Source organism: Gorilla gorilla, chromosome X, assembly GCF_029281585.2.
Source record: "Gorilla gorilla gorilla isolate KB3781 chromosome X, NHGRI_mGorGor1-v2.1_pri, whole genome shotgun sequence".
In the NCBI taxonomy this organism is placed as follows: Eukaryota; Metazoa; Chordata; class Mammalia; order Primates; family Hominidae; genus Gorilla; species Gorilla gorilla.
In genome coordinates, this window is record NC_073247.2 from 10,004,930 (window position 1) to 10,075,140 (window position 70,211).

At 50.1% G+C, this 70,211-nt stretch overlaps 1 protein-coding gene across 1 annotated transcript; it reads left to right on the plus strand.

Moving 5' to 3' along the window:
* Positions 1-8,227: 8,227 nt before the first annotated feature.
* On the plus strand, positions 8,228-25,493 carry LOC101147858 (short stature homeobox protein). The gene is made up of 5 exons (XM_055376907.2): positions 8,228-8,649; positions 12,195-12,403; positions 18,805-18,862; positions 18,984-19,072; positions 22,293-25,493. Exons 1-5 carry the CDS (start codon positions 8,373-8,375, stop codon positions 22,536-22,538), a joined length of 879 nt encoding a protein of 292 aa, XP_055232882.1. The 5' UTR covers positions 8,228-8,372; the 3' UTR covers positions 22,539-25,493.
* Positions 25,494-70,211: the final 44,718 nt, after the last annotated feature.

The window sequence follows — 70,211 nt, forward strand, 5'->3', positions numbered from 1 at the left end:
AAATACATTAGGTTCCAGAGAGCGGAGCTTCGTTGAGCTAAAACTGAAAAAATATAATCAAAGCCATACTTTTCGGGAGTTAAAGAAATCAAGTGTTCAGTATTTGAAGGTTCACGGCTTCTATTCCCCTTGGTGCTGCAAATGAGAGAGAGAGAAAGGAGAGAGAGAAAGAAAAGAGAAGAGAGAGAGAAGACAGAGAGAGAAAGACAGAGAGAGAGAACAGAGAGAAAAGAGAGAGGAGAGAGAGGACAGAGAGAAAGACAGAGAGAGAGAAAGACAGAGATAGAAGAGAGAGAAAAGAGAGAGAGAGAAAGGAGACAGAGACAAAGAGAGAGAGAGAAGAGAGAGAAACACAGAGAGAGAGAAGAGAGAGAGAAGACAGAGAGAGAGAAAGACAGAGAGAGAGAAAGACACAGATAGAAGAGACAGAAAAGAGAGAGAGAGAAAGAAGACAGAGACAAAGAGAGAGAGAGAGGAGAGAGAGAAACACAGAGAGAGAGAAGAGAGAGAGAAGACAGAGAGAGAGAAAGACAGAGAGAGAGAGAAGACAGAGAAAGACAGAGAGAGAAAGAGAGAGAGAGAAGACAGAGAGAGAGAAAGACAGAGAGAGAGAGAAGACAGAGAAAGACAGAGAGAGAAAGAGAGAGAGAGAAGACAGAGAGAGAAGACAGAGAGAGAAGGAGAGAGAAGACAGAGAGAGAGAAGGAGAGAGAAGACAGAGAGAGAGAAGAGAGAGAGAAGACAGAGAGAGAAAGAGAGAGAGGACAGAGATAGAGAGAAAGAGAGACAGAGAAGACAGAGAGAGAGAGAAAGACAGAGAGAGAAGACAGAAAGACAGAGAGAGAGAAGACAGAGAGAGAAAAAGACAGAGAGAAGACAGAGAGAGAGAAAGAGAGAGAAGAGAGATAGAAGACAGAGACAGAAAGCGAGAGAAAGACAGAGAGAGAAAGTCAGAGAGGAGAGAGAGAGAGAGAAGAGAGAGAGAGAGCAAATGACTTATTCCTTAAAATGTACCTAATTCACATAGAAAAAGCCAGATTATTTGATAAAATGGGCCAGTGTCAGAGTTCCTTCCTCTTCGCAGCCATCCTAAGCGCGTTCCTCGTGTTTCCCCCCAGCAGATGCGTTCTAGAAAGGGCTGGTCAGGACGCATGGCTGCCCTATAGATTTCTTGGGGACGGGAGTGAGAGACGCCTGGACGCCCAAGCGGAACTCTCCAGCCTCCAAGGTCCTACAACAGATGCAACAGCTACTGAGTCTCCTCTCTGGTTTCTTTTCCGCACCTGGGGAGAGAAAAGAGAAGGGGAGAAACGTCACCACCAGCAACTGCTCCCAGCCAGCAAGACGCACGGCGGGGAGGCCGGGGCTGGCCGCGTCCTGCAGCTCCTGAGCTGCGTGTCTCAGCTTTTCCCAGCCCCGCCTGCGTCTCCAGGGGCGAAATAAAAAGCAAATCTTGCTGGGACCAAGTTCAGGTCGGGGAACTCCGGGGCCTCTGCAGCCTCAGCCCTGCTGCGCTCCCCGCAGCTTCGGGCCTGTTGCGGGGAGTTGGGGAGGAATCCAGGGAAGGGGGGAACCAGGCCGGGATAAGAGGCTCCAGCTTGCTGTGGGCTGCATGAGGGGTGCAAAGGCGAGGAGAAGCCCCTGGGATCCTGGCTCGTCTGCTGCGGGGCCCCCAGCCCCGGCGGGCGGACCGCGGAGAGCGCTGTCCCGGATCCGGAGATTCGCTTTTCCTTTGCGACTGCGGGGCTGGCGCGCGCGCGAGGGGTCAGCACCCCGGGCATTGGGGTCAATGCAACCAGGGCAGGTCCCTGGGGGGGCCCCCAGGAGCCAATAGGGGTCTTCCAATCACCCTGCGGCCGCCTCCTTTTGCCCGGGTCCTGAGAACAGGGGCTCTCCACATTTTTCTTTTTTTTTTTGGTTTTGTTTTATGTCGTTTCCGCGCGTCTCTTTCTACTGCAAACAGAAATGGGAGGGTGGACAGGGGGGTAGGAGCGGATCAGACGCCCAGGACTCAGCAGCCCGAGTCCGCACAGGGTTTGCAGGAGGTGGTGACCGCGCTGGGGACGCCAGGACGCGAATCAACCTCCGGGGCGCGCTCGGGGCCTGCGCTCAGAGCTTGGTGAGCTCGGTTTTGGAACTTTTCCTTTTCTTTTCCAGAAAGCTTTGCCTTCTTTCCTTCCTTCGTTCTTTCCTGCCTTCCTTCCTCTCTTCCTCTTTCTTTTCTCTTTCTTTCTTTCTTTCTTTTTCTTTCTTTCTTCCTTTCTTTTCTTTCTTCCTTTCACTTGGAAAGATTGGTTTTGGAGCTTTCCTTTTCTTTTCCAGAAAGCTTTTTCCTTCCTTCCCTCCTTCCTTCCTCCCTCCCTTCTTTCCTTTTTTCCTTCCTTCCCTCCTTCTCTCCCTCCCTCCTTTCCTTTCCTCTCTCTGTTCCTTCCTTCCTTCCTCCTTCCTTCTCTCCCTTCCTTCCTTCTTTCCCTCCCTCCCTCCTTCCCTCCCTTCCTTCCTCCCTCCCTCCTTCCCTTTCTTTCTTCTTTCTTTCTTTCTCTTTCTTTTTTTCTTTCTCTTTCATTTCTTTCCTCTTCCTTCCCCTCCATCCTCCCCCTTCATCGTCCCTCCTCCTCCTTCTCCTCCTCCTCCTTCTTCTTCCTCCTGCTCCTCCTTCTACTCCTTTTCCTCCTCTTCCCTCTGCCATTTCTCTCTTTCCCCTTTGCGTTTTTATTCGCAGTCGTTGTTTTTGTCCATCCACTAACTTCTCTGAAACCTGATTCTTTTGGGACACTTGGCAAAAGGCATTTCATACAGGGAGGCGGCCACATGCTAACAAGACACGGTGACATGTGAAAAGTCCCTTCTCATCGGCTTGGTGTGCCGGTCTCTTCTCTCTCTCGCTTTCTCTCCCTGTCTGTCTCTCTGTCCCCTGTCTCTCTGTCTCTATTTTTCTCTGTCTCTCTCTGTATCTCTGTCTATCTCTGTCTCTCTTTCTCTCCTCTCCTCTCTCTTTTTCTCTGTCTCTGTATCTCTGTCTATCTCTGTGTCTCTTTCTCTCTCTCCTCTCTCTCTCTTTTTCTCTCTGTATCTCTATCTCTCTCTCTCCTCTCTCTCTCTTTCTCTGTCTCTGTATCTCTGTCTGTCTCTCTTTCTCTCTCTCCTCTCTCTCTTTTTCTCTGTCTCTGTCTCTCTGTCTATCTCTGTGTCTCTTTCTCTCTCTCTTCTCTCTCTCTTTCTCTGTCTCTGTCTGTATCTCTATCTCTGTCTCTCTTTCTCTCTGTCTTCTCTCCTCTCTCTCTTTTTCTCTTTCTCTGTCTCTCTATCTGTCTCTCTTTCTCTCTCTCCTCTCTCTCTTTTTCTGTCTCTGTATCTCTGTCTGTCTCTGTCTCTCTTTCTCTCTCTCCTCTCTCTCTTTTTCTGTCTCTGTATCTCTGTCTGTCTCTGTCTCTCTTTGTCTCTCTCCTCTCTCTCTTTTTCTCTGTCTCTGTGTCTCTATCTCTGTGTCTCTTTCTCTCTCTCTTCTCTCTCTCTTTTTCTCTGTCTCTGTCTGTATCTCTATCTCTGTCTCTCTTTCTCTCTGTCTTCTCTCCTCTCTCTCTTTTTCTCTTTCTCTGTCTCTCTATCTGTCTCTCTTTCTCTCTCTCCTCTCTCTCTTTTTCTGTCTCTGTATCTCTGTCTGTCTCTGTCTCTCTTTGTCTCTCTCCTCTCTCTCTTTTTCTCTGTCTCTGTGTCTCTACCTCTGTGTCTCTTTCTCTCCTCTCTCTCTCTTTTTCTCTGTCTCTGTATCTCTATCTCTGTCTCTCTTTCTCTCCTCTCTCTCTTTTTCTCTGTCTCTGTCTGTATCTCTGTCTCTCTTTCTCTCCTCTCTCTCTTTTTGTCTGTCTCTGTATCTCTGTCTATCTCTGTCTCTCTTTCCCTCTCTCCTCTCTCTCTCTTTTTCTCTCTCTCCCTGTCTCAGGGAAGCATCAATAAAATCTCCAACAAGCACCCCCTTCTACACAGCCCAGGCCAACAGAGGTGCAGACTCTGCTTTCTGCCTGCAGCCGCCTGCTGTAAAATGTCAATGCAAAACATTTCATAAAGTCCACCCACTCTGCAGACGGGAGCTGCGGCCTCTCGGACAGCGTCTTGAATTTGCAACGAAAAACGTGTGTGGTAGAAAAAGCTGTCGTCTGGATTTCTAACACTCAAAGGCTGGGTGTTTCCTGCCTGTCTTTAAAGGGAAGGGCAGGGAGAGAATGTAAAAGCTCTGGTCAGAGAAGGGAGAGGGCTTTAGGTGAGAGGGGTGAGGCCGCCTGCGTGCTCATCCCAGAGAAAGAGTTGGAGTTTTACAGAAAGATGATCTCTTTCACGTAGCCAGAAACTGTTAGGAAAAGCGGGGTGTTGGAAAGGCAGAAAGTGTGCCATGAATTGGACATGCGTGATTTCAAAGCCACTTGTCTGCAATGAGAATTACAATTCGGGCTTCAGTTGAAAAAGGGCCTTTGCTTTTTCTCCGAGGCTGAGGGGCCTTGAATAGCCACAGCTCCTGACTGGTGTCCCCATTCTCGTTCCTGGAGGCTCGGAGACCCAGGCAGAGCGGAGTTTCCTACTAGACAAAGGGCTCCAGGTTGCAGCCCAAGAAGGAACCTCAGGTCGCGGAAGGCCTGGGCCTCACGGGACCCCAGGAAAGCCTGGTCCTTGGGGTTGGAGAAGACAGCTGAGCTGGGAGGACAGAGGGTTTTCGGTAGGGAGCCCAGTGAGCAGCAGAGGAAGAGATGGGGAGGCCTTTAGAAGCAGAAAAGTTACCCGGCCTCTGAGGACCCCAGAAAGTTGCTCTAACCCAGAGATCCTTCTCCGAATCTCTCTCTCTGTCTGTCTCTGCCTCTCTCCCTCTTTCTCTCCCCACTCCCTGTCTCCCTGTCTGTGTCTCTGCCTCTCTTTGTCTCTGTGTCCCCTGTCTCTCTGTCTCTCTTTGTCTCTCTCTGTATGTCTATCTCTGTCTCTCTTTTTCTCTCTCCCTTTCTCTGTCTCTCCCTTTCTCTCCCTGTCTGTGTCTCTTTCTCTCTCTCCATCTCCCAGTCTCTCCCTTTCTCTCTCTCCGTCTCTCCCTGTCTCTCTCTTTCTCTCTCTCCATCTCTCTGTCTCTCCCTGTCTCTTTCTCTCTCTCCATCTCTCTGTCTCTCCCTCTCTCTCCCTGTCTGTGTCTCTCTTTCTGTCTCTCCATCTGCCAGTCTCTCCCTTTCTCTCTCTCTCCGTCTTTCCCTGTCTGTCTCTTTCTCTCTCTCTCCATCCCTCTGTCTCTCCCTTTCTCTCTGTCTCTCCTTGTCTCTCTCTTTCTCTATCTCTCTCCATCTCTCTCTCTCCCTGTCTCTCTCTCTCCATCTTCCTGTCTCTCCCTTTCTCTCTCTGCCTCTCCCTGTCTCTCTCTTTCTGTGTCTTACGCACACCCCCAACCCACCGTCCCTCGTGTCCCCCCATTGCTGTGCCATCTCACACAAGTTCACAGCTCAGCTGTCATCCTGGGTCCCCAGGCCCCACCGGGGAGAGAGATGCGCCGTGGGGTTACGGGAGGAAGGGGACTCCGGGCCTCCTGGTGCCACACCCGCGCCCCTGCCCACCCTCCCGGCCTCTCCCCAGGCCTCTTCCCAACAGCGACGACCCGGCGAGGCGCCTCTGCCTGATACATGCAGCTGTTTGTAATTCTCTGTGATATCTGGCGGCCCCCGCTTTGATGGGAGGGCGCAGCGACAAAGACCTGTTTGTTAAGTTTCCGGGGCGTCTTTGCCTTCGGTTTTGAAATCTGGGGAGGTGGCAGCGCCCGAAGTATTGGGATCAGCCGGTGTGTGCATGGGGCAGAGTGGCCCGGGACACGGTGAGAGGGGCCGGCTGCCAGGGCTGGGCTCCTGGGAGGGGAAGGGGGAGGGAGGGGAGAGGCAGAAAAGGGGGGAGGCAGACAGAAGGGCAGGGAGGCGGAGGCACAGAGGGAAGGAGGAAGATGGAGGGGGAGAAGGAGGGGCAGGAAAAAAAGGCAGAGACTGAGGAAGTGAGGGAGGGAGATAGAAAGAGAGGAAGGAAGAAAGGAGAGAGCGAGGAAGGAAAGAGGGAGATGGGGAGGAGGAAGATGCAGGGGAACAGAGAAACGAGGGAGGAAAAGAGAGAGGAAGGAGGGACGGGGGAAAGAGGAAGGAGAGAGGATGTGGGAAGGAGAGAGAGAGGGGCAGACAGCAGGCCTGGGGGCAGGGGTCTCGGGGAGGGAGGGAAGGAAAGAGGAAGGGAAAGAGGGAGGGAAGGATAGAGGGTTAGGGAGGGAAGTGTGCAGAAGGGAGGAAGAAAAGGAGGGAGGGAGGAAGGAAGGGAGTAAGGAAGGGAGGAAGGGAGGAAAGAAGGGAGGAAGGAAGGAAAGGAGGAAGTAGGGAGGGAAGGAAGGAAGGAAAGAAGGGAGGAAGGAAGGAAAAAAGAAGAGAGGGGAGAAAGGAGAAGCAGGATAAAGTAGAGAAGGAAGAAAGACAAGAGAGGAAGGGAAAGAGGGAGGAAGGAAGGAGAGAGGGAGGAGGAGGGAAAAGGAGGGAGGAGGGAGGGATGGAGGGAAAGAAGGAAGGGAGAGAAGGAAGGAGGGGAGGAGGGAGGGAGAGAAGGAAGAGGAAGAGAAGGAAGGAAGAAGCAGAGAGCAGGGGAAGGAGGGAACAGGCAGGGAAGACGACAGCGGTTTCTTCGGCTCCTCAGCTCCTCCCCCTTCCTCTCAGCCCCTGACTCCCCAACCTGAACCTGACCCAGGCTGCTGGGGGCCCCTTCCCTGAGCCCTGGGGCCCGGGAAAACGTCTCACTTTCTTTCCGCTGAACGACACCAGGGCCCGGCTCCCGAGCGCCAACCCTGGGCGCCTTCGAGGCTGGGCGGTCCCCGGAATCTCCCTCAAAAAACAGTTAAGGGAACCTCTCCAAAAATCACACCTCCCTCAGGACACTCCCCAGCTACAAACGCGATGGGAGAAGGAAAATGAGAGCATTCTACAGAAAATGAAAGAAAGAGAAAGAAAGAAAAAAAGAGAGAGAGAGAGGGACAGAGGGAGAGACACAGAGAGAGAGAAAGAAAGAAGAGAAAGGAAAGAAAGAAAGAAAGAGAAAGAAAGAAAGGAAGGAGAGAGAGAGAGGGAGGGACAGAGGGAGAGACACAGACAGAGAAAGAAAGAAAGAAAGAAAGAAACAAAGAAACAAGGAAAGAAAGAAAGAAAGAAAACGAAAGAGGGAAAGAGAGAAAAAAGTCCACTTTATTTGCAGAAGGTCCTTGGCAGGAACCGTGACGCATTTGGTTTCCAGGACTTGGAAAACGAATTTCAGGTCGCGATGGCGAGCACCGGCTTCCCCTAAAGCACATTCAGTAGCGAGAGGCGGGAGGGAGCGAGCAGGAGCATCCCGCCATGAAAACCAAAAACACAAGTATTTTTTTCCCCCCAGTAAATACCCCAGACGCCAGGGTGACAGCGCGGCGCTAAGGGAGGAGCCCTCGCCGGGGTCTGCCGGGGTCTGGCGCGGGCAGAAAGAATATAGATCTTTACGAACCGGATCTCCCGGGGACCTGGGCTTCTCTCTGCGGGGGCTGGAGACCCGGGAAGCGGCCCCGGGGATCCTCGGCCTCCGCCGCCGCCGCCTCCCAAGCGCCCGCGTCCAGGTTTGGGGACACCCGGCCCCTTCTTCTCACTTTCGGGGATTCTCCAGCCGCGTTCCATCTCACCAAGTCTCCATCCAAGGGCGCGCCGCCACCAACTTGGAGCTCATCTTCTCCCAAGATCGTGCGTCGCCGGGGCGCCCGGGTCCCCCCCTCGCCATCTCAACCCCGGCGCGACCCGGGCGCTTCCTGGAAAGGTCCAGGCCCCGGCCCCGGGCTCTGCGCTCCTCCCGGGAGCGAGGGGGGCCGGACGGCTGGGACCCTCCTCTCTCCAGCCGTGAACTCCTTGTGTCTCTGTCTCTCTCTGGAGGAAAACTGGAGTTTGCTTTTCCTCCGGCCACGGAGAGAACGCTGGTAACCTGTGTGGGGGGCTCGGGCGCCTGCGCCCCCCTCCTGCGCGCGCGCTCTCCCTTCCAAAAATGGGATCTTTCCCTCTTCGCACCAAGGTGTACGGACGCCAAACAGTGATGAAATGAGAAGAAAGCCAATTGCCGGCCTGGGGGGTGGGGGAGACACAGCGTCTCTGCGTGCGTCCGCCGCGGAGCCCGGAGACCAGTAATTGCACCAGACAGGCAGCGCATGGGGGGCTGGGCGAGGTCGCCGCGTATAAATAGTGAGATTTCCAATGGAAAGGCGTAAATAACAGCGCTGGTGATCCACCCGCGCGCACGGGCCGTCCTCTCCGGGCGGGCAGACGCGCGCATCCACCAGCCCCGGCTCCTCGCCAGCCCCGGCCCCAGCCATGGAAGAGCTCACGGCTTTTGTATCCAAGTCTTTTGACCAGAAAAGCAAGGACGGTAACGGCGGAGGCGGAGGCGGCGGAGGTAAGAAGGATTCCATTACGTACCGGGAAGTTTTGGAGAGCGGACTGGCGCGCTCCCGGGAGCTGGGGACGTCGGATTCCAGCCTCCAGGACATCACGGAGGGCGGCGGCCACTGCCCGGTGCATTTGTTCAAGGACCACGTAGACAATGACAAGGAGAAACTGAAAGAATTCGGCACCGCGAGAGTGGCAGAAGGTAAGTTCGTTTGCGCGCCGGCTCCAGGGGGGCCCTCCTGGGGTTCGGCGCCTCCTCGCCACGGAGTCGGCCCCGCGCGCCCCTCGCTCTGCACATTTGCCCCGCCCGGCTAGCCAGGGTAAGGCCCGGGCCGTCAGGTTTTGCCTAAGAAAGGAAGGAAGGCAGGAGTGGACCCGACCGGAGACGCGGGTGGTGGATAGGGGGGTGCGGGGGGGACCCAGGGAGGGTCGCAGCGGGGGCTGCACGCGTGGGCACCGACACGGGAAGGTCCCGGGCTGGGGTGGATCCGGGTGGCTGTGCCTGAAGCCGTAGGGCCTGAGATATCTTTTTCATTTTCTTTTTCTTTTCTTTCCTTTTTTTGTTTGTTTGTTTGTTTGAGACAGAGTCTCGCTCGGTCTCCCAGGCTGGAGCGCAATGGCGCGATCTCAGCTCACTGCAACCTCCGCCTCCCGGGTTCAAGAGATTCTCTTGCCTCAGCCTCCCGAGTAGCTGGGATTACAGGCGCCCACCACCACGCCTGGCTAATTTTTGTGTTTTTAGTAGAGACGGGGTTTCACCATGTTGTCCAGGCTGGTGTCGAACTCCTGACCTCAAGTGATCCACCCGCCTCGGCCTCCCAAAGTGCTGGGATGACAGGCATGAGCCACCACGCCCGGCCTGGGTCCTGATGGCTTAGGATGTGGGTTTCTGTCTCTGCCTGTCTGCCTTGTATTTACGGTCACCCAGACGCACAGAGGAGCTGTCTCCAGGCGCCTTCCCAGCGCTCAGCGCCTGCCGGGCCCCCCCGAGATCACGGGAAGACTCGAGGCTGCGTGGTACGAGACGGGAAGGCCCCGGGTCAGCTCGGTTCTGTTTCCTTTAAGGAACACTTCATTATTATTTCGTTTTTTTCCTTTGAACCTCGAGGCTTGATCTTGGCGAAAGCTGTTGGGTCCATAAAAACTACTCCCGTGCGCGCAGGTGGCCGGGATCTGGATGGGGCGCGAGGGGCCCCGGGGAAGCTGGTGGCTTCGCGGGCGCGTCCTAACTCAAGGTTGTCAGAGCGCAGGCGGTTGTGCGCGGCCCGGGGGAGCTCCCCTCTGGCCCTTCCTCCTGAAACCTCAGTGGTGGGTCGTCCCGTGGTAGAAATCGGGGAGTAAGATGCTCAGAGAGAGGGGCTGGCCCCGGGGATCTCTGTGCAAACGCGACAACTGGGCAGCATACATCTTAAGAATAAAATGGGCTGGCTGTATCGGGGCACAGCTGGAGACGGCTATGGACGCCTATTATGTTTTCATTACAAAGAGGCAGAGAATCTAGCCTTGGCTTTTGCTGATTCCCAGAGTTGAGGTGCGAGGGTGAATTCCCCAAAGGTAATTCTTCCTAAGACTCTGCGGCTACCTGCTCTCCGAGGCCCTGCATTTGGGGTGTGGAGTGGCCCCGGGAAATAGCCCTTGTATTCGTAGGATGCACCAGGCAGCTTCCCAAGGCCCTGACTTTGTCCAAGCAGAAAGCTGGCTACGGTTTACAAAGCAGTCCCCGGTTTCTGACCGTCTAAGAGGCAGGAGCCCAGCCTGCCTTTGACCGTGAGAAGAGTTCCTCCCTACACACTGCTGCGGGCACCCGGCACTGTAATTCATACACAGAGAGTTGGCCTTCCTGGACGCAAGGCTGGGAGCCTCTTCAGGGCCTGCATTTAATTTAAGAGGGTTCGCAGCGCCCGGCGGCCGGTTCTGTGGGGCTGCTTTTTGGTTGTCCTTCGCAGACACTGTTTTGCTCCTCTGAACTCTCTCTTCTCCCTCTGGCCATGGACCCGGGAGACCAAAGTGTCCTCCAGACCTTTCAAAAGTGAGAGGAAAGTAAAGACCAGGCCAAAGACCCAGGGCCATAGGAGAGGAGACAGAGAGTCCCCGTTACATTTTTCCCCTTGGCTGGGTGCAGAAAGACCCCCGGGCCAGGGCTGCTACCCAGGCTAGTATTTATTCATCAGATCCAAGTTAAATAGAGGTTGGAGGGCAGGGGAGACTCTGAGGTTACCGTGGAAGCCTGGAGTTTTTGGGAACGGCGTGTCCCCGCCGAGCCTGGGAGCCCGTGGGTTTTGCAAAGCCTGCGGGTGTTTGAGGACTTTGAAGTCCAGTTTGTCAGTTGGGCTCAATTCCTGGGGTTCAGACTTAGAGAAATGAAGGAGGGAGAGCTGGGGTCGTCTCCAGGAAACGATTCACTTGGGGGAAGGAATGGAGTGTTCTTGCAGGCACGTGTCTTTTAGGAGGTGAAAGAGAATGTGAAATCCACGTTGGAATAAGCGTCCAGCACTGAACGTAGCTCGGGGTGGGGTGGGAGGGCCCTGGTGTGGGTCGTGGAAGGAAGAAAGACAGAACAGGGTGCTAGTATTTACCCCGTTCCCTGTAGACAGCTTGGATTTGTCAGCTTTGCAAGCTTCTTGGTTGCAGCGGCGTTGCCTGTGCCTCTTTGAGACTATTTCCAGACTAACTTCCAAATGTCAGCCTCTTACCCTTGACAGCAAGGGACATCTCCTTAGGGCATCGCGTGCTTCTCATCTGTGCTCAGCAGGCCCGAGATAGGAACAGAGGGGCGTTGGAGATGCCACTTCCACCAGCCCTGGGTTGAAGGGGAGCGAGGGAGACACCTTTTACTTAAATCCCTGAGCTTGGTCAGAGGCTGAATGTCTAAAATGAGGAAGAAAAGGTTTTTCACCTGGAAACGCTCGAGGGCTGAGTTTTCTGCCCTTCTGACTGCCCCAGCAAATACAGACAGGTCACCACTACTGGAGATGAGAAAGTGCCATTTTTGGCACACCCTGGTGGGGTAGGTGCCCGACCGCGTGTGAAAAAGTGGGAAGGAGAGATTTCTGCGCACACGGTTCACCGCCCAGGCGCGGTGGTGCATTCAGGTACTCAGACGCGGTTCTGCTGATCTGCTGAGAAACAGGCTTCGGGTAGGGGCTCCTAGCTCCGCCAGATCCCGGAGGGACCCCCAGCCCTCCTGCGCTGCAGCGGTGGGGATAGCGTCTCTCCGTAGGCCTAGAATCTGCAACCCGCCCCGGGCCCTCCCCGTGTCCTTCCCGGGCGTCCCGCCGGGGATCCCACAGTTGGCAGCTCTTCCTCAGATTCTTTCCCTTAAAAATAGGATTTGACACCCTACTCTCCTTAAAAAAAAAAAAAGAAAGAAAGAAAAGGTTAGGTTATGTCAACAGAGGTGAAGTGGATAATTGAGGAAACGATTCTGACATGAGGCCAAGAAAACAAGGCTCGTGCAAAGCCCAGGTTTTTGGGAAAGCAGCGAGTATCCTCCTCGGCTTTTGCCTTATGGACCCCACGCAGTTTTTGCGTCAAAGCGCATTGGTTTCCGAGGCCCCCCTTTCCACCGCGGGATGCACGAAGGGGTTCGCCACGTTGCGCAAAACCTCCCAGCAGCGCGCGCCACGCTGCCTGCGCAGAGGACCCCGCGGGCCGTGCTGGGGGAGGCGGGCGCGGGCGGAGAGGACCGCGGGAGCCTTTGGCGAGGCGCTCCCGGCCTCAGCCCTGTGCCCTCCGCTCCCCACGCAGGGATTTATGAATGCAAAGAGAAGCGCGAGGACGTGAAGTCGGAGGACGAGGACGGGCAGACCAAGCTGAAACAGAGGCGTAGCCGCACCAACTTCACGCTGGAGCAGCTGAACGAGCTCGAGCGACTCTTCGACGAGACCCATTACCCCGACGCCTTCATGCGCGAGGAGCTCAGCCAGCGCCTGGGGCTCTCCGAGGCGCGCGTGCAGGTAGGAACCCGGGGGGGGGGGGGGGGGCCGGAGCCATCGCCTGGTCCTCGGGAGCGCACAGCACGCGTACAGCCACCTGCGCCCGGGCCGCCGCCGTCCCCTTCCCGGAGCGCGGGGAGGTTGGGTGAGGGACGGGCTGGGGTTCCTGGACTTTTGGAGACGCCTGAGGCCTGTAGGATGGGTTCATTGCGTTTGTTTTTCACCAACAGCAAACAAATATATATACATATATATGTTATACAAATAACAAATAAATATATATGTTATACAGATATGTATATTGTATATATTATAGATATTTGTTCGTCCTTTGTGCAAACACACCCGGTGAACCCATATATTGGCCCCCGACTGCCTTCGGTTCCCGTGGGATTGGTTATAGGGGCCAACACATGCAAACAAAACTTTCCCTGGATTATACTTAGGAGATGAAGCTACAGATGCGTTTGATCCAGAGTGTTTTACAAGATTTTTCATTCTAAAAACATGTATCTTTTGGCCCCTGATTCCCCTCCGTCTTCCCGTGTGGCTGCATTGAAAAGGTTTCCTTAGGATGAAAGGAGAGGGGTGTCCTCTGTCCCTAGGTGGAGAGAAATAGGGTCTTCTCTTTCCTCCCTTTTTTCACCCACCGTTTCTATCTCCCTCCTCCCCTTTCCAGCCTTGTCCTCTGCTACAAACCACCCCCTCCTCCCTCCGGCTGTGGGGAGCGCGGGAGCACGGCTCTGGGGAGCGCAGGAGCACGTTGGGCATCTGGATGAGCAGAGACCATTAGCGGGGCACGGGGGCTCCCCGAGGAGCGCGCGAATTCACGGTGCCCCATCAGACCAGGCACTGGGGGGCGGAGGGGCCTTGGGTGTGCGCAGAGGGACGGGCGGGCAGAGCCTTCCTCCGCATTGTAAACATTAACTTAAAGGTATGAGTTTATTTCAGGGGTGCTGCTGGGAGAGCCTCCAAATGGCTTCTTCCGGCCCCTGCCTGACAGTTCAGCTCCCCTGGAAGGTCAACTCTTCTAGTCCTTTCTCCTGGTTCTGGGCAGGACAGAAGTGGGAGGAGGGAGAGAGAGAGAGAGAGAGACGGTCAGGATCCCCGGACCCTGGGGACCCCGTCAAAAATAAATGAAATTAAGGTTGCCGACCAGAGAGAGAACCGTGACAAAGCAAAGGGCGTTCAAAGCAAAGAGACGCCTTGAAAGCCCGTTCCCGTAGGATTGGTGATGAGGTCAACACATTCAAACACAGCTTTCCCTGGATTTTGCTGAGGAGAGGAAGATACAGATGCATTTGATGCAGAGTTGTTACATCTTTCATTATATGTGTGTGTATATATATAAACATATATAAATATATAAACATACATAAATGTATGTAAATATATATAATATATAAACATACATAAATGTATGTAAATATATATAATATATACACATATATAAATATATGTAAACACATATATAATATATAAATATATATAAACATATATAATATATAAAATATATAAACACATATATAATATATAAATATATAAACACATATAATATATAAATATATAGAAACATATAATATATAAACATATATAATATATAAACATATATAATATATAAACATATATAATATATAAACATATATAAATAAATATATTAACATATATAAATATATATAAGTATATATAAACATATATAAATATAGATATATAAACATAGATATATAAACATATATAAATATATACAAACATATATTGTAGATATATAAATATATACAAACATATATATAAATATATACAAATATATATAAATATATATAAACATATATATACACATATAAAAATATATATATTTTTGGCCCCTGATTCCGTTTGGTTCCTGTGGGATGGGTGATTGAGTCAACACATTCAAACACAATTTTTCCATCGATGTTGCTTAGGAGATGAGGATACAGATGCGTTTGATGGAGAGTGTTTTACAAGCTCTTTCATTTAAAAAATGTATATTGGCTCCTGATTGTCTTCCGTCTTCCCATGTGGCTGCATTTTAAAAGGCCTCCCTAAGATCGTTAGGATTAAATCAACCCTCCCCAGGCATCTTTACCGAGGGCTGTGGTCCCCAAAGCGATACAGCCCAGGAGGGAGAGAGGCTTTGGTGACTTGGAGGAAGGACTGTGTCCCTCCTTAGGGCGTCTGTGGTCTCAGTGAGGGAAGGAAGCTGCATCAGACAGGGGTTTCCTCGCCGTCCACCCCTCTGGCAGAAGATGGATTGGGCTGCCCCGTATAAATTAATGAAAAGATTAAAGTTTCGCTAAAGGGGACATCAAGTTTATGTCATCTCCTGGTGTCTGTGTGCCTGGGATCTGTAATATATCCCAGCCCTTGATGTACTGTTTCTATAAAAATAAATTACTTGTAATTTAATTCCACACTATTTCTTTCCGTAGTCTATTACCGACGAGAGCGCGTTAGTTCAGCTGCGGAAAATTGGTTGTGGGGTGTGTACGGACCCCGAGAACGCCCTAAAATAAAGACAAATCGGGGACAAGCTGGGGGTTATCGATCGCAGGGGTCGCCTGAAAATTTAACGACGGTAAATAATAATAAAAACAAACATGGGAATGCAATAAAAGACATAATTCTCCATCGCCGCGGGGGGAAAAGGATCCTATAATAAAGGCGAGTGCGCTTTGAGTGGTCATAAAAATCAATTAGTTCAAACCCCGACGTCCCGCGTTGAGGGGACGGGGACGACCAGGGACGGAAAACGAACCATACTTGAGTTTCACTACAGCCCGTCCCGTGCTGTGACCGGATAGAGTTTCAATTTACTGTGGAATTTTGCTGTAAATAAATTGAGCATCCGATAGAAGCTGTTACTGATTAACCTTTTATTTTTAGCGTGTGGCCCTGCAAAGTCGCATCACCCAGCTGTCAGGGTTCTAATCGAAACTTATGAGACCACGGTGAGGGGCAGGCGGTAATTTAATTACAACAAATATCTGTGGGTTTATGGCGCAGAGCTAAATTAAATGTCATTATTCACTGTCTGTAATGGAAATCAAAAGGAAATCGCATTACGGCATTTGGGAAAGAAAGCGGGGAGTGCTCTTTAATGAAGAAATAACTGTCTTAACCAGTGTCACACACTTCACTTACCATATTCGGGCCTAATTGGAATGGATCGTGAATCACTCCAAGACTGATTTATTAGCGCTTCACGCAGCGGTTAATTCATCACTTGTATTCTTCATCATTTTTTTTTCCTCTCCCCGTGTTGAACGGAGACTGAATGAGGCTTTCCACGTTTCAGGACGATTTTCTTTTTTGAAAAATGCCCTTCCAGAGGCTTTTGGGTGGCTGGCTCGCTTTCTGGGCCCTGGAGGAGAAAGGCGGAGAGTCCAGGTGGGCATGGAGAGGCACAGTGACAGTCACCTGGATGGTCAGTGGAGGTGGAGGTCCGAAGGCGCCAGCTTTGGAAATTGTTGGTGAATTTCGATGTCAGCACCAGGCAGGGGCCTTTTTGGCGGGGGTGTGAGGGAGGATGACTTTGCTGGGAAACAGGATCAGGTTCTCCAGGCGCGCCGCAGCCCGGCAGGACCCACTTTGGAAATGAAAAGCCACTTCCGAAAGCTGGGCTGGAAGCTCGGTGTTGGGTTCAAGAGCAGGTTCATGTTGCGTTGTGTAGACTCCTGGCTGCTCCCAAACTCTGAGGGTTTTGTGAGGTTCCCTTCATAGGGGCACCGGCCCCGGGCCACGCACAGTGCGTAAGGGTGGCTGTGGGCCGAGGGACCCGGCACCTGTTTTGCCCACAACAGCCGGAGTGACTGGTTCACTTACCGCCTTGGCTGAGGACGCCTGTCTCTAGACGAATTATTTCTCTTGGGCGGTGACTGCCTTGTGGGTCAGGGTGCAGCTTTTCTGCCACAGAAAACCTGTTGGGAGGAATTAAGCAACTAAGACTGTCAGGGAGGTGGTGGTGGGGGAGGGGGGGTGTCCAGATTACCAGGCATAGGCTAAACCGCCTGCACCCTCCAGCTGGTCTGTCTGTGGAGGAGGGGATTGTCAATACTGGGAGAGCAGAGGAGGCTTGTAGGAGGTGAGAGGGGGTGGAATTGGCACGCAAATCTTCACATGAGGCCTGTGTGAATTTCTCCAGCCTCCTGAGGGTCCCCTGCGCTATTGCACTCAACTTCTTGATAGTTTACCCCAAGACTCAGAAGTCCTCAGAGGGGCAGAATGCCCCTACCACAAAGCCTGCTATCCTTGGGCGTCCTCATGACCCTTGGTCATGAGTGGGACCCCTTCATGTATGGGGACCCTTGGTAATAAGAATGGGACGCCTTCAGCTCCCCAGCGCTTCCGAGGAGGCCGAGAAGGGCAGAGACATTTTCCGGGCTTGGTGTGTCAAGAGCTAGATTGGAGAAGGGGCTGGATTTGGAACTCTTTAGCCATCAGCTCGCCCTCTCCGTTTGTGGCTAAAGTCTGAAGGGGGAAACTTGGATTGTCCTACAGGGTCTACAGGAGTTGGGGGGCGGGGCGCCCACACAGAACGCTGGAAAGTTCGACGGTCCACTTCCACTGTCTCGGAACTCACTTTTTCACCTTAAATTCATCACTGGTAACGCACAGGTCTCACTTAGGCAGGGCACGGAGGATTTAGCAATTTCTACTTCTAGGTCAGGTGCGGTGGCTCACACCTCTAATCCCAGCACTTTGGGAGGCCCAGGTGGGTGGATCGCTTGAGGCCAGGAGTTCGAGACCAGCCTGGCCAACATGGTGAAACCCCGTCTCTACTAAAATACAAAAATTAGCCAGGCATGGTGGTGAGCACCTGTAATCCCAGCTACTTGGGAGGCTGAGGCAGGAGAATCTCTTGAACCTGGGAGGTGGAGGTTGCAGTGAGGTGAGATCGCACCACTGCACTCCAGCCTGGATGAGAGAGCAAGACTCTGTCTCAAAACCAAAATAAAACAAAAACAAAACAAAAACCAAAAGACAAAACCCAATTTCCAGTTCTAGGTCAGGTGCGGTGGCTCACACCTCTAATCCCAGCACTTTGGGAGGCCGAGGTGGGCGGATCGCTTGAGGTCAGGAGTTCCAGACCAGCCTGGCCAACATGGTGAAACCCCATCTCCACTAAAATACAAAAATTAGCCAGGCATGGTGGTGAGCACCTGTAATCCCAGCTACTCCGGAGGCTGAGGCAGGAGAATCGCTTGAACCTGGGAGGTGGAGGTTGCAGTGAGCCAAGATCACGCCAGTGCACTCCAGCCTGGGCGACAGAGCAAGACAACATCTCAAAAAAAGAAAAAAAGTGTAAAACCAAGCTGTAAGGCCAGGCATGGTGGCTCACACCTCTAATCCCAGCACTTTGGGAGGCCCAGGCGAGTGGATCACTTGAGGTCAGGAGTTCGAGACCAGCCTGGCCAACATGGTGAAACTCTGTCTCTAATAAATACAGAAATTAGCCAGGCGTGGTGGTGGGCACCTGTAATCCCAGCTATTCGGGAGGCTGAGGCAGGAGAATTGCTTGAACCTGGGAGGTGGAGGTTGCAGTGAGGCGTGCCACTGCAATCCAGCCTGGATGAGAGAGCAAGACTCCGTCTCAAAAACAAAATAAAACAAAAACCAAAAAACAAAACCCAATTTCCAGTTCTAGGCCAGGTGCAGTGGTTCACGCCTCTAATCCCAGCACTTTGGGAGGCCCAGGTGGGTGGATCGCTTGAGGTCAGGAGTTCGAGAGCAGCCTGGCCAACATGGTGAAACCCGGTCTCTACTAAAAATACAAACATTAGCTGGGCGTGGTGGTGCGTGCCTGTAATCCCAGCTACTTGGGAGGCTGAGGCAGGAGAATGGCTTGAACCTGGGAGGTGGAGGTTGCAGTAAGCCGAGATAGTGCCACTGCAGTCCAGCCTGGACCAGAGAGCAAGACTCCGTCTCAAAAACAAAAGAAAGCAAAAACAAAAAACAAGAGACCAGCCTGGCCAACATGGTGAAACCGTGTCTCTACTAAAATACAAAATTAGCTGGGCGTGGTGGTGGGCACCTGTAGTCCCAGCTACTTGGGAGGCTGAGGCAGGAGAATCGCTTGAACCTGGGTGGTGGAGGTTGTAGTGAGCCGAGATAGTGCCACTGCACTCCAGCCTGGGGACGGAGCAAGACTTGATTTCAGAACAACCACCACCACAACAAAACGAAACAAAACAAAAAATCCAAAAAACCCCAATTTCCAGTACTAGGTAGTCAGTGATGCAGGGCTGGAGACAGAGGGGCGGTAAGTGTCTGGGCGCCCACCATCAGTCACCTCCCGGCTCCCAGAGGTGCAAAGTGCTTGGTTCAGCCTCATGGGAAGGATGCTCCCTGGGGAGGCTGGGCTGGGTTCACAGGGTTCTTCACATCTCTCTCTGCTTCTCCCCAAGGTTTGGTTCCAGAACCGGAGAGCCAAGTGCCGCAAACAAGAGAATCAGATGCATAAAGGTGGGTGTCGGGACTTGGGGGACCTGAAGCTGGGGGAGCCTCCTCCAGGAGGGATGGGGGGCGACGAGGTGCTGGCTACACCCAAGACCACCACACTGACACCTGCTCCCTTTTGACACAGGTGTCATCTTGGGGACAGCCAACCACCTAGACGCCTGCCGAGTGGCACCCTACGTCAACATGGGAGCCTTACGGATGCCTTTCCAACAGGTAGCTCGCTTTTTCTTCCTCTGAAGATCCCTAGGGACCTGCTGCTCCCCTCCCCTTTCCCCTATTTGCTGCCGCATCCTGACACTCCTAGTCCCTCCCTGCCCCTGCAGACTTCTCAGCTGGCCCTCAGAAAAAAAGCCTCTTTTCCGAGGAGGCATTTACAGGCACCTTGGCACCTATGAAATCAGGCTGGGCCAGGCGGGGTGGCTCACACCTGTCATCCCAGCACTTTGGGAGGCTGAGGAGGGTGCGTCATCTGAGATCAGGAGTTCAAGACCAGGCTGGCCAACGTAACGAAACCCCGTCTCTATTAAAAATACAAAACGGGCGCGGTGGCTCACGCCTCTCATCCCAGCACTTTGGGAGGCCGAGGCAGGTGGATCACCTGAGGTCAGGAGTTCGAGGCCAGCCTGGCCAACACGGTGAAAACCCGTCTCTACTGAAAACACAAAGCTTAGCCAGGCGTGGTGGTGCACACCTGTGATCCCAGGTACTTGGGAGGGAGAATCACTTGAACCTGGGAGGTGGAGGTTGCCGTGAGCCAAAATCGCGCCACTGCACTCCACTCTGGGTGACAGAGTGAGACTCCAAGACTCCATCTCAAAAAAAAAAAAAAAAAAAAAAAATCAGGCTGTAAAACTCCACTTTTGGGAAGGTGAATACATACAAGCCCAAACAGAAATCTGACTAAACCAGAGGGGTGAAAAGTCCACACAGTCAGGCACCCCCACCTGGCTTGCTGTCTGGTTAATAAGGGCGCAGATGCCTGTGCCTGGATATCAGAGATGGGACAGACACCCATTCCCTTTTCATCACCACCCCCGAGTGCCCGAGGGCCTGGGGCGTCTGCCTGGCCCCTGGCCCCTGGCTTGGGCTCTGCACCTCTGAGCTGGAGACACCCTACTCAGCTCCCCACTTACTTTGGAGTGAGCAGCGCTTGGGTGCCCAGCGTGGATTTGGGGCTTCCAGGGAGTCGGGGTTCGGTCGCGGAGCCCAAGCTTCCCAAGGGCGCCCCCGCCCTGCTCTAGCTTAGTGGCAGGGATGGGATGGGGGGAAGCGGGGAGCTGCGTGGAAGGAGGTGAAGGGTCACAGGAGGAGAGAGCGCAGCGCCCACGTGCGCCCTGCCTGAACGCTCAGCGCAGCGCCCGGCTGCGGTGCCCCTTGCCCCTTCGGTCCCTAATTTGGGGGTCGGGAGTGCATGCGCGGGCGGAACGGGGTTGGGGGGGGCTCTGGCAGGGCGGACGCGTGGCCTCCGTTCTTCACCGTTTTATTACAAGGGGACAGGCTGGGGATTGTATTTGGGCGCGTGTTTGGCTGAGGGTGCAGGGGCTTGGGGGGTGGCGGTGGGGAGCGGAAGGTATAAACGTATAAATCATAAGTGAACGACTCAGAAATGGACCCCAAGCGCTGGTCGCCGCGAGCTCTCCAGCTCTCCCTGGCCTAGGCCCGAGGGAGAGGGGTCCGCATCCCTCCGCGGTTCTCCTCTCCTGGGTACCTGGCCTTGAGGTGGGGGAACGAGCCCACTTCTTGTACCGTCTCTTGCCGACGGCGGGACCCAGTGAAATTAGGCCGTTGGAGCCCGCAGGCCTGCCTGGCTTTGCGCACCGGAGTCTTGGGGACCTGGTGTCCCCGGGAAAAACTTGGGGACCTGGTATCCCCGGGAGAGGCTTGGGGACATGGCGTCCCGGGAGAGCCTTGGAGACCTGGTGTCCCAGGGAGAGGCTTGGGGACCTGGTGCCCGAGGAGAGGCTTGGACACCTGGTGTCCCGGGAGAGCCTTGGGGACCTGGTGTCCTAGGAGAGGCTTGGGGACCTGGTGTTCTGGGAGAGCCTTGGGGACCTGGTGTCTCTGGAAGAGGTTTGGACACCTGGTGACCCGGGAGAGCCTTGGGGATCTGCTGCCCCGGGAGAGCCTTGGGGACCTGATGTCTCTGGGAGAGGCTTGGGGACCTGGTGACCCGGGAGAGCCTTGGGGATCTGTTGACCCGGGAGAGCTTGGGGACCTGGTGTCCCGGGAGAGGCTTGGGTACCTGGTGTCTCTGGAAGAGGCTTGGACACCTGGTGTCCTGGGAGAGCCTTTGGGACCTGGTGTCCTGGGAGAGGCTTGGAGATCTGTTGTCCCGGGAGAGGCTTGGGGACCTGGTGTCCCTGGAGAGGCTTGGGGACCTGGTGACCTTGAAGAGGCTTGGAGACCTTGTGTCTCTGGAAGAAGCTTGGACACTTAGTGACCCGGGAGGGCCTTGGGGATCTGGTGTCCTGGGAGAGGCTCGGGGACCTGGTGACCTTGGAGAGGCTTGGGGACCTGGTGTCCTATGAGAGCCTTGGGGATCTGGTGTCCCAGGAGAGGTTTGGGGACCTGGTGTCCTAGGAGAGCCTTGGGGATCTGGTGTCCCAGGAGAGGCTTGGGGACCTGGTGTCTCTGGAACAGGCTTGGACACCTGGTGTCCTGGGGAGAGGCTTGGGGACCTGGTGTCCTAGGAGAGCCTTGGGGATCTGGTGTCCCAGGAGAGGCTTGGTGACCTGGTGACCCGGGAGAGCCTTGGGGACCTGGTGTCCTGGGGAGAGGCTGGGGGACCTGGTGTCTCGGGAGAGCCTTGGGGACCTGGTGACCCGGGAGAGGCTTGGACACCTGGTGTCCCAGGAGAGGCTTGGGAACCTGGTGTCCCGGGAGAGCCTTGGGGACCAGGTGACCTTGGAGAGGCTTGGGGACCTGGTGACCTTGGAGAGGCTTGGGGACCTGGCGTCTCGGGAGAGCCTTGGTGACCTGGTGACCCGGGAGAGGCTTGGACACCTGGTGTCCCCGGAGAGGCTTGGGGACCTGGTGTCCTGGGGAGAGGCTTGGGGACCTGGTGTCCCCGGGAGAGGTTACGGGGGCTGGTTGGGGGAGAGAACGTTGTGAGCCAAAGTCCCCGAATCCCTGCGAAGAGAGCGCATCTGGAGCTCCCCCGAGGGCGTTCCATTTGTGGACCCCCCTCCCATGCGCTTTGCAGGGAGCTGTTCGGATTCCCCTGGCCCGGCTCCCGCGGATGCATCCAGTGGCAGCGCCAATTCTGGGCCACGGGGAAGGAGGAAAGTCGGGTGTGGGGTGGTCTCCAGGGCTGGAGAAGGGGCGACGCTCCCTAGGGGAGAAGAGGCACGTTGGGGGTTTCCGGGGGCGCGGGGCGGAGCAGGCCCCCCAGTCCCCATCCTGCGCCCTCACCCCGCCGGGTCCGCTCCTGCAGGTCCAGGCTCAGCTGCAGCTGGAAGGCGTGGCCCACGCGCACCCGCACCTGCACCCGCACCTGGCGGCGCACGCGCCCTACCTGATGTTCCCCCCGCCGCCCTTCGGGCTGCCCATCGCGTCGCTGGCCGAGTCCGCCTCAGCCGCCGCCGTGGTCGCCGCCGCCGCCAAAAGCAACAGCAAGAATTCCAGCATCGCCGACCTGCGGCTCAAGGCGCGGAAGCACGCGGAGGCCCTGGGGCTCTGACCCGCCGCGCAGCCCCCCGCGCGCCCGGACTCCCGGGCTCAGCGCACCCCGCCTGCACCGCGCGTCCTGCACTCAACCCCGCCTGGAGCTCCTTCCGCGGCCACCGTGCTCCGGGCACCCCGGGAGCTCCTGCAAGAGGCCTGAGGAGGGGGGCTTCCGGGACCGTCCACGCACGACCCAGCCAGACCCTCGCGGAGATGGTGCAGAAGGCGGAGCGGGTGAGCGGCCGTGCGCCCAGCCCGGGCCTCTCCAAGGCTGCCCGTGCGTCCTGGGACCCTGGAGAAGGGTAAACCCCCGCCTGGCTGCGTCTTCCTCTGCTATACCCTATGCATGCGGTTAACTACACACGTTTGGAAGATCCTTAGAGTCTATTGAAACTGCAAAGATCCCGGGGCTGGTCTCCGATGAAGATGCCATTTCTTCGTTGCCAACGATTTTCTTTACTACCATACTCCTTCCTTCATCCCAAGAGGCTGCGGAACGGGTGTGGATTTGAATGTGGACTTCGGAATCCCGGGAGGCAGGGGCCGGGCTCTCCTCCACCGCTCCCCTGGAGCCTCCCAGGCAGCAATAAGGAAATAGTTCTCTGGTTGAGGCTGAGGACGTGAACGGGGGGCTTTGGAAAGGGAGGGGAGGGAGACCCGAACCTCCCACGTTGCGACTCCCACGTTCCGGGGACCTGAATGAGGACCGACTTTATAACTTTTCCAGTGTTTGATTCCCAAATTGGGTCTGGTTTTGTTTTGGATTGGTATTTTTTTTTTTTTTTTTTTTTTTTTTTTTGCTGTGTTACAGGATTCAGACGCAAATGACTTGCATAAGAGACGGACGCGTGGTTGCAAGGTGTCATACTGATATGCAGCATTAACTTTACTGACATGGAGTGAAGTGCAATATTATAAATATTATAGATTAAAAAAAATAGCCGTGCACTCTTGACCCCGTCAGCGTCCAACGTGGAAAAGGCGTTACCTCTTCTCCCAGCGCTGGCCGCCTGGCCACTGAGGGCCTCTTGCAAAAATCACGGGTGTAGAGACGGCCCTGGGCGCACTGGGAGTGTGGTTGTGTTTCTGAAGGGGATAAAAGAGGGCACGGTGGTGCCAAGATACCAGTTTGGTACCTGAGCTGTTTCTGGTTAGGAAGCATAAAAGCCAGGGAGACATCCGGAGAGTTTTCAAGTTTTTGCAGATGTAGGTGGTTCCAGCTTTTCTTTCTCCCCTACTCCGTCTTCTGCGTTCCCCCAGTTCTTTTATTTCTTTGTTTTTTATTTTTGAGACAGAGACTTGCTTTGTAGCCCAGGCTGCAGTGCAGTGACGCAGTCTCAGCTCACTGCCACCTCCGCCTCCCGGGTTCAAGCGATGCTCCTGCCTCAACCTCCCGAGTAGCTGGGACTACAGGCACCCGCCACCACCCCCGGCTAATTTTTTGTATTTATAGTAGAGACGGGGTTTCACTGTGTTGGCCAGGCTGGTCTCGAACTCCTGACCTCATGATCCACCCGCCTGGGCCTCCCAACGTGCCCCCAGTTTTATAAACAGCAGATAGCAACTTGTCGTCACAGCTGGCATGGGCTGGACAGTTGCTTGAAATGACCTAACCAAAAACATTCAAGGGTTCTGCCCCCAGATTTCGGGAGATCCACGTTCCATGTTCTGATTGGTTTTCTGGGAACACAGCAAGGGGTTTGGTGACCTCCGAGAAGATCCATCTGCATGATTTGCATTAGTTACCACAGCCTGCCCAGAGAGAAACTATCTTCTCCCAACATTTACTAACATCCAGTGGTCAACTCTCTTATTTCCATCACACATTTGCATCTTTCTGGATTCAAGCTTGGTGGTTTTCTTTCCTAACTTCTGATTTAGATACTTCTCCCTGAGGTGGGGATAAAAGAAAAAAAACAAACTTCTTTTTTTCTTCCACATAACACTTTCTATCTTGTCACTGAGCTGAACTACAGATTCATTTGGACCCGTCTGATTTGTATCTTCTCATATTCTTTATACAAACCAAAAGTCCCCTTCAACATTTTTTATGTCAAAATGTTACAACTGCTGTAAAATGACGGAGAGAGAAAGAGAGAATCCCAGACATTAACGGTATTAGAGAGTTTGCCTCATTCATCCATTTTTTTTTTAAAGCTGGAAATTTAAAAAAAAAAGAGAGAGAGAGGCTTTTATAGTTAAGCTGAAATTTTTATCGAAAAGAAGAATTGCATTTTGAATCTTTGGCAAGTAGGTTCATTCATCAGAGTATGTAACCCTTTGGAAAAGTGGTTGGTAAGATATGTACAGCCCTAGATTTTTTTTTTTTAACCAAAAAGGCTGAGTAATTTTGAAAAATCGAAACATAACAGTGTGTCATTTCCTCCCAATAAAAAGCTCACTCCACGTGAGTAGAAAGACATATACCTGGTCCCTGTAGAATCTGAACGTTTCTTTTTAGAGACGGAGTTTCAATCTTGTTGCCCAGGCTGGAGTGCAATGGCACAATCTCGGCTCACCACAACCTCCACCTCCCGGGTTCAAGCCATTCTCCTGCCTCAGCCTCCCGAGTAGCTGGGATTACAGGCACCTGCCACCAGACCTGGGTAACTTTTTTGTATTTTTAGTAGAGACAGGGTTTCAGCCTCCCGAGTAGCTGAGATTACAGGCACCTGCCACCAGGCCTGGGTAACTTTCTGGTATTTTTAGTAGAGACAGGGTTTCAGCCTCCCGAGTAGCTGGGATTACAGGCACCTGCCACCAGGCCTGGTTAACTTTCTGGTATTTTTAGTAGAGACAGGATTTCAGCCTTCTGAGTAGCTGGGATTACAGGCACCTGCCACCAGGCCTGGGTAACTTTCTGGTATTTTTAGTAGAGACAGGATTTCAGCCTCCTGAGTAGCTGGGATTACAGGCACCTGCCACCAGGCCTGGGTAACTTTTTTGTATTTTTAGTAGAGACAGGGTTTCAGCCTCCCGAGTAGCTGGGATTACAGGCACCTGCCACCAGGCCTGGGTAACTTTTTTGCATTTTTAGTAGAGACAGGTTTTTGCCGTGTCGGCCCGGCTGGTCTCAAACTCCTGACCTCAGGTTGACCTGCCCGCTTTGTCCCTCCCAAAGTGCTGGGATTACAGGCGTGAGCCACCGCACCTGGCCTGAATCTAAACTTTTGAAAGGGAGTTACTTACTCTCAACTGTGCGGGGACAGTTTCAGTTTGATTTAATATGGAAAGAGGGCCAAGTGTCACCCTCACAAATGGGTCCCCGAAGCAGATCAAACGCAGAGAACTGTGAGGGTGGGACACGAGTGTCTGTGGACACTGGCTGTCTTTGGCTTTTCTCCTGAGAGAGAAGTTGGGTGACTTTCTGTAGGTGGATGAGTGATCCCCGAATGAGTGTGGGGTACGTGTATGCTAGCTGCTTCTTTCTCCCTGTTGGGCTGTGACCAGTTCTCACCACCAATACCCTCTTCTCTCTCCCTTCCCTTCTCCTTCCTTCCTTCCTTCCTTTCTTCCTTCCTTCCTTCCTTCTTTCTTTCTTTTTCTTTCTCTCTCTCTTTCTTTCTTTCTTTTCTTTCTTTCTTTCTTTTTCTTTCTTCTTTCTTTCTCTTTCTTTCTTTCTTCGATGAAGTCTCACTCTGTCACCCAGGCTGGAGTGCAGTGGTGCAATCCCAGCTCACTGCATCCTCCACCTCCTGGCTTCAAGCAATTCTCCTGCCTCAGCCTCCCAAGTAGCTGGGATGACAGGCACCCACCACCATTCCCGGATAATTTTTGTATTTTTTAGTAGAGACTGGGTTTCGCCATGTTGGCCAGGCTGGTCTTGAACTTCTGACCTCACATGATCCACCCACCTCGGCCTCCCAGAGTGCTGGGATTATGGGGTGAGGCACCGTGCCCGGCCTCCTCTCTCTTTTTCTGAGATGTGTAGGAAGGACTGGGCTGATGGGGACCGTCTGTATGTGATGTGCGTGGGTTTGGTTTCCTGGAAGGCCCTCCAGAGACACGTTTGCGTGAACATTCAGCATGGAAACGACGCACGTCTCTCCACAGGAGGTGAGAAATTGAATTTATGGTGTGGGTGTACGTTGGCGATTCTTGGTGCTTTTTGCTCGAAACAAGGTTCTTTTGAAAGTCACGTTCCTGCTTTCCCTGTGGCTTCCCGGTGAGCTCGCTCGCAGAGCAAGGAATACCACCCAGATAGCAACGTGGGCTGTGTTCCGTTGTAACACCGTTGCAGAGAGAGGGTTTGGTGTGTGAGAGCCGTAGCAGCTCCAGCACACTGATAGGAACACGTTGCTGGCCGAACTGAACGATGCTGGGTTGGGTCCTGATTGATATGTATTTTCTTCCCTCCCCTCCCCAAAACTTGGCCAAATAGTCTGTGGAGGGTTGTCAGTTGCCCCGGTTGAGCAAAATGCACTTCTTCCTTCGTGTGGCTGTTCTGGTGAAATCTATGTCTGACATATCCACTTTTCTCTCTCTTTTCTCTCTCTCTGACGGCAAAGCACCCACAGGGAGAAGGAATTGGATGTGTCGGATGTTGGTATTAGATTTTCTTTCTCCGTTTGAGTCTCTGACTGGTGCATACTTTGCAAAGGTCTGTTCCTGAAAATTGCCAAGAGTTAGAAAAATGCACCTTCTCTGGTGGCGGTTGGGGTAGGGGTAGGGGTGTGATTTCACAGTCAGTGGTGACAGGGCCCCTTGGCTGTGGCTCTCTCCTCCAGCGCCGTGAATACAGAGATGGGGCAGATTCTGTGCCTCTGTACGATTTAGAGGATAACTGACCACATCCAACACCCGTTTTTCCAGTTACAAAGCTGGTGATGCGACGGGCTTGGTGTCTCCCGTACGGGAAGGAGGGCTTTTGGCTGCTCCAAAGATGCCCTGTCGTAGGAATGGCCTCTCCATCCCGCCGAAGTCCAGCCAGGCCCCCGAAATGGTCCCATGTCCTTGGAAGCCTGGGTTTCTGTTCTGGTCTTGCTGCTGTCCTTGGCCACGTCAGCACGTGTCAGCATCTGTGGATACCGCAGAGTCTGGGGACAGCTGGGCGTTCAACCGAAATGAAGCCGAGACGGGTTTCAGGTTGGTGCCAAGCTCTGGTCAGGATGAAAGGGAAATACCAGAGTCGTCTGTCCTCGCCTCTGGGTTTCATGCTGACCTTTCTAACATTTTTTTTCCCCTAAGAACAAGCAGAACCCTCCAGCTCCCTTTAGCTCCACAGTTTTCCCGGGGATATAGCGAGGATGACGCACGGCAGCCACTCCAACGACACACATTTTGGAGGCACTTTGCTGGAAGCCGCTTGTCTCCTGCAGCTTTGGGAGGTCTGGGGAGGAGAGAGGCTTTCGGTGGACACGTTTGACATTAAAAAAAAAAAAAAAAAACTGGTGCCTAATTTATTAAAGAGAATTAGCTTAGCGAGTATATGCTGATATTCTTCGATACACGTGGATAAGTTGATGCAATTTATAAATGTTTTATTGAAATTTGATATTTAACGAGAAGCCGGTTAAGGAATGTAGACAATATCCAGTTTCGAAGCTATGAAATGTGCTATTTATTGAAAGGGTATGGCTTCACGAGTTCAGCCCATTGTACGTGCAGGTCCCGTGGGAAGGAGGCAAAAGCCCCCTGCTTCTTACTTTGTGATGTATGTGGATTTGTTATTTATTTTTTTTCCTTGGTCGGACATTCATAAATATGTACTATTGTAATTATGTCGACTGTAAATTTGACATCGCGTTTGCCTTTATTTTTATATTTCTGAAAACTGTTGCTTTTTTTTTCCCTCCCCATATACAAGGAGCCTGTTATGATTTACGGCATAGCGGCCCCCGCGTTCGGGTTACGAATACATCTACAGATATTTTCAGGGATTGCTTCAAATGAAAAGAAATCACACACCGTTTCCCAAACCAACAGTCTTCACGTTTCTATCCCTCTGTTACAGTCGGCAGGCGGTGAGGGGTAGAAAAAAAAAAAAAAAAAAAACACCCTGAGTTTCTCTGGTGATGCCCTCATTCTCCTAACGTTCAATAATCTTAAAGTTGAGTTGCAGCAACAGACTGTATTTTGTGACTCCCCGTAGTATGAATGTACATCTTGTAAAAGTGAGATATAAATAAACTTATAAATATTTGTATTCAAGTGTTAAAAAAAAAAAAATTCTCAACCTCTCCCCTGAGGACAGGCTGATTGGAAAAAACAAAATCCTGAGTCGGCCGTGGCTGAAAACAGAGGGTTGTTCTGGGACCAGTAGCCCCGGGTGCTCCGTGCATTTCTGGGGTGGGGGGTACCTGGTGTTACCCGCCCAGCCTTAGATAGGGAGGTATCATTGACTTTTGCTTGTATCCCATCCCCTTCCTTTACTGAAACCTACCTCCCGGCTTCTCAGCCAACGTTCGCCCAGAAGGTGGGGAAAAAACAGAGGAAAAAGCCCTGATTTGAATCAAGTCAGAGCTGCTAATTTTCCACTTTCTTTAATTAATTTATTTTCTTTTTTGAGACTGAGTCTCGCTCTGTCGCCCAGGCCGGACTGCAGGGGCACGATCTTGGCTCACTGCAACCTCCGCCTCCGGGTTCAAGCGACTCTCCTGCCTCAGCCTCCCGAGTAGCTGGGATGACAGTCACCTGCACCACCACGCCCGGCTCATTTTTGTATTTTTAGTAGCAATGGGGTTTCACCGTGTTGGTCAGGCTGGTCTCGAACTCCTGACCTCGTGATCCACCCGCGTCTGGGCCCGGCCGGTGATGTGTGTGCTTTTAACTATTATTTTGTTCCACTTTTCGACAGTGGCACGGATTTTCCAGCACGGTCTTGCAAGGACGATTGAGTCATTTTTGAGACAAAAAATAATAACAATAAATGGAAAAAGAAATCGACTTTTAAAAACGACAATTTTTTTTTTTTTTTTTTTTTTGCATAGATTTTTCTCTCTTTATGTAAAGGAAAGTTCATGATTGGATTTGGCCGGCCTGACTGCTTCCCGGCTGTGATAAAAAACACATGTGAGCTGGGAGGGAAGTGGGGGAGGCACACAGCTGCCCACACAGGGTTCCCACCGTGGTTACAGGGTGGGCAGTGCCGGGGAAGCTTTTCTCTGTGGGGGGCTCAGAGGCTGAGGACAGGTGGGCCTCTCCGACACCTCCCCAGTTGCCTGGAGTCTAAACGGTCCATTGTCTGTACCGTCCGTTCTTCCTGCTGACTCCTGGTAGTTTGTGAAAGCTTCTCTTGGCCAGAGAAGGGGTTTCAGAGGCCATGTGTCCAGGCCATTCTGCAAAGTGCAACTTGACCGTTCTTTTCCTTTTCTGGCCTGCATGGTCTGAAGCTCAGAGCCCTCTCTTCACCCAGCCTGTGTGTGTCTTGCCGGACAGAAGAAAAATGGTGCTTTGCCTGTTAGCAGAGGTGCTTTTCATGGCTGACCTCAACGTGTCCATCTCCAGCCTTGACCAAGCTGTTTTTTAGGGGCAAACGCAGGCAAGTTCGGTCTTTGCAGACGACTCCTGTGGCCTCGGTGAAAAGGTGAATGCACACGGTTATTTCATGGTTAAAATGTTCAGCTTTGGCTGGGCGCGGTGTGGCTCACGCCTGTCATCCCAGCACTTTGGGAGGCCGAGGCGGGTGGATCACCTGAGGTCAGGAGTTCGAGACCAGCCTGGCCAACATGGTGAAACCCCGTCTCTACTAAAAATACAAAAATTAGCCGGGCGTGGTGGTGCGTATCTGTAATCCCAGCTACTCAGGAAGCTGAGGCAGGAGAATCGCTTGGACCCAGGAGGCGGAGGTTGCACTGAGCCGAGATCGCGCCATTGCATTCCAGCCTGGGCGACAGAGCCAGACGCTGTCTCAAAAAAATGAATAATAAAATAAAATAACAGGAACTAAATAAAATAAAACGTTCAGCTTTGTTCTGCAAATCCACTCCTATTGTTTCATGTGGTTTGAGAGACCCTGTCCCTTAGAAATAGATGTTTGTTGCCAATTGTAATGAATCTGTTTCAAAAATGAACAGAATATTCAAATGGTTTGAGAGATCCTTTCCCTTAGAAATAGCTTGTTGCCAATTGCAAAGAATGTTTTTCAAAAATGAATGGAATCTTCCTGGATATCTCGTCCAGATCTTCATTTTTTTTGCATAGTTCAAACTGAAAAGTAAGTGTCTCAGCCCTGAATTTCTTTCTGATTTTTCCATGGGTTCTCTTGCAGGCTTCTCTGGACTTGACCACATTTAAAAAAAAAAAAAAATTAACTTTTTCACATGGACACAGTTTCAATAGGAATGAGATCTTTGAGTTTTTATGTAACAGATTCTTACCATCAGTTCTCAGATTCCCAAATTACTCACAAAAAGCCACAGACTTCGCCTCCTGCTAACATGTCCTTCTGTTTCTGAGGCTTCTGTTGGTGTTAGACTTTCATGTTTAATAGCAGACAATGTAGGGATTTAAAGAAAAATGCAGAGAAAGCAAAAACACTGACCAAACACACGGAGATAAGCTTTCTGAAACCTTTGTTCGTGGAGTTGTCGTTAAAAAAAAAGTTGTTTTAAACTTTGCAAGCATGCCTATATTGAACTCATAAGCAAGAGAGCCAAGAAAAATAGTGTCTGTCGTCTACTGTAGACGTTTTCCCAAAACAGACGTATTTTAATTTCTTTTGTTTGAACTCACAGATGCTGAGAGTTAAAAGTTAAATTTTTGTCATGAACAATAATAGCCAAAACCACAGTTACTTTTGCACTATACCATAATAAGAAAAATACAGGCAGGGCTCGGTGGCTCACACCTGTAATCCAAGCACTTTTGGAGGCGGAAGAGCAAGATCACTTGAGCCCAGGAGATTGAGACCAGCCTGGGCAACACAGCGAGACCCTCATCTCTACAAAAAAAGTTTGTTACATATGTAACAAACCTGCACATTGTGCACATGTACCCTAAAACTTAAAGTATAATAATAAAAAAATTAAAAAAAAAAAAGAATTCACCAATCAACCATCTGCTGCCTTCAAGAGACTCACCTAACACATAAGGACTTGCGTAAACTTATAAAACAATTCAATGGAAGAATCCTTGAAAGTATTCTGCTCAGAGAGAAGACAGTATAATACACTGATTTCTAAAAAGGCTATAAAAAAACTGAATAAATCATTGTTGGGTATCCTGTGCTGAAATACAATGCAGCCAATAAAAATTACAAAATGAATAAACATTTTATAACAATAAAAAAAAGTCAAATAATTAGGCAGGCATGGTGGTGCTCTCCTACGGTTGAAGCTATTCGGCAGGCAAGAGGATACTTTGTTTTTGTTTTTTAATTTTTTTTGAGACAGAGTCTCGCTCTGTTGCCAGGCTGGAGGGCAGTGGCCTGATCTCAGCTCACTGCAACCTCCGCCTCCCAGGTTCAAGCGATTCTCCTGCCTCAGCCTCCCGAGTAGCTGGGATTACAGGCGCCCGCCACCACGCCTGGCTAATTTCTTTTGTATTTTTAGTAGAGACGAGGTTTCCCCATGTTGGCCAGGCTGGTTTTGAGCTCCTGACCTCAGGTGATCCACCCGCCTCAGCCTCCCAAAGTGCTGGGATGACAGATGTGAGCCACCGTGCCCGGCCCAGGAGGATTATTTGATCCCAGGAGGTGAAGGCTGCAGGAAGCCATGATTGCACCACTGCACTGCAGCCTGGGTGACAGAGTGAGACCACGTCTCTAAATAAATGAATAAATACAGGCAGAAACTTTTTTTTTTTTTTTTTTTTGATGGAGTCTCGCTCTGTCACCCAGGTTGGAGTGCAGTGGCGCGATCTCAGCTCACTGCAACCTCCACCTCCTAGGTTCAAGCCATCCTCCTGCCTCAGCCTCCCGAGTAGCTGGGATTACAGGTGCCCGCCACCACGCCCGGCTAATTTTTTGTATGTTTAGTAGAGACGGGATTTCACCGTGTTAGCCAGGATGGTCTCGATCTCTTGACTTTCTGATATGCCTGCCTCAGCCTCCCAAAGTGCTGGGATTACAGGCGTGAGCCCAGGAGTTCAAGACCAGCCTCGGCAACAAAGTGAGACCCTGTCTCTCCAAAAAATAAAACATTTAGCCAGCTGTGTTGACTCATGCCTGTAATCCCGGTACTCTGGGAGGCTGAGGCAGAATCGTTTGAGCCCAGGAGTTCAAGACCAGCCTCGGCAACAAAGTGAGACCCTGTCTCTCCAAAAAATAAAACATTTAGCCAGCTGTGTTGACTCATGCCTGTAATCCCAGTACTCTGGGAGGCTGAGGCAGAATGGCTTGAGCCCAGGAGTTCAAGACCAGCCTCGGCAACATAGCAAGACCCTGTCTCTACAAAAACTCAAAAATTTAGCCAGGTGTGGTGGCTCATGCCTGTAATCCCGGTATTCTGACAGGCTGAGGCAGAGTTGCTTGAGCCCAGGAGCTCAAGACCAGCCTCGGCAACATAGCAAGACCCTGTCTCTATATAAAGTCAAAAAGTTAGCCTTGTGTGGTGGTGCACACATGTGGGGCCAGCTGCACAGGAGATTCAGGTGGGAGAATCACTTGAGCTCTGGAATTGAAAGCAGCAGTGAGGCCGGGCGCAGTGGCTCACGCCTGTCATCCCAGCACTTTGGGAGGCCGAGGCGGGCGGATCACGAGGTCATGAGATCGAGACCATCCTGGCTAACATGGTGAAACCCCGTCTCTACTAAAAATACAAAGAAAATTAGCCGGGCGTGGTGGCGGGCGCCTGTAGTCCCAGCTACTCGGGAGGCTGAGGCAGGAGAATGGCGTGAACCCGGGACACGGACCTTGCAGTGAGCCGAGATCACGCCACTGCCCTCCAGCCTGGGCCACAGAGCAAGACTCCGTCTCAAAAAAAAAAAAAAAAAATGCTGCCCAAACTGTGTTTGCACCACTGCCCTCCAGCCTGGGCCACAGAGCAAGACTCCGTCTCAAAAAAAAAAAAAAAAAAAAATGCTGCCCAAGCTGTGTTTGCACCACTGCCCTCCAGCCTGGGCAACAGAGCAAGCCCCAGCTTTCTGCCACTTCCGCAACCAAGAAAGCAATTCACACAGAAATCAGTGCATCGTGCAGTGACCTCTTCAGAAAACCAGTGAGTTTTCCACCTGACGAACTGTTTCCGAGTCCCATTCAGAAGAACACATCCCTGTAACTGCAGGGCAGATTTACTCACTGATACCTGTTTAAATAAAGCTTCCAGCCTCTGCACGGGGTCTGTCTGGAAGCTCCTGTATCTGTCCCACATTCTTGGAATCACAATGCACCCTTGGGAGGAAGATATGTATTTAAAGGGAGTGGATGTTATGGTGAGAAAATGCTGCCCATCCTTCTAGAAGACAAAAGCCACACAAAATACATCTCAAGAACCAGTTTTTTTCAGAGAAGAACCTGCTAAAAGAACCTGCTCCCCCCACACACAGGTGAATTAACAGGATGTATATTTTATCATAAAAGCACAAATTTGTTTCCTATGCACTCTCTGAGGATTTGGCCATACAAAGATGTACAAAAACCTTCTCTTTCCCCAGGGAACCGTAACCCATCTGAAAAGATGCCCTTCTCAGAAGCGCGTTGAACGATTGTTGGAAAAGATAAAATACAACGTGCACACACAGAGTAGAGAAATGTCACCCATGCAAATTATGTGTTTGAATGGAACACATTCAGGAAGCTAAATGGGGTATGACCACACATTTTGGTTGATTTATTTGACCAGTGGAAGGGGCAGATGGAAATGAATACTGCTGTTTTCCTTTGGAAGGCCATATATGGGATTACTAAGAGGATTACTTTGGAAGTTTAGCTTCTCCAGGTGGTCTCTCTCTCTCTTCCTTTTTTTGAGACAGAGTCTCACTCTGTCACCCAGGCTGCAGTGCAATGGTGTGATCTCGGCTCACTGCAACCTCAGCCTCCCAGGTACAAGCAATCCTCCTGCCTCAGCCTCCCGAGTAGCTGGGATCACAGGTGTGCACCACCACGCCTGGCTAATGTTTGTATTTTCAGTAGAGACGGGGTTTCACCATGTTGGCCAGGCTGGTCTTGAACTCCTGACCTCAGGTGATCCGCCTGCCTCGGCCTCCCAAAGTGCTGGGATGACAGACATGAGCCAGCACGCCCGGCCCCGGGTGGTCTTTTTAGCGGGTATTAAAGCAGCTTTCTCTCTGAGCCTTAAACCATGAAGATAGACAGACTCAGTGTATGGGTTTTAGAGTTGTCATTTTATAAAAATAAGAAGAAGTCAACCTATCATTGATGGTTAGTATTTTTTGTAGCAGTTGCATGCAATATTAGGATAAGGCATGTTCTCAAAAAGAACTCTTTTTTTTTTTGTTTTTGAGACGGAGTCTCGCTCTGTCGCCCAGGCTGGAGTGCAGTGGTGTGATCTCGGCTCACTGCAAGCTCCGCCTTCTGGGTTCACGCCATTCTCCTGCCTCAGCCTCCCGAGTAGCTGGGACTACAGGCGGCCGCCACCACGCCTGGCTAATTTTTTGTATTTTTAGTAGAGACGGGGTTTCACTGTGTTAGCCAGGAAGGTCTCGTCGATCTCCTGACCTCGTGATCCGCCCGCCTCGGCCTCCCAAAGTGCTGGGATTACAGGTGTGAGCCACTGCACTTGGCCTTTTTTTTTTTTTTTTTTTTAGATGGAGTTTTGCTCTTGTCACCCAGGCTGGAGTGTAATGGCGTGATCTCGACTCACTGCAACCTCCGCCTCCCGAGTTCAAGCGATTCTCCTGCCTCAGCCTCCCGAGTAGCTGGGACTATAGGCACGCACCACCACACCCAGCTAATTTTTTATTGGTAGTAGAGACGGGGTTTCTCCATGCTGATGAGACTGGTCTTGAACTCCCAGCCTCAGGTGATCCACCCACCTGGGCCTCCCAAAGTGCTGGGATGACAGGTGAGGGCCACCACGTCCAGCCTTCTTCTTCTTCTTCTTCTTCTTTTTTTTTTTTTTTAAGATGGAGTTTCACTCTGTTGCCCAGGCTGGAGTGCAGTGGTGCAATCTCGGCTCCCTGCAACCTCCACCTCCCAGGTTTAAGAAATTCTTTTGCCTCAGCCTCCCGAGTAGCTGGGACTACAGGTGCCCGCCACCACACCCACCTAATGTTTGTATTTTTTTGGTAGAGACGGGGCTTCACCACATTGGCCAGGCTGGTCTTGAACTCCTGACCTCAGATGATCCTCCTGCCTCGGCCTCCCAAAGTGTTGGGATTACAGGCGTGAGCCACCATGCCCGGCCAGACGTCATGTCTTAGGAAATCAGAAAGTGGGTAGTTTCTGCACTCTGAGGAGAAAAAGAGACGTCCGGCGAAGAGAAAGGAGAGTGAAAGCATGTCTCCTCTTGTCTGTAGCCCGTTCCCAATCGGGAGTGAGCCAATTGCCAGAAACTGAGGGTGCGTCGTTTGGCCAGGCAAGCTTCTCAACAGAATGTCTAAGTAATTGTTAATGCTGAGAAGCTCTCCAAGCTACTGCACTCCAGCCTGGGTGACAGAGCACGACCTTGTCTGAAAACAATTAATTAATCAATTAATTAATGTAATGAAATCATACTGAACCCAGGAGACCACTGGGGTGGGCGGGGCTGGGGTTGGAAGGGAACAGACAATATGGTCAAATGGACTTTGCTCCAGTCTCCTTCCCCATCTCTTCTCGCCAAGAACCTCTGGAGGGAGCATGGGGAAGATGCTTTGGGAATCTGTAACTTCTTGTCTTGTAAACAGAATATCTAAGTAATTGTTAATGCTGAGAAGTTATAGATTTCCAAAGCCTTTCTCCAGGCTACGGACAAGGGTCATGAGTTACTCAGTGTTACAGAAAGAACGACATGGAGATGTTTGTTACATCTTAAGGAACCATGAGGGGCCAGAGTATTTTACTCTGAGTGTAGATGGTACGTTGCCCACGCCTGTCCCAACACCACCAATGGTGGCACCTAACTTTTGTGTTCCTGCCCCACATTTCTTCTTCTTTTCTGACGTAAATACAAGTGATATTCCTTGGAAAGCATGCTGCAGCAAGAGGCCATCTGACTACTAGTGATACCCTGTAGCTCACCTACAGCAGCTCACCTGAAGCAGCTCACCCATAGCTCAGGTATAGCTCACGTGCAGCGGCTCACCTGTAGCTCACGTGTAGCTCCCTTGTAGCAGCTCACTGGTAGCTCACCAGTAGGTCACCTGTACCTCACCTGTACCTCGCCTGCAGCAGCTCACCAGTAGGTCACTTGTACCTCACCTGCAGCAGCTCACCTGTACCTCACCTGCAGCAGCTCACCTGCACCTCACCTGCAGCAACTCACCTGTACCTCACCTGCAGCAGCTCACCTGTACCTCACCTGCAGCAACTCACCTGTACCTCACCTGCAGCACCTCACCCATAGCTCACCGGTAGCTCACCTGCACCCTGATTTCCACTGGGATACAATAGGAGTGTCTTGGGCCCACCATAACAAATGACTAAAAGCTCGGTGGCTTAAAACAACAGAGATGTATCCTCTCCCAGTGTTGGAGACCAGAAGCCTGAGATCACGGTCTGTCGGGGCCAGGTTCCCTACAGAGGTTCTAGAGGAGGCTCCTTCCTGCCTCTCCCAACTCCTGAGGGCTCCAGGCATCCCTGGGCTTGTGGCCGCATCACTCCAGTCTCTGCCTCCGTCTCCACGTGGCCTTCTCCTCTGTGTCTGTGTCTCCTCTTCTGTCTCTTACAAGGACACCTGTCACTGGACTTTGGGTCCACCCAGATACTCTAGAATCATCTCCTCATCTGAAGGTCTTTCATCTCACCAGCAAAGCCTTTTGCCAAGAAAGATGACTCTTCCAAGGGTCCCAGGTATCCTTGACGTCTGTTACACAGACAACGGTGGCCGCCCTCTGTGGCAGACCTCTGGGCTGGGGTGGACTGTCCTGCAAGCTGCGATTTGCACGCGGGTCCACTTCATTCTGAGCTGGACTGAGTTTCCGAAAGGTTGGGGATGGTGTTGAGTGACTGATATCATTCCTGAGATTTTCTCTTCTTACCTAAGCAATGTGCAGAGTGAGGCTGAGTACGGGGACTAAAAACACGGTTTGAGCTTCAGGAAAGAACGTTGTTCTGTAGACTGTACGTCCCTTTCAGGGAATTCTCATTGGTTTATTGGAGACTCGTAAAAGACTTTTCCATGCACAGCTGAAGTGCTAATTTCTGCCTAATAAGTATTTCAGATAATGCTATATAAAAGAGAGCCGGCTGGGCGTGGTGGCTCACGCCTGTCATCCCAGCACTTTGGGAGGCCGAGGTGGGTGGATCACCTGAGGTCAGGAGTTCAAGACCAGCCTGACCAACATGGAGAAACCCCCGTCTCTACTAAAAATACAAAATTAGCCAGGTGTGGTGGCAGGTGCCTGTATTCCCAGCTACTCGGGAGGCTGAGGCAGGAGAATCACTTCAACCCAGTTGGCAGAGATTGCAGTGAGCTGAGATCATGCCATTGCACTCCAGCACGGGCAAGAGGAGCAAGATTCCATCTCGAGTCCAACGCCTTAACCGCTCGGCCACCGTGACTTCTCGAGATTCCATCTCAAAAAAATAAAAAAAAAAAAGAAAAGAAAAGAGCCGTGGGCCGGGCATGGTGGCTCACACTTGTAACCCAGCCCTTTGGGAGGCTGATGTGTGAAGATCGCTTGAGCTCAGGAATTTGAGACCAGCCTGGGCAACATAGCGAGACCTCAGTTGTTTTTTTTTTTTGAGGCGGAGTCTCACTCTGTCACCCAGGCTGGAGGGCAGTGGCGCGATCTTGGCTCCCTGCAAGCTCCGTCTCCTGGGTTCACGCCATTCTCATGCCTCAGCCTCCCAAGTAGCTGGGACTACAGGTGCCCGCCACCACGCCCGGCTATTTCTTTTTTTCTTTGTATTTTTAGTAGACACAGGGTTTCACCGTGTTAGCCAGGATGGTCTCGATCTCCTGACCTCGTGATCCACCCGCCTCAGCCTCCCAAAGTGCTGGGATGACAGGCGTGAGCCACCGTACCCGGCCAGCAAGACCCCATTTCTAAAATAAATACACAAAAATTAGCTGGACGCGGTGCTGCGTGTCTGTAGTCGTAGCTACTCAAGAGGCTGAGGTGGGAGGATTGCTGAAGGCCGGGAGGTAGAGGCTGCAGTGAACCGTGATCCAGCCACTGTACTCCAGCCTGGATGACATAGCAAAATCTTGTCTCAAAAAACAAAACAAAATAAAAAAAAAACAAAGAAACAAACAAAAAACCCACACACACCAGAGAACAAAACAAACAAAAAAAAAAAAACAAAGAAACAAACAAAAAACCCACACACACCAGAGAACAAAACAAAAAGCAAAAAGGAAAGAAAAGAGAGCCAGGCCCCAAATATATATTCCCTTGGAGAACCATTTGCAAAGAGCACACTTAAGGCTGGGCGCGGTGGCTCACGCCTGTCATCCCGGCACTTTGGAAGGCCGAGGCAGGCGGATCACGAGGTCAGGAGATCGAGACCATCCTGGCTAACACGGTGAAACCCCATCTCTACTAAAAATACAAAAAGTCAGCCGGGCGTGGTGGCAGGTGCCTGTAGTCCCAGCCACTCGGGAGGCTGAGGCAGGAGAATGGCATGAACCTGGGAGGTGGAGGTTGCAGTGAGTCGAGATCACGCCACTGCACTCCAGCCTGGGTGACAGAGTGAGATTCCTTCTCAAATAAATAAATAAATAAATAAATAAATAAATAAATAAATAAGTAACAAAGAGCAAACTTAACATTGTCTCAGAAATCCCACGGGATATTGGATTTCCCTCATGCCTATCTGATGACACTTTGAGTGTCTGGGGCTCCGTGCCTATTTTCTGGGGTTCCCAGAAGCTGCCGTTCTGAAAGTGTGGCTCTCGGGGACATGGCACAGGCGTGGATATTTGTTTTAAATGTCAGGCGTTAGGACGTTGAGGAACGTGAGACTGAAGGTCGCCTTTGCCGAGCCCCTGAGTTTAGGGTCCTGCCTTTTAAATCTTCCCAGCACTCTGTGTTCACGCAAGCCTCCCATCTGTTTGGGTGGCCGTGCCGTCTGCACCTGTCTCGAACCTTCACGGCTTTGCAGAATATCCCGTTTCTCAATACGGATGGAGAAATACGAGACGCGTTTTCTGGGTTATTTTAGTCGTCACGGAGAACCCCAGACTCATGTGTGCTAATGACCTCATTAATGATACTCTGAGGCAGACAGCCCTGCCTGATCTTAACAACATTTTTTTAATTTCTTTTTTTGTTCTTGTTGTTACAGTATCATTCATATAACGTAGGAAACCGTGATCAGTAGCTTTCAGGATATTTGCAACAGGGTGTGACCATCTGTTAGACTCCAGAGCGTTTTTATCACGCTAAAGAGAAACCCCAAGCCCACTCAGCCATCAGTCTCAGGTTTCTCCATTTAGCCTGGGCAACCATTAACCTGCTTCCCATCTCTCTATACCTCTCCGTACTCTGAATATGTATATATACGTGTGTATATATATGTGCATATATGTGTGTGTATATATATGTAAATATATGTGTGTATATATGTATATATGTGTGTATATGTGTGTATATATAGTGTGTATATATCTATATATGTGTGTACATATGTATATATGTGTGTGTCTATATGTGTATATAGTCTGTATATATGTGTATATATGTTTGTATATATGTATATATGTGTGTATATATGTATATATATCAGTGTATATATGTGTATATATGTATATATGTATATATATCTGTGTATATATGTATATATGTATATATATCTGTGTATATATGTATATATGTGTGTATATATGTATATATGCATATATATAGTGTATATATGTCTGCTTATATGTATATATGTCTGGACATATGTATATATTTGTGTGTGCATATGTTATATAGTGTGTTTATATGTGTATATATGTATATATGTGTGTATATATGTATATATATCAGAGTATATATGTGTATATATGTATATATGTGTATATATGTATATCTGTGTATATGTGTATATATGTGTATATGTGTATATATGTATATATATCAGTGTATATATGTGTATATATGTATATATGTGTATATATGTATATCTGTGTATATATGTGTGTATATATGTATATATGTGTATATATGTATATATATCAGTGTATATATGTGTATATATGTATATATGTGTATATATGTATATCTGTGTATATATGTGTGTATATATGTATATATGTGTATATATGTATATATAGTATATATATGTGTGCTTATATGTATATATGTGTGTATATATATGTACATATGTATATATATGCACTTTTTTTCCCATTCACCTATAAGTACGAGGCAGGTCATGTTCATTTATATTAAGAAATATGTAGACTGCCAAATGAGGCAATCGTATTTCTGAAGCCAGCCAATGCAAACCCTCCTTCTTTCACAAGGGACGTCTCCCAGGCAAAAAGAAAAAAAAAAAAAAAAGTCAGCTTCGCAAGATCGCTTACCGTGAGCGGAAAATGCAGTTAAGTTAAGAGAGCCAGCCAGCCAGGCTCCCGACGGCGGCGTGACGGGTGGCGTGGACGATGCTGGGAGAACCACGGGGAAGATGGCTGATACAATGCTCCTTCTAATTGACACCTCTAGGTCCAGGGCAAGTTAATGATGAGCTTGGACCACGTTGCCACCGGTTCGAATGGCCTTTGCCAATTTTCTCTGCACAGAGCAGCGTTCGGCTTCACATTTTTGCCTCTTAACTTCATCCACTTGGTCTGTTTCTGAAAAGCACCTTCTCCTCTGGCATGGAGCTTAGAATCTTGTGGCAGGTCATGGGGTCTGTCATTTTCTCTTAATTAATTAATTAATTAATTAATTTATTTATTTTTGAGGCAGTGTCTCACTCTGTTGCCCAGGCTGGAGTGCAATATGGTGCAATCTCGGCTCACTGCAACTCCGCCTCCCAGGTTCAAGCGATTCTCCTGCCTCAACCTCCCGTGTAGCTGGGACTACAGGCATCTGCCACCACGCCCGGCTAATTTTTGTATTTTTAGTAGAGACCGGGTTTCACCATGTTGGCCAGGATGGTCTCGATCTCCTGACCTCATGATCCCCCCGCGTCGGCCTCCCAAAGTGCTCGGATGACAGTCGTGAGCCACCGCACCTGGCCTATTTATTTATTTTTGAGACAGTCTCACTCTGTCACCCAGGCTGGAGTGCAGTGGTGCAATCTCGGCTCACTGCAAACTCCACCTCCCGGGTTCAAGAGATTCTCCTGCCTCAGCCTCCTGAGTAGCTGGGACTACAGGCATCCACCACCACACCCACCTAAGTTTTGTATTTTTAGTAGAGATGGGGTTTCACCATGTTGGCCAGGCTGGTCTCGATCTCTTGACCTCGTGATCCACCCGCCTCGGCCTCCCAAAGTGCTCAGATGGCAGTCGTGAGCCACTGCGCCCGGCCTATTTGTTTATTTTTGAGACAGAGTCTCACTCTTGTTGCCCAGGCCGGAGTGCAATGGTGCAATCTCGGCTCACTGCAAACTCCACCTCCCGGGTTCAAGCGATTCTCCTGCCTCAGCCTCCTGAGTGGCTGGGACTACAGGCGCCCGCCACCACGCCTGGCTAATTTTTTGTATTTTTAGTAGAGACAGGGTTTCACCATGTTAGCCAGGATGGTCTCGATCTCCTGACCTCGTGACCCGCCTGCCTCAGCCTCCGAAAGTGCTGGGATTACAGGCATGAACCACTACACCTGGCTAATTTTTGTATCTTTAGTAGAGATGGGGTTTCACCATGTTGGCCAGGCTGGTCTGGAACTCCTGACCTTGTGATCAGCCCACCTGAGCCTCCCAAAGTGCTAGGATTACAAATGTGAGCCACCGCACCCAGCCCAGGCTCATGGAGTGTTTAGTAAGAGTCCATGCTCACAGCCTGTCTTAGGGGAGACATTCTCCAGATCCTGGGTGGTGCCGTTTCATGGACAACAAATTCATTCTCAAAAAGCGTAGCCCCAGTGGAAGACCTTAGGTGCTTCCACTTGGAGTGTGTCAGTTCATCACCATAACCCTTTGTTGAGGTGTGTTCAAAACACCTATAGCCAAATTCCACGAGAGGAATAGGATGAGGACTCTAAGGTTCCCGACTTGATGTAGAAACCGGGTCTTTGCAGATGTCTTTAAGGGAAGGATCTGAAATGAGGTCATCCTGGATTAGGGAGGGTCTTAAATCCAATAACAGGTGTCCTTGTAAGGGACAGAAGAGGACCATAAATCTAACGACTACCGTCCTCCTAAGAGACGGAAGAGGAAACATAGACACAAGCGTAGACACAGAGAGGAAGGCCACGTGGAGATGGAGGCAGCGACTGGAGTGATGAGGCCACAAGCCCAGGGATGCCTGGAGCCCCCAGGAGCTGGGAGAGGCAGGAAGGATCCTCCTTTAGAGTCTCCAGAGGGAAGTTCATACAGTTGAACTGGATTGAACTATGGTACCCCCCAAAAATATGTTCATATTCTAACCCAAGAACCTGTGAAAGGAGGTAGAGACTGGAGTGATGGGGCCACAAGCCCAGGCATGCCTGGAGCCCCCAGGAGCTAGGAGAGGCAGGAAGGATCCTCCTTTAGAGTCTCCAGAGGGAAGTTCATACAGTTGAACTGGATTGAACTATGGTACCCCCCAAAAATATGTTCATATTCTAACCCAAGAACCTGTGAAAGGAGGTAGAGACTGGAGTGATGGGGCCACAAGCCCAGGGATGCCTGGAGCCCCCAGGAGCTGGGAGAGGCAGGAAGGACCCTCCCCTAGAGCCTCCAGAAGGAACTGGATACAACTGAAGTGAAGTGAACCGTGGCCCCCTCAAAAGACCTGTCCATGTATTGATCATCTGGAATCTGTGAATGGGACATTATTTGGAAACAGGGTCTCTGCAGATGTGATTAAGTGGAAGATCTGGAGATGAGGTCATCCTGGATTAGGGTGGACCATAAATCTAACGACAGGTGTCCTTCTAAGAGACAGAAGAGGAGACACAGACACAGAGGAGAAGGCCACGTGGAGACGGAGGCAGAGACTGGAGTGATGCGACCACAAGCCCAGGGATGCCTGGAGCCCCCAGGAGCTGGGAGAGGCAGGAAGGACCTTCCCCTAGAGTCTCCAGAAGGAACTGGATACAAATGTAATGGGTTGATTGGTGACCCCAAAACATATGTTTATATCCTACCCCCTAGAACCTATGAATGGGACTTTATATTTGGAAAGAGGGTATCTGCATACATAGCAAAGTTAAGGATCTCAAAATAAGATCATGCTGGATTAAGGTGGATCCTACATCCAATGACAGGTGTCCTTCTAAGACACAGAAGAGGAGACACAGACACAGAGGAGAAGGCCACGTGGAGACGGAGGCAGAGACTGGAGTGATGCAGCCACAAGCCCAGGGATGCCTGGAGCCCCCAGGAGCTGGGAGAGGCAGGAAGGATCCTCCCTTAGAGTCTCCAGAGGGAGCACGGCCCTGAGACTCCTTGACCTCAGACTCCTGGTTTCCAGGACTGGGAGAGGCAGGAAGGACCCTCCTCTAGAGTCTCTGGAGGGAGCATGGCCCTGAGACTCCTTGACCTCAGACTCCTGGTCTCCAGGACTGGGAGAGGCAGGAAGGACCCTCCCTTAGAGCCTCTGGAGGGAGCATGGCCCTGAGACTCCTTGACCTCAGACTCCTGGTCTCCAGGACTGGGAGAGGCAGGAAGGACCCTCCCTTAGAACCTCTGGAGGGAGCATGGCCCTGAGACATGTTGACTTCAGACTCCTGGTCTCCAGGACTGGGAGAGGCAGGAAGGACCCTCCCTTAGAGCCTCTGGAGGGAACATGGTCCTGAGACTCCTTGACCTCAGACTCCTGGTCTCCAGGACTTGATGGGGATGAATTCCAGTGGCATGCATCATCATTCCTGGTCCTTTGTTATGGCTGACTCAGGAATCTAAGAAACTGACCTGCGGGGTTTAGCCCATCAGAATGGTGGCTTCTCCGGCTGTGGATTTGTTGCTTTTCCATCTTCTCTGCGGCTGACACTCTTACGGGGAGTAATGGTGCAGAGAATTTCGGTTGCCTCCCAGAGCTGCAGCCGGAAGACGCAAGGACCAACGAAAACATTCGCATCGTGGCTCTCTGTGAGGAAGAGTCCTGCTGTGAAAGCATTTTTATTCCGAAAGAGGATCATCTTTGGGAGCAGAACCATGGAAAAGTCTCTTTCGGCAGCCCACGGAATGATGGGCCGGCCACATTTTGGATACATCTCATGCTTCTTACTGTTTTCAAATGGTTTTGGCTTGAATGGAATTCCAAGCTCATTTTTTTTTCCTCTTTCCCAAGTACTTTTTGTTCTTGAGTCTTGCAATCCTATGAATTCCAAGGGAAGCTGAATCTCTGTCTTTTTGATACGTGGACACTGTCATCCTGCAAACAAAACCGTAGACGTCTTTGGGGGGGTCGTGAACTTGGCAGTGAAGTTCGAACGTCTCCAGTGCTTCTCACATCCGAAGTCAGAGCCCATATTTCTCCGTCAGTTTGTAGCCCTGGCAAAAGAAGGTCTTCGGCTTGCTTGTTTTCCTGAAAAACAGGAAGTTTTATTTTGCCAAGAATGAATGGAATGGGAAACCAAAGCGTTTGATATGCACAAGGGAAAATGCAAGATTTTTTGTGTGCAAAGTTTACGTGGGGCTACACACCCTATTTCCTCTTTCCTCACAATGATGCCACGAAATTGATTTTATTCCCTGCAGCTACTACATTTACCGTTCAAGTGCTGAATTCCTCCCCTCCCCTCCCCTGTCCTCCCCTCCCCTCCCCTCTCCTCCCCTCCCCTCCCCTGCCCTCCCCCCTCCCCTCCCCTGCCCTCGCCACTCCCCTCCTCCCCTCCCCCATCCCCTCCCCCCTCTACTCCCCCTCCTCCCCTCCCCTCTCCTTTCCCCTCCCCATCCCCTCCCTCCCATCCTCCCCTCCCCTCCCCTTCTCCCCTCCCCTCCTCCCCTCCCCTCTCCTTTCCCCCTCCCCCTCGCATCCCCTCCCCTCCCCTCCTCCCCTCCCCTCCTCCCCTCCCCTCCTTCCCTCCCCTCCTCCCCTCCCCTCCTCCCCTCCCCTCTCCTTTCCCCCTCCCCCTCCCCTCCCCTCCCCTCCCCTCCTCCCCTCCCCTCTCCTTCCCCTTCCCCCCTCCCATACTCCCCTTCCCTCCGGTCCTCCTCTCCCCTCCTCCTCTCCCCTCCTCCCCTCCCCTCTTCCCCTCCCCTCCTCCCCTCCCCTCCTCCCCTCCCCTCCCATCCTCCCCTCCCTCCCATCTTCCCCTCCCCTCCCCTCCTCCCCTCCCCTCTCCTTTCCCCCCATCTCCTCCCATCCTCCCCTCCCTCCCATCTTCCCCTCCCGTCCCCTCTCCTCCTCTCTTCCCCTCCCCTCCTCCCCTCCCCTCTCCTTTCCCCCCATCCTCTCCCATCCTCCCCTCCCATCTTCCCCTCCCCTCCCCTCCTCTCTTCCCCTCCCCTCCCCCACTTCTCACTCTCCTCCCCCTCTCATCCCCTACCCTCCTCTTCTCTTCTTTTCTTTTCTTTTTTTTTCTTCTTCTTTTTTTTTTTTTTTTCTTATGGTCTTCCTCTGTCACCCAGGCTGGAGTGCAGTGGTGCGATCTCGGCTCACTGCAGCCTCCACCTCTCTGGCCCAAGAGATCCTTCCACCTCATCCTTCTGATTCTGTTACTTATTTTTATTTTTTTAATTAATTAATTAATCTTTTTTTTGAGACAGAGTCTCGCTCTGTCGCCCAGGCTGGAGTGCAGTGGCGCGATCTTGGCTCACTGCAAGCTCCGCCTCCCGGGTTCACGCCATTCTCCTGCCTCAGCCTCCCGGGTAGCTGGGACTACAGGCACCCGCCACCACGCCCGGCTAATTTTTGTATTTTTAGTAGAGACAGGTTTTCACCGTGTTAGCCAGGATGATCTCGGTCTCCTGACCTTATGATCTGCCCGCCTCAGCCTCCCAAAATGCTGGTATGACAGGCGTGAGCCACCGCGCCCAGCCTAATTAATTAATTTTTTACATTTTACTTTAACTTCTGAGATACATGTGCTAATTAATTAATTTTTTAAATTTTACTTTAAAAAAGTCATACTTAAGTAAAAGTAAGTAAATGTGAGTTAACTGAACACATTCTGGGGTACATGTGCAGAACGTGCAGGTTTGTTATGTAGCTATACACGTGCCATGGGGGTTTGCTGCTCCTATCAACCCATTATCTAAGTTTTAAGCCCCACATGCACTAGGTATTTGTCCTAACGCTCTCCATCCTGTTGCCCTCCATCCCCCCACAGGCCCTGGTGTGTGATGTTCCCCTCCCTGTGTCCATGTGTTCTCACTGTTCAACTCCCACTTACCAGTGAGAACATGCAGTGTTTGCTTTTCTGAGGATGCGGAAAAATAGGAAAGCTCTTACTCTCGATGGTGGGAGGTGAATAAGTTCAACCGTTCTGGAAGACAGTGTGATGATTCCTCGAGGATCTAGAACAAGAAGTACCATTTGACCCAGCCATCCCATCACTGGGTATATACCGAAAGGATTATAAATCATTCTACTATAAAGACACATGCACACGTATGTTTATTGAGGCACTATTCACAACAGCAAAGACTTGGAACCAACCCAAATGCCCATCAACAATAGACTGGATAAAGAAAATGTGGCACATAGACACCGTGGAATACTATGCAGCCATGAAAAAGGATGAGTTCATGTCCTTTGCAGGGACATGGATGAAGCTGGAAACCATCATTCTCAGCAAACTCACGCAAGAACAGAAAACCAAACACCGCATGTTCTCACTCATAAGTGGGAGTTGAATGATGAGAACAGAGGGACACAGGGAGGGGAACATCACACACCAGGGCCTGTTGGTGGGTTGGAGGCTAGGGGAGGGAGAGCATTAGGAGAAACACCTAATGTAGATGACGGGTTGATGGGTGCAGCAAACCACCATGGCACATGTATACCTATATAACAAACCTGCATGTTCTGCACATGTACCCCAGAACTTCAAGTAAAATTAAAAACAAACAAACAAACAAACAAACAAAAAAAAAAAAACAAAGGCCAGGCCTGGTGACTTAAACCTATAATCCCAGCACTTTGGGAGGCCAAGGTTAGGAGTTTGAGACCAGCCTGGACAACATAGCAAAAGCCTGTCTCTACTAAAAATACAAAAAAAAATTAACAGAGAGTGGTGGGGGGCACCTGTAATCCCAGCTACTTGGGAGGCTGAGGCAGGAGAATCACTTGAACCCGGGAGGCCGAGGTTGCAGTGAGCTGAGATCCCGCCATTGCACTCCAGGCTGGGCGACAGAGTGAGACTCTGTCTCCAAAAAAAAAATAAATAAATAAATGTAAAAAAATAAAAATAGGTCAGGCATGGTGGCTCACGTCTGTAATCCCAGCACCTTGGAAGGCCGAGGTGGGTGGATGACAAGGTCAAGAGATTGAGACCATCCTGGCCAACATGGTGAAACCCCGTCTCTACTAAAAAATACAAAAGTTAGGCAGGTGTGGTGGCGGGTGCCTGTAATCCCAGCTACTCGGGAGGCTGAGGCAGGAGAATCGCTTGAACCAGGGATGTGGAGGTTGCAGTGAGCCGAGATCACGCCATTGTACTCCAGGCTGGGCAATAAGAGCGAAACTGCGTCTCAAAGTAAGTAAGTAAGTAAGTAAGTAAGTAAGTAAATAAATAAATATAAATAAATTTTACTTTAAAAACAGACCCCGGCCGGGCATGGTGGCTCACGCCTGTAATTCCAGAGCTTTGGGAGGCCGAGGCAGGAGGATCATCTGAGGTCAGGAGTTCAAATCCAGCCTGGCCAACACGGTGAAACCCCATCTCTACTAAAAATACAAACATTAGCCAGGCACGGTGGTGCATGCCTATAATCCCAGCTACTTGGGAGGCTGAGGCAGGAGAATTGCTTGAACCCAGGATACGGAGGTTGCAGTGAGCCGAGATCATGCCATTGCACTCCAGCCTGGGCAACAAGAGGGAAACTCCGTCTCAAAGTAAATAAATAAATAAATAAATAAATAAATAAATAAATAAATAAATTTTACTTTAAAAACATCCCGGCCGGGCACGGTGGCTCACGCCTGTCATCCCAGCAATTTGGGAGGCTGAGGCGGGTGGATCACGAGGTCAGGAGTTCGAGACCAGCCTGTCCAACATGGTGAAACCCCGTCTCTACTAAAAATACAAACATTAGCCAGGGGTGATGGTGCATGCCTGTAATCCCAGCTACTTGGGAGGCTGAGGCAGGAGAATCGCTTGAACCCGGGAGGCGGAGGTTGCAGTGAGCCGAGATCGCGCCGTTGCCCTCCAGCCTGGGCAACAAGAGCAAAACTCCGTCTTACAATAAATAAATAGATAAATTAATAAACAAACAAATAAACTTTACTTTAGAAACAGATCCCTGTCCGTGTTTGTCTTTTCACGTTTCCTGCAGGGAAAACAAAACATAAAATGTCAAGGCAAATAGTAGTGATTTCATTCCGGGAAAAAGAAAGTGGATGTTTGCCTTCACCCTTTCTCCTCCTTCCTGTGGTGCTCCTCAGGCCCCGGGAGAGGGTGGAAAGTCAGAGGAAGAAAGACGGGGGGGTCCGTGGGGACCCAGGCAGGCATGTTCCCATTTCCTGTCTTCACTTCAAAGGGGGGCCCCTCGCTCCGGAATGAGGCCTATCGTTTCCTTTCCCGAAGAGTTCCCCTTTGTGAGCTTACGGCTTCGGAGTGAACCTCGGTGCAACCTGTTATTAAAACACACAGAGGCTAATGCCAGCAAAAACACGCCCCCCGCTCCTGGTTTCAGAGGGAAGAAAAAAATTCATAAGCACAGCCATGCTTTTCTAATAAAAATTCATTAAATAATAGTTATAAGGGATGAAGCCGGGGGGTGGAGAGGAGAGGAATACAAGCAAGAGACTTTCTTTGAACTTTTTCTCCCTGCTTCAAATACAAAGCAATCTTCTGTGGGCCTGGGCCTGGGGGGGTTTCCCCCTTTCTCAGCAGCCCATTGGGAGGAATAAAACGCTTGTCCTGAAGTTGCTGCAAAATTGTTTCTATTTTTCTTTTCTTTTTCTTTGTTTTTTTTGAGACGGAGTCTCGCTCTGTCGCCCAGGCTGGAGTGCAGTGGCGTGATTTCGGCTCACGGCAACCTCTATGTTCCTGGTTCAAGCCATTCTCCTGCCTCAGCCTCCCGAGTAGCTGGGATTACAGGTGCCCGCCACCATGCCCGGCTAATGTTTGTATTTTTAGTAGAGATAGCATTTTGCCATGTTGGCCAGGCTGATCTTGAACTCCTGGCCTCAAGTGATCTGCCCGCCTTGGCCTCCGAAAGTGCTGTGTTTCTGTTTTTCTTTTCCCCCTTTCTTAGGAGGCTGTCGGGAAGAATAAAATGCTTTCCTTGAAGTTGCTGCCAAATTATTTCTGTTTTTCTTTTTCTTTCTTTTTTTTTTTTTTTTTTTTTTGAGACGGAGTCTCACTCTGTCACCAGGCTGTAGTGCAATGGTATGATCTCAGCTCACTGCAACCTCTACGTTCCTGGTTCAAGTCATTCTCCTGCCTCAGCCTCCTGAGGAGCTGGGACTACAGGCGTCCACCACCACGCCCGGCTAATGTTTAGAAAAGACAGGGTTTCCCCATGTTGGCCGGGCTGGTCTTGAACTCCTGTCCTCAAGTGATCTGCCTGCCTCGGCCTCCCAAAGTGCTGTGTTTCTGCTTTTCTTTTCCCCGTTTCTTAGGAGGCCGTCGGGAAGAATAAAATGCTTTCCTTGAAGTTGATGCAAAATTGTTTCTGTTTTTCTTTTCTCTTTTCTTTTTTTTTGAGATGGAGTCTCGCTCTGTCGCCCAGGCTGGAGTGCAGTGGCATGATCTCGGCTCACTGCAACCTCCGCCTCCCGGGTTCAAGCGATTCTCCTGCCTCAGCCTCCAGAGTAGCTAGGATTACAGGCACCTGCCACTATGCCTGGCTAATTTTATTATTTTTAGTAGAGACGGGGTTTCACCATGTTGGCCAGGCTGGTCTCAAACTCCTGACCTCAGGTGATCCACCCGCCTCAGCCTCCCAAAGTGTTGGGATGACAGGTGTGAGCCACCATGCCCGGCCCTCTCTCTTTACCAGACATAAAGTCTTCTTCCCCTTTCTAAATGTATATATTGTGTTTTTAAAAGTTAATAACAGGGATCCCACCTCATTCCCCGCTGTCTCTCCCAAGACCTGTCCTGCACGTTGCACACAGCAGGTGTGCCCTGGACATATCCCAAACCCACGCTGAAAGAAAGAGGGTCTCACTACACGTATGACATCTGTGATCCTTTAAACATCTCCGTGGCTTCCAGGCAACACAGCCATAAATAGGAATCTCATGTCTGACATGATACGGGGACCACGTATGAGAAATTCTGGGTGTGAGGTTCCAGCTACCCCCCGAGAGGCACCGTTGCATACCCTCCAGAAACTCCGCTGTCGTTCAAGCCAAAGACACAACACAAACAGCTCCAAGAGAGAGGGTGTCATTGAAAATCAATACCATCATAAGAGCACACAGCACCGTCTTTCTCTTCTGCCCGTTGATACACAATTACGAGCAATTTGCAAACGCTGACAACTCGTGGCAAGAACAGGTCGTGTTGATATGGTTGCCTCGTGAGGACCCATCTGTCCTCTGGGGTCTTGCCTGGAACGGAGATCAGAGTTCAGGGTGGCTAATAGAATCATTACTCACCTAGGGACACAGAATATGAGGGTTACCCCCAGTTAAGTGCACACAGTCAAACGGACGGCTGCTCTGGAAGGTACAGTGACGTGAACAGCTTTTATGAAATGCCTAGATCTGGACCTTCCATACCTGAGCCACGGTTCCAAAGCACTGGGCGTTTTTCAGATACTTTCATGAGAAATGTTGTCAACACCGGAAGTTTGCAGTACACAGTCTGAAAGATACTCTTGTGTATGTAGATGTCTGTAGATGCCCTGAAGGTGTGTAAGCGTCTGTAGATGCCCTGCAGGTGTGTAGACTTTAGACACCCAGAAGGTGTGTAGGTGTCTGTAGACACCTTCTATGTGTGTAGATGTCTGTAGATGCCCTGCAGGTGTGTAGATGTCTGTAGACACCTTCTACGTGTGTAGATGTCTGTAGATGCCCTGCAGGTGTGTAGATGTCTGTAGACACCTTCTATGTGTGTAGATGTCTGTAGATGCCCTGCAGGTGTGTAGATTCTAGACGCCCTGCAGGTGTGTAGACTGTAGATGTCTGGAAGGTGTGTAGATGTCTGTAGACACCCTCTGTGTGTGTATATGTCTGTAGATGCCCTGCAGGTGTGTAGATGTCTGTAGATGTCCTGCAGGTGTGTAGATTCTAGACGCCCTGCAGGTGTGTAGACTGTAGATGTCTGGAAGGTGTGTAGATGTCTGTAGACACCCTCTGTGTGTGTAGATGTCTGTAGATGCCCTGCAGGTGTGTAGATGTCTGTAGATGTCCTGCAGGTGTGTAGATTCTAGACGCCCTGCAGGTGTGTAGACTGTAGATGTCTGGAAGGTGTGTAGATGTCTGTAGACACCCTCTATGTGTGTAGATGTCTGTAGACGCCCTGCAGGTGTGTAGATGTCTGCAGATGCCCTGCAGGTGTGTAGACTGTAGACATCAGAAGGTGTGTAGATGTCTTAAGACACCCTCTATATGTGTAGATGTCTGTAGATGTCCTGCAGGTGTGTCAACTGTAGACACCCAGAAGCTGTGTAGATGTCTATAGACACCCTCTATGTGTGTAGTTGTCTGTAGATGTCCTGCAGGTGAGTAGATGTCTGTAGACACCCTGCAGGTGTGTAGATGTCTGCAGACGCCCTGCAGGTGTGTAGACTGTAGACACTCAGAAGGTGTGTAGATGTCTGTAGACCCCCTGGAGGTGTGTAGATGTCTGTAGACACCCTGCAGGTATGTAGATGTCTGTAGATACCCTCTATGTGTGTAGATGTCTGTAGATGTCCTGCAGGTGTGTAGACTGCAGACACTCGGAAAGTGTGTAGTCTGTAGACAACCTCTATGTGTGTAGGTGTCTGTAGATGCCCTGCAGGTGTGTAGATTGTAGATGCCTTGCAGGTGCGTAGATATCCATAGACGTCTTGCAGGTGCGTAGGTGTCAGCGGATGTCCTGCAGGTGTGTAGCGTGGTATAGATGTTCTGCAGGTTAGTAGGTGTCTGTAGACGCCCTGCATGTGTGTGGAAGCATGTAGCTGTTGTTGTGTACTGTGTACATATCTGTGGATGGGCTGCAGCTATGTCTATAGATTTTTTTGCATGTGTGAAGAAATATGTCGCTGTCCTGTACTGTGTACACATCTGGGGACGCAGTGCAGGTGTGTAGATATATCTAGGTGGTCTGCCTGTGTGTGATACAGGCTAAAAAGACATTTGTGGTGGACACTAGATGATTATTTAGGACTATGAGATGGGAAAGGAAGAGCAACCAGCAGTGAAAGGCATGTGGTGGATGGGGGGTTGGCATTGCAGTGGGGTCCTCTGAACAGGTGACACCCGCTATAGGGCTACCCTTGGATAGACGCTTTGTGAAGCTGTTTGATTTCGCTGCACTCAGCCTGGAGGCACGGACATTCCAGGATGGTGAGGAGTCTGCAAAGGAGGAGATTGGAGGAGGTGCAATATCCCTAGAGTACTAGAGATGAGATAGGAGAGCTGTATAAATAGCACTACCAGCCAGATGCGGTGGCTCACGCCTGTCATCCCAGCACTTTGGGAGGCTGAGGCAGGCGGATCACCTGAGGTCAGGAGTTCGAGACCAGTCTGGCCAACACAATGAAACCCCATCTCTACTAAAAATACAAGATTAGCTGGGCACGGTGTCTCACGCCTGTCATCCCCGCTGTTTGGGAGGCCGAGGTGGGCAGATCACGAGGTCAGTCTGGCCAACATGGCGAAACCCCATGTCTACTAAAAATACAAAAAAGTAGCCAGGCGTGGTGATGGGCACCTGTAGTCCCAGCTACTCGGGAGGCTGAGGCAGGAGAATCGCTTGAACCCGGGATGCGGACGTTGCAATGAGCTGAGATCACACCACTGCACTCCAGCCTGGGAGACAGAGTGAGACTCCATCCTAAAATAAAATAAAATAAAATGCCAGTGATATGACAATACGCTGAACCCCAGGTTGGACCCGTGGGATAGTCAAGGAATGTGGAGGTTGGGAGAGCCGTGGATATCAGAGACAAAAGGAGGGAAGAGGGCCAGGTGCGGTGGCTCACGCCTGTCATCCCAGCACTTTGGGAGGCCAAGGTCGGCGGATCACGAGGTCAGGAGATCGAGACCATCCTGGCTAACAAGGTGAAACCCCGTCTCTACTAAAAATACAAAAATTAGCCGGGCGTGGTGGCGGGTGCCTGTAGTCCCAGCTCCTCAGGAGGCTGAGGCAGAAGAATGGCTTGAACCTGGGAGGCGGAGGTTGCAGTGAGCCGAGATCGCACCACTGCACTCCAGCCTGGGTGACAGAGCGAGAGTCTGTCTCAAAAAAAAAAAAAAAAAAAAAAGGTGTTGCTGAGACCCCACTGCTGGTCAGGGAGGCACAGACGGGGCAGAGACCCGAAGGTTGGAACCTAGAGGGCTCCTCGTTGCAGTGTTGCAGTAAGGGTAAAAAATCAGGTCCCAGTGAATTAAGGAGCCGGCTGGGGAAGGATCGCAAGTCACCGTCATTGAATTAGGGCCCACCCTCCTCCAGTACAACCTCATCTCAACCTCATTACATCTGCAAACACCCTATTTCTCAATAACACCCCATTCACAGGTAGTGAGGGTCCGCAGACATATCTCTTGGGGGGATAAAAAATTAACCCACTACCTGCTCTTAGACTATAGTACAGAGGAGACCATCCCTCTCCCAAGAACAGATCACAGGACAGATCTGGTCATAAGTGGCACGTCTTTCCCTTTTTGCCATGGCTGCCGGGAAGCCCAGAGCTGAGGTCACCCCTCCACGAAAGTCATTCTCTGAATGGACCTGCCTCAGTCTTGACCTCTGCTCCTATGGTAGTTAATTTCATTTTGTGTGATTTTTTTTGTTTTGTCTTGTTTTGTTTTTTGAGATAGACTTTAGCTCTGTTCCCCCTGCTGGAGTGCAATGATGCAATCTCACCTCTGTTACCCAGGCTGGAGTGCAATGGTGCCATCTTGGCTCACGACAACCTCCGCCTCCCAGGTTGAAGTGATTCTCCTGCCTCAGCCTCCCGAGTAGCTGGGATTACAGGCACCTGTCACCACAGCCGGCTAATTTTTTAATTTTTTATTTTTAGTATAGATGGGGTTTTGCCATGTTGGCCAGGCTTGTCTCTAACCCCTGACCTCAGGTGATCACCTTTTGCCTCGGCCTCCCAAAGTGCTGAGATGGCAGACGTGAGCCACCGGGCCCTGCAATTTTATGTGTTTTGTTGTAAGCCTTCTCAGGATTTTGGAAAGATGATGATGAATGAATCAAGGAATGAAAGTTTAAAAGGTAGAAACAAAAAAAAAGTAAGGGCCAGGCACGCTGGTTCACACCTGTCATCCCAGCACGTTGGGAGGCCAAGGCAGGAGGATCACTGGAGGCCAGAATTTAAACAGCAGCCTGGGCAACATAGCGACACCACGTCTTTACAAAGGCACAAAAATATTAGCCTGGCACGGTGCATGCATCTGTGGTCCCAGCTACTCAGAAGGCTGAGGTGGGAGGAGGGCGTGAGCCAGGGAGTCGGAGGCTGCTGTGAGCTCTGATGGCACCAGTGCACTCCAGCCTGAGTGACAGAGCAACAGCCTAGTTCTTTAAAAAGAAAAAGAGAGAAGAAAAGAAAGAGAAAGAAAGTAAAAACAAAAAGAAAAAGAAAGAAAGAAAGAGAAAGGAACGGAGAGAGAGAGAAAGGAAAGAAAGAAAGGGAGGGAGGGAAGGAAGGAAGTAAGAAAGAAAGAAAGAGAAAGGAACGGAGAGAGAGAGAAAGGAAAGAAAGAAAGGGAGGGAGGGAAGGAAGGGAGGAAGAAAGAAAGAAAGAAAGAAAGAAAGAAAGAAAGAAAGAAAGAAAGAGAAAGGAACGGAGAGAGAGAAAGGAAAGAAAGAAAGGGAGGGAGGGAAGGAAGGAAGGAAGAAAGAAAGAAAGAAAGAGAAAGGAACGGAGAGAGAGAGAAAGGAAAGAAAGAAAGGGAGGGAGGGAAGGAAGGAAGGAAGGAAGAAAGAAAGAAAGAAAGAGAAAGGAACGGAGAGAGAGAAAGGAAAGAAAGAAAGGGAGGGAGGGAAGGAAGGAAGGAAGGAAGAAAGAAAGAAAGAAAGAGAAAGGAACGGAGAGAGAGAAAGGAAAGAAAGAAAGGGAGGGAGGGAAGGAAGGAAGGAAGGAAGAAAGAAAGAAAGAAAGAGAAAGGAACGGAGAGAGAGAAAGGAAAGAAAGAAAGGGAGGGAGGGAAGGAAGGAAGAAAGAAGAAAGAAAGAAAGAGAAAGGAACGGAGAGAGAGAGAAAGGAAAGAAAGAAAGGGAGGGAGGGAAGGAAGGGAGGAAGAAAGAAAGAAAGGGAGGGAAGGAAGGAAGAAAGACAAGAAAGAAGAAAAAGAAAAAGAAAGAGAAAGAAAGGAAGGAAGAGAGAGAGGAAAGAAAGAAAGAAAAAAGAAAGCAAGGAAGAAAAAAGAAGAAAGAAGAGAAAGAAAAAAGGAGGAAGGAAGGTAAGAAAGAAAAGAAGAAGAAGGAAGGAAGGAAAGAGGAAAGGAAGACAGAGAGAAAGAAACAAAAGAAAGAAGAAAAAGAAAGAAGAAGAGAAACAAAGAAAAAAGAGAAAGAAGGAAAAAGTAAGGAAGGAAGGAAAAAATAAAAAGAAAGACAAAGAAAGGAAGGGAGTGAGAGAGAGAAAGGAAAGAAAGAGAAAAAAGAAAGGAAGGAAGGAAGGAAGGAAGAAAGGAAAAGAGAAAGAAGAGGAAGAAAAGAAGGAAGGAAGAAAAGAAAGAAGAAGGAAGGAAAGAAAGAGGGAAGGAAGAAGAGAAAGAAAAAAAGAAAAGAAGGAAAGAAAGAAAGAAGAAAAGGAAAGAAAGAGAAAGAAAAGCAAGCAAGAAAGAAACAAAAAGAAAATAAAGAAGAAAAGAAAGAAGAAAAAGAAAGAGAAAGAAAGAAAAGCAAGAAAGAAAGAAAAAGAAAAGAAAGAAGAAAAGAAAGAAAGAAAGAAAGAAAGAAAGGGAAAAGGAAGGAAGGAAGGAGGAAGGAAGGAGGAAGGAAAGAAGGAAGAAGGAAGGAAGAAGGAAGGAAGAAGGAAGGAAGAAAGGAAGGAAGAAGGAAGGAAGGAAGGAAGGAGGAAGGAAGGAAGGAAGGAAGAAGGAAGGAAGAAGGAAGGAAGAAGGAAGGAAGAAAGGAAGGAAGAAGGAAGGAAGGAAGGAAGGAGGAAGGAAGGAAGGAAGAAGGAAGGAAGAAGGAAGGAAGAAGGAAGGAAGGAAGGAGGAAGGAAGGAAGAAGGAAGGAAGAAGGAAGGAAGAAAGGAAGAAAGAAGGAAGTAAGGAAGGAAGAAGGAAGGAAGGAAGGAAGGAAGAAGGAAGAAGGAAGGAAGAAAGGAAGGAAGAAGGAAGGAAGGAAGGAAGAAGGAAGGAAGGAAGGAAGAAGGAAGGAAGAAGGAAGGAAGAAGGAAGGAAGAAGGAAGGAAGGAAGGAAGAAGGAAGGAAGAAGGAAGGAAGGAAGGAAGAAGGAAGGAAGGAAGGAAGGAAGGAAGGAAGAAGGAAGGAAGAAGGAAGGAAGGAAGGAAGGAAGAAGGAAGGAAGGAAGGAAGAAGGAAGGAAGAAGGAAGGAAGGAAGGAAGGGAGGGAGGGACTGCTCAGGCCCTGGTGGCAAACTGTGTAAGTCCCAGTTCCCTGATCTTGATAAATTGAGCCACCATCAGGGCAAAACACGGGCCCCCCTGCGTCCCTGCCTTCCCCTCCCTCCTGGACCATTTCTGAGTGGCCCCGTTCCCTGGCTGTGGATTCCTCCAGGGATATGCTGGGTCCATGTCCCAGCTCTGTAATAGGGCAGCAGCCCCAGGTTACCACACCCAGCCCTTTCTTTTTCTTTTCTTTTCTTTTTTTTTTTTTTGAGAGAGAGCAAGAGCCCTGTTTCCTGAGAGCCCGTTACACATGTGGGGAGCTAATCTCCCTCCTGAAAGGAGAGCTGTGTTCCTGCAAGCCTGCCTTCCGAGGTATACCTGGGGAAGGCCATTTGTTATCGTCGGCCCGGTGAGATGATATCTTCCAAGGACGGATTTAGAAGGAGAAGGGTGCCACGGCACGCCTTCTCACCAGCTGCTTTGTTCTGGTGGAGACAGCAGGCGCGTGACCCCCGGGTAGGGCCCATCCAGCGTCTGGAAGCCTTTTGTCTCTTTATGACGATGTGTGCAGGGAGGGGGCTGGCTCTGCTGCTTGTTGGAGGAGTAGAGCCTGTGTTTCACGAATGAACCTCGCCATAAAAAACATCCAACGAGCGAGGAGAATTCGATCCGGTGCTACCTGAGGCCCCAGAGGTGTGATGACGGCCACTTTAGGGCCGGGGCCCAGTTCCTTGCTGGGAAACTGAACAGAGAGGCAGATTTTTAAGGTCAGGGTGCAAAGGTGGTTTTTATAAAAATGCCAGTGAGGACCGGACGCAATGGCTCACGCCTGTCATCCCAGCCCTTTGGGAGGCTGAGGCGGGCACATCACGAGGTCAGGAGTTCAAGACCAGCCTGGCCAAGATGGTGAAACCCCGTCTCTACTAAAAATACAAAAATTAGCCGGGCGTGGTGGTGTGTGCCTGTAATCCCAGCTACTCGGGAGGCTGAGGCAGGAGAATCGCTTGAACCCGGAAGGCAGAGTTTTCAGTGAGCGGAGATCGCACCACTGCACTCCAGTCTGGGCAACAGAGCAAGACTCTGTCTCAAAATAAAATAAAATAAAATAAATAAAATAAAATAATAAAATAAAATAAAATAAAATAAAAATAAAAATAAAATAAAATAAAATGCCAGTGATAAGACAATACGCTGAACCCCGGGTTGCACCTGTGGGATAGTCAAGGAATGTGGAGGTTGGGAGAGCGTGGATATCAGAGACAAAAGGAGCAAACAGTGCCAGGCATGGTGGCTCACGCCTGTCATCCCAGCACTTTGGGAGGCCGAGGCAGGCGGATCACGAGGTCAGGAGTTCAAGACCAGCCTGGCCAAGATGGAGAAACCCCGTCTCTACTAAAAATACAAAAATTAGCCGGGCGCGGTGGCTCACGCCTGTCATCCCAGCTCTTTGCGAGGCCGAGGCAGGCGGATCACGAGGTCAGGAGATCGAGACCATCCTGGCTAACACGGTGAAACCCTGTCTCTACTAAAAATACAAAAAATTAGCCGGGCGTGGTGGCGGGCGCCTGTAGTTCCAACTACTCAGGAGGCTGAGGCAGCAGAATGGCGTGAACCCTGGAGGCGGAGCTTGCAGTGTGCTGAGATCGCACCACTGCACTCCAGCTTGGGTGACAGAGCGAGACTCAGTCTCAAAATAAAATAAAATAAAATGCCAGTGATATGACAATACGCTGAACCCCGGGTTGGGCTAGTGAAGGAACGTGGAGGCTGGGAGAGCCGTGGATATCAGAGACAAAAGGAGGGAAAAGGTGTCTTGAACTGGACGAGAGCGTGTGGAGAGGCTGGGCTGGAGAGAAGGTTTATGCAAAGATTTGGCACCGGGTCCTGGGGATGCCGAGTTCCAAGGGCAACCGGATTTCGGAGTTTGGAGAGCTTGGGACCCACGCGGCCAGCAGCCGGCCTCAGGGCGTGGTGGGAAGAGCCACAACTGTTCATCGTCTGGTCGTGGACATTGAGTCCCCAGGACAGCCTCCCACTGCTGTGAGGGCCATGGGTTCAGAGAGACCCTCTGGCCACTTCTCCACAGGCAGGCCCGGTCTTGTCTGCACCAGAAAGATGGATTTCTCCCTGGAAGTCTGTGCCCATCTGCGTTCCCTCTGCAGGGACGTGGGGTACCCAGGAAGAAAAGGACATTCAGGCAGCCGCCAACCGTAGAACTGCCAGCTCCTGGTTTCAACGTGGAAGGTGTCTGTGAGATGAATCCCTCCTCGTCTCAAACCACAAACCTCTCCTTCCTACCCCCCAAAGATAGAACTCTCAGCATTTGGTTCTTATGTGGAGAGTGTGTATGACATGTTTACCTCCTTGTTTCGAACCCCAAACCTGTCCTTTCTACTCCCCAAGAGTAGACTACCAGCTTTTTGTTCTGACGTGGAGGGTTTCTGCAAGATGTATACCTCCTTGTCTCAAACCCCAAATCTTTCCTTTCTACCCCCCAAAGGTACAACTCTCAGCATTTGGTTCTGATGTGGAGGGTGTGTACGAGATGAATACCTCCTCGTCTCAAACCCCAAATCTTTCCTTTCTGCCCCCCAACAGTAGAACTTCTCCCAGCATTTTGTTCCGACGTGGAGGGTGTCTGGGAGACGTATACCTCCTCGTCTCGAACCCCAAACCTTCCCTTTCTGCCATTTCTGGGACTATTCCAAGGGGAAATAAGAAAGGCATTGGTAGAAGATTCTGAAGGCGTGTGTGCCTTCACCAGGCTGCTCTGAGACACTCTCAGATTCACGCCGCCTGGCCAGGGGCCCGATTCCTAAAGGTGAAAGGCCAGGGCATTAGCTGGCACCCACCACTTCAGAACCATAAACCGAGCGTCTGGCTGCAGAAGGAGCTGTCAAACATGATAAAGACGCCGTTCAACCGTTTTAAACAGCCGGCCCCCCTCTCTTTGGGTAGACGCCATCGTGGAAGACGGGACGTAAAACACACAACTGTCACTCTGCATTAGAGGCTGGAAGGTTTTTGCTACGCAGTCTTCAAGATCAGCAATTACTGCCTGACAGGCACGCGATTGTTTCCAGTTAATATTTCCTGGTTGCTTTCAAAGCACGTGCTGTGGGCATGTGTGTGTGTGTGCACGCGTGCATGTGTGTGTGTGTCTGTGTGTGTGCACGTGTGTGTCTGTGTGTGTGCACGCATGTGTGTGTCTCTGTGTGTGCACACATGTGTGTGCCTCTGTGTGTGCACGTATGTGTGTGTCTCTGTGTGCGTATGTGTGTGTGCACGTGTTTTGTCTGTGTGTGCACGTGTGTACACGTGTGCGTGTCTGTGTGTGCATGTGTGTGTGTGCATGCTTGCATCTGTGTGTGCATGTCTGTGTGCACGTGTGTGTCTGTGTGTGCACGTGTGTGTGTGTCTGTGTGTGTGCACGTGTGTGTGTGTGTGTGTGTGTGTGTGTATGCAGGCTTTCCTGGTTTAACATTCCTGCAGGCACTGGTGTCCTCATGTCTTGCGAAGTGCAGAGGTGCCTGAGGTATGCGATTGCGTCCAGTTAATATTTCCTGCTTTTAAAGCACATGCTTGTGGGCATATGTGTGTGTGTGCGTGTGTGTACACGTGCATGTTGTGTGTGTGCATGTGTGTGCACGTCTGCATGCACGTGTGTCTGTGTGTGCACATGTATGTCTTCACGTGTGTCTCTGTGTGCACTTGTATGTCCTCACGTGTGTGTCTGCATGTGCGCACGTGTGTGTCTGTGTGTGCACGTCTGCATGCATGTGTGTGCACTTGTATGTCTTCATGTGTGTGTGCACGTGTGTGTGTGTGTGCACGTGTGTTGTGTGTGTGCAGGCTCTCCTGGTTCAACATTCCTGCAGGCACTGGTGTCCTCATGTCTTGCGAAGTGCAGAGGTGCCTGAGGTATGCGATTGTGTCCAGTTAATATTTCCTGCTTTTAAAGCACGTGCTTGTGGGCATATGTGGGTGTGTGCGTGTGTGTGTGCACGTGTGCGTCTGTGTGTGCACGTCTGCATGCACGTGTGTGTCTGTGTGTGTGCACATGTATGTCTTCACGCGTGTCTCTGTGTGTACTTGTATGTCTTCACGTGTGTGTCTGCATGTGTGCACGTGTGCGTCTGTGTGTGCACGTCTGCATGCATGTGTGTGTGCACTTGTATGTCTTCGTGTGTGTCTGTGTGTGCACGTGTGTGTGTCTGTGTGTGTGCACGTGTGTGTGTGTGTGTGTGCAGGCTCTCCTGGTTCAACATTCCTGCAGGCACTGGTGTCTTCATGTCTTGCAAAGTGCGGAGGTGCCTGAGGTACCTGGAGTCTGCCCAGAACTCAAACACGCACGGACCCAGGGTGGCTTCCTTGGAGATGCTTTGCAGGGATGGAAACAGCTTCCGGAGATGTCTGGCTTGGGCTGTGTCTGTCAGTGAAGATGCATTGGAGGCTTTTTTTTTTTTTTTTTTTTTTTGAGATGGAGTCTCGCTCTGTTGTCCAGTTTGGAGTGCAGAGGCCCGACCTCGGCTCACTGCAACCTCTGCCTCCCGGGTTCACACCATTCTTCTGCCTCAGCCTCCTGAGTAGCGGGGATTTGAGGCATGCATCACCACGCCCGGCTAATTTTTGTATATTTAGTAGAGACGGGGTTTCACCGTGTTGGTCAGGCTGGTCTTGAACTCCTGTCCTCAGTTGATCTGCCCGCCTGGGCCTCCCAAAGTGCTGGGATGACAGACGTGAGCCACCGTGCCCGACCTACGCTGAGAGACTTATAAACAACAGAAATTTGGTTTCACGGTTGTGGAGGCTGGAAATGCCAGATCAAGGCCTGGCAGGGTCAGCGCCTACTGAGAACCGACTTCCTGGTTCATAGACGGCACCTTTTCACTGTGCTCTCATGTGGTGGAAGGGGTGAGGAAGCTCTCTGGGGTCCCTTTTATAAGGGCACTGATCCCATTCATGAGAGGGTCCCACCTCCTAACACCATCCCTCGGGGGTGAGGATTCAGTGTGGGAATTTAGGGGTCATGCAAACATTCAGTCCACTGCAGGCACGTTTCTTCCCATGCCGGTGGACGGCAGAGCCGGCTACACAGTTTGTGGGGTGCAGAACAAAAGAAGGAACTTTTGTTCTAAAAGTGACTCAGGGTTTTAAGATGGCAACCTCTTAGCATTCAACGAAGCACAGGGTCCGTCCTGGTGCGATTTCTGTCCAATCATACAGCTTGCACGTCCACGAAGCCAGCCCTGGGTGGGGGAGACACATATGTGTCTGGATGAAATGTCTCCAATTCATGCCTTCTAGGTAAATTCCAGAGGGCTGATGTAGGTACACCAGGCAGAGAGAGAGACTTAGAAAGAGAGAGAGAAAGGGAGAGAGAGAAAGAGACAGACACAGAAAGAGAAGAAAGAGAGGGAGAGAGAGAAAGGGAAATAAAGAGAGAAAGAAAGGAAGAGAGAAAGAGAGGGAGAGAAGAGACAGACAGAAAGACACAGAGAAAGAGAGGGAGAGAGAGAAAGAGAGAGACAGAGAGAGAGAGAAGGAAAGAGAAAGAGACAGAAACAGAGACAAAAAGAGAGAGAGAAAGAGAGAGGGACAGAGAGACAGAAAGAGAGAAAGAGAGAGAGCAGTGATCATGCCACTTATAATAATAAGAAAGAGAGAGAGAGAGAGGGAGAGAGAGAGAGAGCAAGAGAGGTAGAAGGAGAAAGGAAGAGAGAAAGAGAAGGAGAGAAGAGAGAAAGAGAGAGAGACAGAGAAAGTGGGAGAGAGAAAGAGAGGGAGAGAGAGAGAGAGAGTAAGACAGAAAGAGAGAGAAAGAGAGAAAGGGAGAGACAGAGAAAGGGAAAGAGAGACAGACACAGAGACAGAGACAGAGAAAGAGAGGGAGACAGAAAAATGGAAAGAGAGAGAGAAAGAAAGAGAGAGGGAGAGAAGGGAGACAGAGAAAAAGACACACAGAAAGAGACAGAGAAAGCGAGAGAGAGAAAGAAGGAGAGACAGAGAAATGGAAAGAGAGACAGACACAGAGACAGAGACAGAGAGAGAGAGGGAGACAGAAAAAGGGAAAGAGAGAGAGAAAGAAAGAGAGGGAGAGAAGAGAGAGAGACAGAGAGAAAGACACACAGAAAGAGACAGAGAAAGCGAGAGAGAGAAAGAAGGAGAGACAGAGAAATGGAAAGAGAGACAGACACAGAGACAGAGACAGAGACGAGAGAGAAAGAGAGGGAGACAGAAAAAGGGAAAGAGAGAGAGAAAGAAAGAGAGGGAGAGAAGGGAGACAGAGAAAGACACACAGAAAGAGACAGAGAAAGCGAGAGAGAGAAAGAAGGAGAGACAGAGAAAGGGAAAGAGAGACAGAGACAGAGACAGAGAGAGAGAAAGAGAGGGAGACAGAAAAAGGGAAAGAGAGAGAGAAAGAAAGAGAGAGGGAGAGAAGGGAGACAGAGAAAAAGACACACAGAAACAGACAGAGAAAGCGAGAGAGAGAAAGAAAGAGAGACAGAGAAAGAGAGACAGAGAGAGAGAAAGAGAGAGAGGAAGAGAGAGAGACAGAGAGACAAAACGAGAGAAAGAAAGAGAGAGTGGTGATCATGCCACTTATAATAATAAGAAAGAGAGAGAGAGACAAAGAGGGAGAGAGAGAAAGAGCGAGAGAGGTAGAAAGAGAAAGGAAGAGAGACAAGGAGAGAAAAGGGAGAGAAAGGGGGAGAAAGAGAGATAGAGACAGAGTGAGAGAGAGAAAGAAAGAGAGAGATAGGGCCCGGCGTGGTGGCTCACGCCTGTAAGAGTTTTTGAGACTCTGTCTCAAAAAAAAGAGAGAGAGAGACAGAAACAGAGACAGAGAGAGAGAGAGAGAGAGACAGAGAGATCTGGGGCAACTTCTGAGATGCAAACAGGAATGGAGATGGAAACCTGTAGGATCCCGAGCAAAGAAGTGGATTAAAATCACCCACGGCTTACCAGCAGCACTGGATAGAGTCAGAGCTCGTAGAGTGAGAACATGGAAAGAAAAAATTCCATTGAATGCATTGATGACCTGCCCATGACAAAATCCTTCCTGCATAGAACGTGCAAAGCCAAAGCATTCGACCAAACACTCTTGGATTCTTGGTTCAACTGGAGCTGCTGATTGGACTCTTCAAAACAAATTGCCTTTTAATTGTATGAAGGCTAAAGTGCATCTCACACGTGGCCCAAGACAACGCACCTGATCTGTCTGGTGACGACGTGGGTCCGTGGACGTCTAGCCGTCTATCTCGCAGACTCAGGCAAGAGCCACCTCCAATGACGGGCTTTTCATCATGGGTACACCTGTGCTGTGATTGTCTCAGAATCATGATTGTCTCAGAATCATTATGGCTGCTCTAGAAGAAACTCTGTCACCCAGGCTGGAGTGCAGAGGTGTCATCACGGCTCACTGCAACCTCAACCCCTCGGGGCTGAAGCGATCCTCCTACCTCAGCTTCCCAAGTAGCTGGGACTCCTGACGTGTGACATGTACTCAGGTGATTTTTGTATTTTTTTTTTTTTTTAGAGATGGGGTCTTGCTATGTTGCCCAGGCTGGTCTCAAACTTCTGAGCTCATGGCATTTGCCCGCCTCAGCCTCCCAAAGTGCTGGGATTACAGGTGTGAGCCACTGCATCTCCGCCAGAATTATATTTTGGAAATATATTTGGAAAACCATTCGGGCTCCAGTGTGGAGACTGGATTGCAGGGGAGGGCTGCTTTAATAGGAGGAAGAGATATCCAGAGGCAAGAGTTGTTTCCTCCGGGAAGAAGGTGGTAACCGTCAGAACAGCGCTGGCCCGTGGAAGGCAGAGAAACAGGTGCATTTCAATGCGGCTGTATTGAGAGGCTGGAATGGCTGATTGTACTGTCTTCTGGTTCACAGGTGTGGGCCATTGTGATGAAATCACCAAGGCGTTCAGAGCCAACTTCCTTGTTCAGAGGCAGGCATTGCATGAGGCTGCTAGCGGGGGTGGGAATAGAACACAGACCCTCCGACATGCTTCCTGCTACCGGGTGTCATGAAGCCAAATGTCCACTGAGATGGACTGCAACCTTCCCACACACCGCTGTTTGAAATGCTTGTTCCCCTGTGCCATCAAGAAACAGCACTTGAACATAATTTTAATTTATTTAGTAAGGCCATTTTTATACTTTTTGCAGAAACGATGCACTCACCAGCAGTTTTGCCATGAGAGTACAGCGAACAAAGGGGACAGGGTCATTTATAACCGGACGCGTCCACCCTACTGCCGTGTCCGGCTTCCATTGGCTGGAACGGGACCTCACATTCTGTATTTGTCCTGACTGGCCAGCAACTTAGAACTTTTAAAAAGAGGCAAAGGTAGAGGAGAATAAAGGAAGGAGGAAGTAACTTGTGGAATGCTGAGAAAGGTAAAAGCACTTTTAAATAAAGAAGAGGAACAGGCTATGATGTAATGCTTGCTTGGACCAGTATAAGCATGCCAGGACAAATATTTAGGCTAAATTGTGGGAGCTAAGAACATAAAGTACATTGATTTCTTTATTACAGCCAGCAGATATTTAAGAACGTTAGCACAGGTCTTTGCATAAATTTTGCTTCTAAGAGAAGTTACTATTTATTCCTAATTAGACGGGGAGGGAAGTCTTTGAAGAGGAACCTCTATTTTACTTTTTACACCCCAAAACCAACCTCTCAGTGCTTTAACACAAGACAAAAAAAAATGCACCAACCACCTTCATTTTTTTTTTAGAATGACCCAGGATAGAGATGACTGTGGTCTCAACTGTTGCAAAGTAGACCTCATTCTGCAAGGAACTCCTGTAACCCTGATACTAAGAGAATGCAGAGGGTTTCCTTTCCTTTTCTTTCTTTTCTTTTCTTTTTTTTTTTTTTTTTTTGACATACGTTGTAAATTATTTCCCCCCTCTGGCTCTGTTCCACTCTGGATTTGATTAATTACCAAGGTGTTTGGAAAGGCTCTCTGTGCTGTGGGGACTAGGCAATTGATTTACAAAGTGTGTACACGGTCTTTCATTCAACAATTGTAAATTCCCATCAAAGGAAGTCATTTGCACGGGCGTTCCGGTTCACGGACTGTAGCCAAAGCCCCCATGTTGGGGACAGAACCCATGTTTGTTAACATAAGTGTGTGGGTTTCAATATGATTGCAATTATTATATGCAGACACCGTGGCCTCTAAGTTCACACTGCAGATAAACAATGACAAGCTGTGTTTTGCAGGTTTTTGGCTAAACCAACTGACAGGGTTTGGCTGTGTCCCCACCCAAATCTCATCTTGAATTGTAGCTGCCACAATTCCCACGTTTCATCGGAAGGACCCAGTGATAGGTAATTGAATTGTGGGGGCGGGGCTTTCCCGTGCTCCTCTCGCGATAGAGAATAAGTCTCACGAGATCTCACGGTTTTATAAAGGAGGGGGGGCCCCTCCACAAGCTTCTTGCCGGCTGCCATGGAAGACGTGGCTTTGCTCCCTCTTTGCCTTCCACCGTGATTGTGAGGCCTCCCCAGCTATGCAGAACTGTGAGTTCGTTAAAACTCTTTCCTTTATGAATTACCCAGTTTCAGATATGTCTTTTTCTTTTTCTTTCTTTCTTTTTCTTTCTTTCTTTCTTTCTTTCCTCCCTTCCTTCCTTTCCTCCTTTCTTTTATTTTTCTTTCTTTCTTTTTCTTTCTTTCTTTCCTTCCTTCCTTCCTTCTTTCTTTCTTTCCTGCTTTCTTTTTTCTTTCTTTGTCTTTCTTTCTTTCTTTCCTTTCTTCTTTCTTTCTTTCCTCCTTTCCTTTCTTTCTTTCTTGGTCTTTCTTTCTCTTTCTTTCTCTTTCTCTTTCCTTCTTTCCTTCCTTCTTTCTTTCTTTCCTCCTTTCCTTTCTTTCTTTCTTGGTCTTTCTTTCTCTTTCTCTCTTTCTCTTTGTTTCTTTCTTTCCTTCCTTCTTTCTTTTTCTTCCCTTCCTTCCTTTCTCTTTCCTTCCTCCTTTCTCTCTTTCTTTCTTTCCTCCTTTCTTTCTCTCTTTCTTTCCTCCTTTCTTTTCTTTCTTTCTTTCTTTCTTTCTTTTTCTTTCTCTTTCTTCCTTTCTTTCTCTCTATCTCTCCTTCCTTCCTTCCTTCCTTCTTCTTCTTTCTTTCTGTCTCTCTGTCTCTTTCTTTCTCTTTCTTTCTTTTTTTCTATTTATTTATTTTGAGACAGAGCCTTGCTCTGATGCCCAGGCTGGAGTGCAATGGCATGATCTCAACTCACAGCAACCTCCACCTCCAGGGTTCAAGCGATTCCCCTGCCTCAGCCTCCCGAGTAGCTGTATTTACAGGCATGCACCACCTCGCCTGGCTAATTTTGTATTTTTAGTAAAGGCAGGGTTTCACCATATTGGTCAGGCTGGTCTTGAACTCCTGGCCTCAGGTGATCTGCCTGCCTCGGCCTCCCAAAGTGCTGGGATGACAGGCGTGAGCCACCGTGCCTGGCCCCAGAAATGCCTTTATTAGCAGCATGAGAACTGACTAATCTACCCACTCAAGCAGACTTAAGATTCGTTAATGCTTTCTTTGCTGCAGAGGCATAGATGCTCTCGGAGGTGGTCAGCCTCGCCAAGCCATCTTTGAGATTTTGCTCACGTATTCCTCCAGTAACACGGCGAAGTTTCGCCTGGCCGTTTTCCCCCAGACCCCGGACGTTCACATCTCGATGAGGTTGTGACGGCTTGGAGTGATGGGTTGAGTCACGAATGGATCTCCTCTCCCAACATAACCAGGTGCTCTAATGAAATGAGTTTTATTCAAAGTCTCTGTCTCCTAATGCTGCGGGAAAACAAGATAAATGGTACAATTCTTCTAGCAAATGCATTGCACAAAACAGCAGCATATTGCTTATGAAGTTTAATTTCCTAATAGTTCATGAGGTGTAATTTACCTGCCTCCGCTTCTGGGGAAATGGATTCGGGCTCATGACAAGATGGAGTGGCTACCCGTGATATTGCTTTTCTTGTTGAACTGCGGTCTGAATCCACTGAAATTTGCATGCTGCTGGAAGTCCGTGGAATTACAGCATTTCCCTTTTAACTTTTTATTGTGATTTTTATTATTGCATAGCCCCCGAGTATTCCGTGAACATGCTTTTATTTAATCAGCATTTTATTTAATCAGCATCCTACTTATTTTTATATGATGCCAATATTGCCTGGACAAACGTAGATGTTTTGGTGCTTGAAATATTTTGGTACGTGGATTATTTTTTTTTTTTCAAAACTGAAATCACACAGAACTTCAAAGTTTGAGCTTTGCTTTGATAGGAGAATATGGCCAATTATGAGACGCAGATTAATGGCTGCCTGCTTTGTCTTGCATCTTCTATTTCAGAATGAACAAGTGTTGGCCAGGAGCGGTGGCTCACGCCTGTAATCCCAGCAATTTGGGAGGCCAAGGTGGGCAGATTACCAGGTCAGGAGTTCGAGACCATCCTGGCCAACATGGTGAAACCCTGTCTCTACTAAAATCACAAAAATTAGCCAGGGGTGGTGGTGCACACCTGTAATCCCAGCTACTTGGGAGGCTGACATAGAAGAATTGCTTGAACCCGGGAGACAGAGGTTGCAGTGAGCCGAGATTGTGCCACTGCACTGCAGCCTGGGTGGCAGGGCGAGACTCTGTCTCAAAAAAAAAAAAAGAATGAACAAGTGTTTATACTTATTTTAGCAACTAGCAAATTATACATAAAGTACCACAAATCTCTAGTGATGAACAATAAGTAAAAGGGTGGTTTCACTGTTGCATTTTGTTTATGACAGTTAAAAATTGCCAGGTGTGGCTGGGTGCGGTGGCTCATGCCTGTAATCCCAGCACTTTGGGAGGCCGAGGCGGGTGGATCACGAGGTCAGGAGATTGAGACCATCCTGGCTAACACGGTGAAACCGCATCTCTACCAAAAATACAAAAAATTAGCCAGGCGTAGTGGCAGGTGACTGTAATCCCAGCTACTCGGGAGGCTGAGGCAGGAGAATGGCGTGAACCCAGGAGGCGGAGCTTGCAGAGCGTAGAGATGGTGCCACTGCACTCTGGCCTGGGGGACAGAGAGAGACTCCGTCTCAAAAAAAAAAAAAAAAAAAAAATGCCAGGTGTGGCGTTCACGTCTGTAATCCAAGCACTTTGGGACATCGAGGTGGATGGATCGCTTGAGCCTAGGAGTTTGAGATCAGCCTGGGCAACATAGTGAAACCCCCTCTCTACAAAAAAAAAAATACGAAAATTAGCCAGGCATGGTGATGTGCACCTGTGGTCCTAGTTACTTGGGGGAACTGAGGTGGGCAGGATCAGTTGAGCCGGAGAAGTCGGGGTTACGGCAAGCAGTGATTGCACCACTGCACTCCAGCCTGGGTTACAGGAATGAGACTTTGTCTCAAAATAAAAATTATTGCTAGAGATATTGTAGGGTATATGCATGGGAAATAAAGGGCTAAGGTTTCCACTGGAAATTTTGTTCCTGTAACACAGGAAGGTTATGATCCTGTAGGAGTGAAGTGTGTGGTTACAGTGGAGCAGGGGCTGTAAGGATTCTGGAAATATTTTTAATGTATCTCCTGGGTCCAAGGTTTCAATGTAGTCTTCTGCTGCTGGAAGAACTGTGGGCCAGAGTGGTGATTAGAAAACTGCAAATCTTGAGACCATCTTGGCTAACACGGTGAAACCCCGTCTCTGCTAAAAATACAAAAAAATTAGCCAGGCGTGGTGGCGGGCACCTGTAGTCCCAGCTACTCAGAGGCTGAGGCAGGAGAATGGCGTGAACCCAGGAGGCGGAGGCTGAAGTGAGCGAGGCTCATGCTATTGCACTCC

What these genes read in the sequence shown, in the direction of transcription:
- LOC101147858 (XM_055376907.2), top strand. Translation starts at nt 8,373, where the DNA reads ATGGAAGAGCTCACGGCTTTTGTATCCAAGTCTTTTGACCAGAAAAGC. An exon ending in CACCGCGAGAGTGGCAGAAG is followed by an intron (nt 8,650 to 12,194) that starts GTAAGTTCGTTT and finishes CTCCCCACGCAG; the next exon opens with GGATTTATGAATGCAAAGAG. An exon ending in AGAGAATCAGATGCATAAAG is followed by an intron (nt 18,863 to 18,983) that starts GTGGGTGTCGGG and finishes CTTTTGACACAG; the next exon opens with GTGTCATCTTGGGGACAGCC.